The sequence below is a fragment of the Myxine glutinosa genome, chromosome 6, assembly GCF_964187855.1.
Source record: "Myxine glutinosa chromosome 6, kmMyxGlut1.1, whole genome shotgun sequence".
Taxonomy (NCBI): domain Eukaryota; kingdom Metazoa; phylum Chordata; class Myxini; order Myxiniformes; family Myxinidae; genus Myxine; species Myxine glutinosa.
This window is the reverse complement of record NC_136266.1, coordinates 56,789,592-56,861,680: the sequence shown is the minus strand read 5'-3', so window position 1 is coordinate 56,861,680 and position 72,089 is coordinate 56,789,592. Positions and strand designations below refer to the sequence as shown.

The 72,089-nt window shown below is 50.3% G+C and overlaps 1 protein-coding gene across 6 annotated transcripts; it reads right to left on the bottom strand.

Moving 5' to 3' along the window:
* Positions 1-32,977: 32,977 nt before the first annotated feature.
* PPCDC (phosphopantothenoylcysteine decarboxylase) lies at positions 32,978-62,148 on the bottom strand. 6 transcript variants are annotated; one of them, XM_078779883.1, is made up of 5 exons: positions 61,955-62,033; positions 45,765-45,806; positions 42,016-42,240; positions 41,656-41,824; positions 32,978-33,311 (listed from the first exon to the last, which is right to left on the bottom strand). In XM_078779883.1, exons 3-5 carry the CDS (start codon positions 42,205-42,207, stop codon positions 33,220-33,222), a joined length of 453 nt encoding a protein of 150 aa, XP_078636009.1. In that variant the 5' UTR covers positions 42,208-42,240; positions 45,765-45,806; positions 61,955-62,033; the 3' UTR covers positions 32,978-33,219. The 6 variants fall into 6 exon arrangements, with proteins under 6 accessions (XP_078636009.1, XP_067976194.2, XP_078636008.1 ...); XM_068120093.2 differs by lacking the exon at positions 45,765-45,806 and having other exon boundaries at positions 61,955-62,148; XM_078779882.1 differs by lacking the exon at positions 45,765-45,806 and having other exon boundaries at positions 41,601-41,824; positions 61,955-62,142.
* Positions 62,149-72,089: the final 9,941 nt, after the last annotated feature.

Genomic DNA, 72,089 nt, shown 5'->3' with positions numbered 1-72,089 from the left:
CTGCACACAGAACAAAGAAAACACAGGTGTGGAGTCATCATCACCACAGGTAAGTGGCTGCGTATGGTGCGACAGGTTCATCAATCCTAACTATTTCCTAAATGACTTTAACAACTTTACATTACCCGGGGTCTTTCTCCTGCCAAACCATTGGCCCTCTTACACTATGGGTTCTAAAAACCAATTCCCATTGACCAAACTGTGGTGCTTTTCAATTTGGGGTCTCACTCCCCCGATTCATCTCCCGGTGCCCTCGCACAATTTCTGGGCCGCGACGTGTAGCTCTCCCAGCAGGTCTACCCACCTGCACACCTCCACCACTGCAGTTGCCTCCGAGCTTACCTGCTCCTTACCCTAACCTAACTACCTGGGGAAGGCCCTCTGGCGCTCTCCCCACTCGGTGCCCTCTCTGGCACTGGGCTACCCGGGTCCGTCCTCCGGATCCTCGGGCCCCACTGACACTAACGGCTCCCAGAGCCCACCTGCGGCCTCACCTGGCCGACATCCTCACAGTGGTGGAGTGCCCAACCAACTACACACACTAACAGGCTACACGCCCAGCCATTTCCACAACACTAATGCACCCATCCGCAATACCATTCTGCAACCGCACCACAGATGCCAATATCCAACCACAATTTACCTATACCCTCTACCTAACACTTACACTACCCGCCCCGGGTACTCGTGAAAGGGGTCCACTCTTCCCCCATCCACACCTTCGCACCATGCACACCACTCCGTACCACTTACTCCATGTATTCCACACACCTGTACTTGCACACCTGTGCTCTCACACCTGGTGCCACCTGCACCCTTCTCTCCCCAAGCGCATTCGCGCTGATCCACAACACTCACTACTCACACACTGCTCCACACACCTGTCCAGTTGCACACCTGTGCAATCACACCTGTTCAATTCTCAACCACACGGCATCATCTCATCTAACTACTCCCCTCTGAAACTTGCGCTTCCCAGTCGCCCCTTTAAACTATTGCGCTCCCTCGTCATTATAATCCACACTAATCTACCTGCGTCCCCACTACAGGTATCAGTCACTAACTAATCTTAACGTTACCTAATGTCATCTTCGCTAGATCCCTATCAATATAACCTAACCCACCCAGGCTAGTTTTCACTGCCATCAACCCCATAAACTATAGCGCATTTGCCCCACCATGGGAAGGGTGGCAGGGATGCCACCCTTACCCACCGGGCCCATCGCTCACTACCAATTTTGCACATCAAATTTCAACAAATCAAAAATTTGCCAATCACTGCCCATCATCTGCCAATCATTACTGCCAATCCCTTGCCAATCATCAAATTTTGTTTTTGTCTAATTTTGGGGCCAAAACACTATCCTCGTCATTGCAGTCTACTTACTAATGCCTCTCGGTGCGCCAATTTACTTCTAAAGCTCGGCTGCGTACAGCCAAGCCATGAATGCGGGTTGTTCTGTGCCAGCGGCTGGACGCGTCCGGCACTCGGTGCAGGGACGGGGGCTTACCCGGGCCGAGATCCGACGCACCACCTCGGCGTGGAGCCATCCAATGTCCCGATCTCGACCTGCCGGCACGTCTCAATAGAAAGTGGTCGCCATGACGACCCTTCCTATCGGGCTGCCCGCTCCGCCTAGTGGAGCCCGGACGCGGCCGTTCCACGCGAGGCCCAGCGTGGATCGCGCACGGCGGTTCTTTCGAAACCGCCGTGGTTCGGATCCCCGCTGGTCCTCGCGGCACGCGAAGCTGCCCGACGCGCACCGAGGGCCCGCTTCGGCTAAAAGTCGACCTAACCTCTAACCCGGTTACCGTCGATGCTTCACCTGGATGCTTACAAGCATACGCTGCCCCTTTCGTGCTCATACATCCAGCCGTTTCCATGCTCCTCGTCGTACCTTCTCTAACACACCCAGGTACACTCATTCCACTCACAGCCTTGGTCACACACCTGACCACCGAACACTTTGGCACACATTCGTCGCTCGCACACCTCACCAACACACCTCTTCGCGCCCCCTCCTCGGTCACCTCCTCTGTGACAATCACAGGTGTGCTCTCACTCGCACACCCAACCACGTGCCTCACTACCAATTCCAGCGTGCATTCCCACTCACGCTCTACCATTCCAGGTGTGCATCCTTCCATTCCAGGTGTACATCCTCGCTCACCTGTCACAACCAACTCACGCTCCTTGTCACTCTCACTACTCTCACCACCACTCTTGACAACGCACTCACCCTTACTCCCGACAGCGCACTCTTTCCTCATGCACCTGTCCGTTACACACCTTTCTCGCACACACTCTTGCGCACACTCTCCCGTGACACCCTCTGTAACACTTACCACGCCGCGCTTCCACGTGCTCCCTCGCACACGCGCTACGACCGAATCACTCTCGCCAGCACCCTCACTCCTTGGCACGCACTTTTTCCTCACACACCCCAGAGTCGGACTTTCTCGCACACCTCCTTTTTCGCACACCAGACCTGTCGCACACTTCACCAACGGCCTCTCACGAACACCCGGGTCCATCTCGACCCCCAAGCTTCTTAAATCACCTGGCGCATCATACGCACGACCATATTGGTCACCACTTACACCGGGTCCTCTTTTTCTTCGCTTCTCCTCCATCACCTGCGAATCCCTCATCCGGTTAATGAGCACATCATCACGATCCAAACACAGACTTTGGACCAATTCTTTTATCTCCTTTTTTATCTCTTTCTTATCCCCTCTCCGTCGCTTCTTAATTTCGCTCACCCCTTCTTCCACTTCTTCTAATTTCTGCTTCACCTCTTTTATTTCCCGGTACGTCTCCTCAAGTTCGTCCTCTAAGGCTACCTTGACCGTTTCCATGTGCGTCCTCACCTGCCGGTCCTTCGTCTCCATTACCTCTATCACCTCGTCCAACCTCGTTGTCAGTCCCTCACGTACCATCTGACATTCCCTCTTCGTCGCTATCAAGTCATCTTTTAGTTCTTTCTGTGTCGCTTTTAACCCTCCTAATACCGCAGTGTTCCTTTGAACCTGCTCCGTTAGTCCTTTTTGTCCCTCCGTCAGCTGTTCCACCTCCTGCGTCAGGTCCTCTATGCCCCCTTGTAACTTTACAGTCCCCTTTCTCACCTCCTTCTCCATGTGCTCCTTACAGTGCCTCACCTCCTCGCGCACTCCTCCGACCTCCTCACTCACACCTCTTCTGATCTCTTCTCCCATCACTTGCATCTCCTGCCCAGATGCCACCCTCATCTGCTCCATTTCCTCCCTGTGAGCATCCAGTTTAGTTTCTACCCCCATTCTGACCCCTTCTATCTGCTGCCCCATTTGTTTAACTTCCCTTTCCGCTTGGTCCCTCATGTCCCTCAATTTGCCTTCCATCCTGTTTTCTAACTCCTCTAACCCCTTTTGCATCCCTTCCATTTGATTCTCTTGAGCGGCCATTCTGTTTTCTACCCCCATTAACCCCTCCTGTATTTCCCCTAATCTATTGTCTAATCCCTCACTGGTACCCCTCGCTTCGTCCCTCATTACCCCCATTTGGCCCTCCAATCGCTCACCCTGAGCTACCATCCGGTTCCCCATTACCCCCATTTGGTTTCCCATTACCCCCAATTGCTCACTCTGAGCCCTCATTTCCTCCCTCATTTTCTCGCTATTCTGGGCCATAAGGGCCTTCATTTGTATGAAAAAAAGGTCCAAATCTACCAGCGGCGCTACTACGGTCGCGGGCGTGGACGCCGTGGCCATGTGCGAGGCGCCATTTTGCGCGCCCGTAACCTCGTGCGCGACGACGCTATTTTGCGACCCTGCCACCCTCACTGCTTCGCTCTCCTCATGTCCCTCATTTTGGTCCTGGATCGACCCTGCCTCACTCTCCTCTACCGGAACCCAGCCGTCTTGATTTGCCATAGCGCGACTTTCAAAATTCGGGTTTTTATTTTCGTAAAACAAAATCAAATTTCGCCGTTATAATTCGGCGCATGAAACGCGCTCCGGGACCGATCCCACTTCCCGACACCAATTGTTACGGACACGACTTATTAAGATGTTATGCTGGGCCGAGCGGAATGGCCGCCGTGTTCGCACAAGTTACCCGATTATACTCGAACGTTGGCCGAATCGCGCTACGCTAGATCAATGAAGGAAAGGACACAACGGCTGGGTTAAATGACACGACACCAGGGGTACAGTTCTCAAGACCTCCGGAGGAGGTTATAATATGGGATATGCAGAACGTTTAGATTACACGGACAAGAGGTACAGCACAGAAAGGTGGGCACTTAAACACGGTCTTATCTTAGCCCCGACAGACCACAGACAAACGGGACAAGGCTGACTCACACAGGGATTGATGGCAAGGAGGGGCAGGTAGTCGGTAGCTCAAGGTGCACCTTGGCTCAGGGGCAGAATCGACCCGGTCCGGTCCAAAGATGCGGGTAGGTATCGTCGCGCTGGAGGTGGCGTCCGTTCTCCTTCGTAGCTGGGGCTCATCTGACGTCACCTCCGTCTTCCGGCGCATATCCAGCGGGGAGTGACACTGCGGGGAGTTGTTGGACTAAGCAAGAGAGGGAGAGGTGAATTAAAAAGAGTTGCGCCAAAGGTTCCAAGAAGGAGTTGCGCCAGAAAGGATCCCTGAAAGAGCAGCTTCAGCCACAGCAGCTTCAGCCACAGCAGCTTCAGCCACAGCAGCTTCAGCCACAGCAGCTTCGGGGCTTTGACGGCAGTTTTTGAGCGGGGCCGCGAAGGAACGGCGGCTGCTAAACGCGCCGATCGAGAAAGGGCGGCGGCTGCTCATCCCCGACCCGACCGTGCTGCGGTTCCAGCTGAACCTTCCGCTCCCTCCAGCCATCCACCTCCTGCCATTCCTGTCATCATCCCCCGTGTAAGTGTGCTTGTAGTCTGTCTTCTGTCTTGTCCCTGGGTATAAGTAAGCCTGTCAGATAAGCTAGTATTTTCACTGTGTCTCTGAGTTCTTCTGTAAATTATTTTAATATCCTTCCTTCTCCTTGGTTATTTTTGGGCCTGTAAATAGCAAATAAATTATATTCGTATTCTCTATTTCTCCTTCTTCTTCTTCACATCCATGTCGCCTTAGTCTTTTCCCCATTGAATATCTGTGGCGTGATTCGGCCAACTTTCAGGAATCGGGTTAGTCGGGGTAACTGTTCGGGCGCGGCGGCCATCCGCTCGGCAATTAACATCCTAGCCGTGTCCGTAACAATATATATATGTATGTATGTATATATATATATATATATATAGATATATTGTAGCGGTTGCCGCTGAACATACACAATCGCCTTACACCTGCCGAGGACGCAACCACGGAGCGATCGCTGTGCCGGGCTCACCCAGACCGCCCGGAGACGCTCAGTCTCGCCTTTCCCGGGCATGCCCGGACTCGCCTTTCCCGGGCTCGCCCGGCCCGTCCGGCGACACCCAGTCTCGCCGTTCCCGGGCATGTCCAGACTCGCCCAGGTCTCCCGGACATGCCCAGTCGCGCCTTTTAAGGGCAAACGCTCCGGCATGAGATATTTGAGTGCTTGTATATAATGCTGCCCGATAAACGGGCTTTTCAGAGTACCCGAGTTGATTTGATGCAACAAAGAAACTCGGACGAATTCCAGCTTTTTGTCGCGTCCATTCTTTCGATTCGAGTTGGAGCACAGCTCCTTCATTGGTGACCTACTGATATGGACACGGCAGTTGCCCTCAAACTGCCTACCTTCTGGGAGGCTCACGCGGCGGTTTGGTTCGCCCAGGCGGACTCCCAGTTCACCCTGCGAGGCATCACCGCCGACGACACCCGCTTCCATCATGTGGTAGCAGCACTCGGCTCAGCCACCGCGGCCTGCGCCCTCAGCCTCCTCCAGCACCCGCCAGCCGCTGACAAGTACGGTGCGATCAAGAAGCTCCTCCTCGACGCTTTCACCCTCTCATCGGCGGAACGCGCACGGCGCCTGCTCGACCTGCCCGAGCTCGGCGACACGTGCCCGTCCGAGCGAATGGATTACATGCTCTCGTTGCTCGGGGAGCACGCCCCGGATTTTCTTTTTCAAGAGCTGTTCCTCCGTCAGCTGCCTAGCAAGGTACGCCTTGCCCTGGCAAGCACGCAGATCACGGATCCCCGCGCCCTCGCCAGGGAAGCCGACAAGATCTCCTCGGCAGGCCAACGCATCGGGGCAGCGACCTGGGGCCCGCCGCCGTCCGAAGCAACGCCCATGGCGCCCGTGCACCCGGCACGGTCGGCGGCCGAACTGCCAGCGCAATTGGCGGCCGCTACGCCGCGCCGACCTCCTCCAACACGACGACCGGGGCCTACACCTGACCAGGCGTGGTGTTACTACCATGCCAGGTTCGGACAAAAGGCCCGGACATGCCGACCCCGTGCACTTTCGGCAAGTCGGGAAACGGCCGGGCCGGCGTTCATTACCAGCCATGAGCGCTGGCCACACGGGCAACTTACTTTTTATCAGGGACAAAGCATCCGGACGGTGCTTCCTGTGTGACACCGGCGCCCAACTGAGCGTCATACCCGCCTCCGATCAGGACAGGCAGTCCGCGGTTTGCGGCCCCTCCTTGGTGGCGGCCAACGGATCGGCCATCCGCACCTTCGGCCCGCGCAACGTCACGCTCTGCTTCGGCAGCCAGCGCTTTCATTGGACTTTTGTGACCGCGAGCGTGCCCATGGCTCTGCTGGGCGCCGACTTCCTCTGCGCACACGGGCTGCTGGTTGACGTCAAACGGCGTCGCCTCGTCAATGCCGAGACCTTCAGCTCCCTGGCATGCACGTTGAGCAGCTCCGCGCCGACCGAGCTAGCATGCGTCCTCCCGGCGGCGAACGAGTTTGCTCGCCTGCTCGCGGAGTTCCCGGCCCTCACGCGGCCGACGTTTTCGGCCATCGCGATATGACATGGTATCGAGCACCACATACCAACTACGAGCCCGCCGGTCTATGCCAGAGCCCGCCGCCTCGACCCAGCCAAGCTCGCCGTGGCCAAAGCCGAGTTCGAGGCTTTGGAACACCTTGGCATCTTGCGGCGCTCCGATAGCGCGTGGGCTTCGCCACTACACATCGTACCGAAGCCGGGGGGCGGCTGGCGCCCATGTGGCGACTACCGCCGCCTTAACGACGTTACCACCCCCGACAGGTATCCGATCCCTCACATTCAAGACTTCTCTGCCCGTTTGGCAGGACGGGTCATTTTTTCGAAGATCGATTTGATACAGGTATACCACCAGGTACCTGTCAGGCCGGCCGACGTCCCAAAAACGGCCATCATCACGCCGTTTGGCTTATTCGAATTCCTTTGAATGCCATTTGGCCTCAAGAACGCGGCTCAGGCGTTCCAGCGCTTGATGGACGGCGTGCTGCGCGACCTGCCGTTCCTCTTCGTCTACCTGGACGACATCCTCGTCGCCAGCGCGTCCTGGGCCGAGCACCTCCTCCACCTCCGAACACTGTTCGGGCGCCTCAGCGAGCATGGCCTAATCGTCAACCCGGCCAAATGCCACTTCGGCACGACGGCCGTTGATTTTTTGGGCCACCACATCACCAAGAACGGGGCTGTGCCGCTGCCTACCAAGGTTGAGGCCATCACCGCGTTTCCGCGTCCCCGCTCCATCAAGGCCCTGCAGGAGTTCCTCGGAATGGTGAATTTCTATCACCGCTTCTTGCCCCGCGCTGCTCAGCTCATGCGGCCCCTCTACGAAGCCCTCCGGGGCAAGCCGGCCAAACACGACGTCGTCTGGTCCGTAGCCATGGACGCGGCATTTACAAGCTCAAAGCGGGCCCTCGCCGACGCAACACTGCTCGCTCACCCGGTGCTCAACGCTCCCATCGCCCTCACCACGGATGCCTCCGACTACGCGGTGGACGCCGTACATGAGCAATGGGTGAACGTGGTTTGGCAGCCACTCGCTTTTTTCAGCCGGCAACTCCGGCCGAACGAGCTCAAATATAGCACGTTTGACCGCGAGCTCCTCGGTCTACACCTGGCCGTTCGCCATTTCCGCCACCTCCTGGAGGGCCGACCCTTCACGGCTTTCGTCGACCACAAGCCGTTGGTTTACGCAATGGCCAAAGTCACGGAGCCGTGGTCGGCCCGCCAGCAGCGCCACCTCTCCGCCGTGTCGGAGTTTACCACGGACATCCGGCACGTCGCCGGCAAAGACAACGCCATGGCCGACTGTCTTTCTCGGGCCAGCGCGAACGCGGTCCACCTCGGCGTGGACTTTGCGCTTATGGCGGCTGACCAGACCACCGACACCACGGTGCAAGCCCTCCGGGCGGCGGACACGGGCCTCTGCCTGGCCGATGTCCCCTTCGCAGACACTGTCCTGCTCTGCGACGTCTCCCAAGGCCAGCCTCGCCCCATCGTGCCCATTACCTGGCAACGCCGCATCTTCGCCTCCCTCCACGGCCTTTCCCACCCGGGCCGGAAAGCTTCCCAGAAGCTGGTGTCGGCGCGATTCGTCTGGCACGGCCTTCGACGGGATGTCCGCGATTGGACCAGCACCTGCATGGCCTGCCAACAGGCCAAGGTCCACCGACACACCCAGGCCCCGCTGGCACCTTTCACCGTGCCCGAACGGCGTTTCGACCACGTCAACGTGGACCTGGTGGGCCCCTCCCCCCATCACGGGGTTTCACACACCTGCTCACCATGGTGGACAGGACCACGAGGTGGCCGGAGGCTGTTCCCCTCGTCTCCACCACCACCGCCGACGTGGCGCAGGCTTTCATCACCACCTGGGTCGCCCGTTTCGGCGCACCGGCGGACATCTCTTCGGACCGCGGGCCGCAGTTCACCTCCGAGCTGTGGGGCGCAGTCGCCCACAACCTGGGGGTCAGGCTCCACCGTACCACGGCCTACCACCCCCAAGCCAACGGGTTGTGCGAGCGGTTCCACCGTTCCATGAAGGCCGCGCTCATGGCCGGCCTTCAGGACGGCGGCTGGACCGACCGGCTACCGTGGGTCCTTTTGGGCCTCCGCACGGCCCCCAAGGAGGACCTCCGGGCGTCCACCGCCGAGCTGGTCTACGGCCAGCCGCTACGCGTCCCGGGCGAATTCGTGCCCGACGCCACCAGTCCCTGGTCTGCAGCTCGCCAGCGCTCGGACCTCCAGGAGACCGCCCGACGGTTTGCCCCCGTGCCAACGTCCCACCACGGCGACCCCCAGGCCTACGTCCCCCCTGCGCTTCGCACAGCGGAGTACGTTTTCGTGCGTCATGACGCACACCGGGGGCCACTCAGGCCGCAGTACGACGGACCCTTCCGGGTCCTGCGACGGGACGACAAGTCCTTCGTCATCGACGTCGGTGGCAGGTCGGACCGGATTTCGGTGGACCGTCTCAAGCCGGCGCACGTGGACATCGACCAACCACTTCGGTTGGCCCTTCCTCCGCGGTGAGGCCGCCCCCCGTCCACGGTGCCTCCCGCTCGACCACCCACCCCCACACCGGACCCCCCCCCCCCCCCCCACGACCCTCCAGGGGTCACTTCGGCCGGGTCATCAGGACCTCCCTTAAATTGACCCTGCCGGTGCATGTCGATTCTGGGGGGGCGTGTGTAGCGGTTGCCGCTGAACATACACAATCGCCTTACACCTGCCGAGGACGCAACCACGGAACGATCGCTGTGCCGGGCTCGCCCAGACCGCCCGGAGACGCTCAGTCTCGCCTTTCCCGGGCATGCCCGGACTCGCCTTTCCCGGGCTCGCCCGGCCCGTCCGGCGACACCCAATCTCGCCGTTCCCGGGCATGTCCAGACTCGCCCAGGTCTCCCGGACACGCCCAGTCACGCCTTTTAAGGGCAAACGCTCCGGCATGAGATATTCGAGTGCTTGTTTGTAATGCTGCCCGATAAAAGGGCTTTTCAGAGTACCCGAGTTGATTTGATGCAATAAAGAAACTCGGACGAATTCCAGCTTTTTGTCGCGTCCATTCTTTCGATTCGAGTTGGAGCACAGCTCCTTCTATATATATATATATATATATATATATATATATATATATATATATATATATATATATATATATATTGTTGTGGATCTCAGCCCCGGCCTTCTCCCCTTACCAAGGGGGGATTAGTCCCCTTGTCTTTGACTGGCCGACGGGACCCAGGACCTATGACATCCTTCCCGGACAGCGCGAAATAGGGTCTTAGGACTAGAATCACTATTACCTAATTACTCGTGCTGCCCTGAAACGAGGAAATAAGCCCCGCACGAATCACGCATGCTGAGACGCCGAGCGGTGCATACACGCGGTCCGTGCCGTTTATATGGTGACCCCGGTTCTAGCGATCTTATTCGTACCACGCTTAGTCAATGGATAAATCACAAAAGCGGTCGAATTGGAAAAGGAAGAACAGAATTTATTTACACTATTTACAATGGTTCAGAGAAAAGAGGACACAGTGCAGCCTTAAAACAGTCTTAACTTACTACCCAGGACAAACGGGCCCGTCTCACACACAGACACACTCACACGGGGCTTGCAGCTGCAGGATGATGGTCCGCGTCCAAGGATGGCTCTCGTGCAACTCCCTCCGGTCTCCAGTTCATCCCGTGCAGATGGTAAGTAGAGGGGCAGGAGCTCTCCACGTGTCGTTTGGTGCACAATAGTTAATACGGGGCGATTTGGTAGGGAGCGGACTTCGGTAGTTAGCTGTGATCATTGGCGGCTATTACCACATTTACTCGCGTGGCTGAAGTAAGTGCTACTTGCCACCGGCGCGTCTGGTTGCCTTTCCTTCGGCGCGTACGTTATACTCGAGATATAGTGCAATGCCTCCAAAGCGAGCAATGTGAATCAAGTTCTTCAAAGTCCTCTTGATCAACAAGTCCACTCACATGCGCTCTCCCCTTGCGAGTTCTTTGGGTTCTCCAAGTTCTGCTGGTCAGTCCTCAATCAGTCCTGTGCATAAGTCCTTTCAAGGGCTTTGTGCAATCACTTTTATAGGTACGCCCCGCGAACCTTCTAGAACTCACCTCTCCACGCCCTCTCATGCCATGCCGTTCGAGCCCTGGTTGGCTGGTGGCCCTTATCGTCATCGCCTCTGACGCTCTGCCTTGACGCCGCCCCACCCCGACCCCGCGCTCCTCCTTCTCAGGCATACCTCGTGTTACTCGACTAGTGAGCGAGCAAAGGGCAGCAAATGCTGCGGGCAGCCAAAGCGTAACAAATGCTGCGGGCAGCCAAAGCATAACAAATGCTGCGTGGGTCAGCCAAATGGGGCGCCGGGATCAATTATGCCCATAGAGGTGGAATTGGAGGGTGCCGCAAAAATGAAGGGGACCTAAACTCATGTCTTTACACAACGCAGGTATCAATAGGGGAAATGGCCTATACTTACACATACTATGACATAACTAATACTACAGGTGGCCTACGTGTTGCTTGTGGACTAACTATGGGGGGCAACCCTTTAACCTTTAATGATCAATATGTGAAAATCTCAAAACCGTAGCACTGCCCCCCTCCCTTGCCAAACTCGCCCCCGAGTCGAACCCACACAGGTGAGAACGACCGGTTTTGAGAAAGGTTCGGGACTACTCTTTAAATTATGTGTGACACTTAGATGTGGTTTCCCTCTACATTTAATCTAACACCCTGTATGTGACAGTTTTACAACACTAGATATGTCCCACCTACTGCGTTGTGTACTAACTAATAGACTCACACCCACAGCTAACCGAATTGCGGAATGAATTCTCAAACTAAACATAAAGCCGGTGGGGAGCATGTTATTTACAACACTAAACTAATTATTTACATCTCTATAACCCAGGACCTGTTCTTTTGTGGAAAGAAATTTGGAGGGGAGAAACAACAATGCACCAATACACCAATACACAAAAATGCACAAAAATGCACAATCAAATGTCATAATCAAATGTCACATTTGCTGCTTGGCTGCTGCTTGGCTGCTGCTTGGCTGCATCTTCTTGCTTCCTGCTTCGTCTTCAGTGTGCCATAATAAAAACTTAAAGGTCTTCTTTCCTGACACACCAGAACAAAATGTACAAACCGTTTTCGTTTTTATCTGCCAGCAGGGCCAATCATAGGTGGTCCGACTGCGTGACATCGACGCCACTGAGAACCAGTGGTCCGCAGATGCAAGGTAAAGTTTGCAGCAAACGTCTGCTCAGCAAAGCTGCCAGGCCACAGAACGTGTGGTCCAAAATGTGTATTGGTGCAGCAAAAGGTAGCAGGGGCACTGCACAAGTGTAGCCAGGTGCAGCTGCACAGTTCAGGGTTCCTGCACACTCCCCTCCAAAATGGGTCCATGGGTGGGGAGGAAGACAAAGCACAGTTAGCCCTCTCTGCCGCTCCATTCCTCATCCCTCAGATCGGCAGTCTGCAGCCTCCTCACTCTCTGCAGACCTGGACAAAATCACAGACTGGGCAAACAAGTGGAAAATGTCTTTCAATCCTGTCAAATCTCACACTCTTACGATGTCTCTCCGAAAAGACCGACTGGACAATCCTCCCATCTACTTTCTGAATAATCCTCTTCAAGAAGTTCTGTCACTCAAGCTTTTGGGTCTCACTATCTGCCATGATCTTTCCTGGGAAAACCACATTACCAAGCTGGCCTCCAAAGCCAGTCGCCGACTGGGCATCCTCCGTCGTAAGAAGTCCTTCCTTGACACACCTGAGCTCCTCACCACATACAAGGCTTTCATCCGCAGCTCAATGGAATACTACTCTCCCCTCTGGGCTGGTGCTCCTGCCTCACACCCAGCTCGTCTTCATGCTGTTTAAACCAAAGCGTTCAGAATCATTGGAATCTCCCGCGATGACGCTATCTCCGAGGGCCTTTCACTTACTCACCGCAGGCAGGTTGGTGGTCTTTCCGTCTTCTACCGACTCCGCTCCGGCCTTGCTCCCCCAGCTCTCTCTGGGCTCTGTCCCCCCAAATATTCCTGCAGGTCGCACAAGATCTGCCTGCAACCCTCTTATGGTTAAACTGCCAAAATCAAGACTCTCTGGTCACCTTCACTCCTTCATTCCTCTTTTCTCCCGCCTCTGGAACAAACTCCCTCACTCTCTTCAATCCCACTCCACCCTCCAGGTCTTTAAAACAGCTGTTCACCACCATCTCTTATCTTCTCCCATCCAAAACCTTGATCTTTTCTACCCCCGCTAATTTCACCCCAATTCCACTTTTTTGAAATACCAACTTCTGTCCTGGAAGTCCTTTGTGTCCTTGTGTTTTATACTTCTCCCACCCCCCCCCCCCCTTCCCACGCCTCCTCCCCCCAAGCCCTCTCCCTCCCACACATCTCCCTGCTCTCAAATGTTGTGTGCTCTCAAGTGTTTGTGTGCTTCCCCTTCTCTCCCCATCTTGTCTTCCGCTCCCTCTTTTTATATATTTTGTTTGTCTGGTTGATTTGTTTGTGAAGTAAATGTCAGCTCTTTCACGAGCCTCGATTCAGCATACAAAAAAAAAGAAGAAAAAAAAGGGACACAAAGGTACACATAATACAAGGCAATGCCTTGCCAACATGAGGGGCGCGGGCGAGCGAGCAGAGAAAGCTCGTCCCTAACCGTTCGTACCCCCCATGTCAGCCTACACTACCCTTGCCCTTCCCTGTATTTACAATTTACCAACTCGTCACTGCGTCTTGTCTCCCATATCCCCCTCTATGCCAAATTCGTCGTCCAATCCCTCCCAAGAAGGAAGAGATGGAATAACACACATTGTCAAATCACGTCGAGATGCGTCTCACCCACTCAAATCTTTCACAAAACCTGGTGTGGAGTTCGGTCTCCCTTGGTGAGTGGATGTGGATTGTGCGAAGAGATTCCTCATCCTAACTATACTCTAATAACATTAACTCAGTTACACTACCTGGGTTATTGCCCTGCCAATTGGCATCGTTACACTATGTGGTTCTAAAAACCAATTCCCATTGACCCACCCTGTGGTGCCCTACGAATTTGGGTCTCACTCCCCAATTTTTCATACTGTGCCTTTGCACAATTTCGGGGCTGGGTCGTGTGGCTCCACCAGCAGGTCTACCTACCTGCACACCTCCGCCACTGAAGTCGCCACCCGAGCTTACCATGCTCCTTGCGACTACCCTAAATTGGGGAAGGCCTCTCCTGGCTCTCTCACCCCTCTGATGCCCTCTCTGGCATTGGGCTACCCGGGTCCTTTCCTAGGATCCTCGGGCCCCACTGAACACTACTCTGACTGGCTCCCAGAGCCTACCTGAGGCCTCACCTGGCCGACAGACTACCAGTGGCGGAGTGCCCCAATAACCATACGCACCAACAAAGCCCACACGCCCAGCCATTTCCACAGACTCACGCACCCATCCAAGCACTTCCTTGCCGAAGGTGTCACAGGTGTCAATATCCAACAATTTACCTAAACCCTCTGCCTAACTTTAAACTACCCTCCCTGGGTATTTGTGAAGGGGTCCATCATCCCCCATTCACTCCTTCACACCATGCATGCCACACCACTCATTCCACACCACTTATTCCACACACCTGTTTCCCACTTGCACCCCATGCAAGTCAATTCACTCAACACAATTCCATTCGTTGTCAATACACCACTTATACACTACTACATACCTTCACCTTCGCACACCTTCGCGCACACAGCATCATCTAACTAACTACTTCCCTCTAATACTCGTGCTCTCCCGTCTTCCCTTACATTAGCACTTCCCTCGTCATTATCATCCTTCTAATCTGACTACGTCCCCTCTACCTGTACAAAGTCACTACTTAAATCTCATGTCTCCTATTGTCATTTACTAAATCCCGAACAATTATCCTAGCCCGCCCTCGGCTAATTTACACTGCCATCCCCATAATCTATAGCTCATGTGCCCCGTGTGAGGGATGGTAGATCTACCATCCCTCTACACCGGGCACCATTCCCCAACACTCCTGCCATTTGTCCACTATACTTGCGCCTCTCGGTGCGGCAATACATTCTCGTCACAGCTCAGCTTCGAAAAGCCGAGCAATGCATACAGGTGGTTGGTCTCCTGTTGGTTGGGTCCGTTCGGCATTTTCGATTCAGGGGAGGAGGTTTTGTTGGGCCAAGGTTCCAGGCGCCATCTCTGCGCAGAGCCTTTCGGTCTCCGGCATGATGGCCCAGCCTCCCACGGTCGGGGCACCGCGCCCGCCAGGGGGCGCGGTTCCGACCTCGCCTTCCTCCGCTCGAACCGTGCTGTTTGCCTCTTCCGCCATGGCATGGCACCGACCATACAGGGCGGGGCCTGGCACGAATCGTGCACGCCGCCGCGGCAACGATCCCCGCCAGTCCCCGCAGTACACAAAGCACCCGACTCACCGAGGGCTCGCGTCGGCTATTCGTCGCGCTAAACGCTGCCAAGCTCCGCCTCGATGCCCGAGTCGCATTCTTACACCCACACGCGACCCGCTCCTCACTCGCACACCGAGGCACTCCAGCGCCTCCCATACACCCCCTGCATTCCGTTATTGCACTTCCTCTCCGTGCATTCTCTTTTCTTGCACACTCCGGTGCACACCACTCAGGCACACTCACGCCGCTCGCACACTCCATCATCACACACCCTCGCGCACATCCTGGCGCACTCATACTTCTCACGCACTCCGTTACACACTTGGCCATCGCACACCTTCGCGCACAATCTCTTGTTACCCCCTCAGTAACAACCACGGGGGTGCACTCCTGCACAAACCCAATCAGCACACACTTACCCATGGGTGTGCACTCTCCTGTCACACACCAAACCACGTGCTCTGGTGTGCCTTCTCACACACTCTCTTCAGCCATCGCACACTCTGTGTCACACTCTTCACACATACACTCCGTTGTGCATTCACTCTCACTCTCGGTAACACACTCTCCCATTACACACTCGCGCTTCGGTGCCGATCGCACACGCACGCCATTCACCTTCACACATCGCACCACGGACCTTCCACGAGCGACCGGATTTCGTCTGGATCCCAAGCGCGCGAAACATCTTTTCGCGCCAAACATTTTCGCGCCATACACGCTCCTACTTACCTTCGGGACCCTTTTCTGCAGCAGCACCTGCAAACTTTCATTGGGGTTAGGCAGCATGGCATCACAATGTGAACACGGACATTGCACATATTCCATTTCTTCCTCCCGTGATTCATTTCCTAACTCTGCCGTCTCGTCGGCCCCAATTTCCATTATAATTTTGTTGCGGTTCTGAGAAATGTACACATTGATTAATAAAGGTTAAAGGTTTGCTCCCATAGTTAGTCCACATGAAACACGTGGGCCACCTTAGAACGTTAGTTATTTCATAGTATATGTGAGATAAGGCCATTTCCAATAGTGATACCTGCGTTGTGTAAAAGAAATAAATAAGAGTAGGCCCCGTTCATTTTACAGCCCACCCTCCAATCGACCTCGTTGGGCACCATCCAGTCTGCGGCCCATTCCCCATTGCGCACCATCCAGTCTGCGCCCTATTGCCCCTCGCATTAGGATGCTGAAACCAGCCAAATGCCACGAGGTAAGGCTTGGAAAAGGGGCGGAGCGTGAGGTCGGGGGGTGTGGCCACGTCAAGCAGACATCAAGGGCGGAGCTGGTAAGACCCCAACAACCAACCAAGGCTCAGTGGGCATGGCCTAAGGGGCGTGGTAAGTGCACGTCTGGCACATTTGAGAGGGTTCGCTGGGCGGCGCTATATAAACGCGCACGCAAAGTCCTTCCAGAGGACTGATGCGCTTGATCGAGAGGACTGACGGAGCGGCACTGACTGAAAAGGACTGACGCAGCGGCACTCATTGCAGAGGACTGACGCAGCGGCACTCATTGCAGAGGACTGGCCAGAGGACTTGAGAGCATATGCGCTTTACCAAGAGGATTGTCACGTTTGGCATTGGTGAAAGGACTCGCTGGGGGAACTTTGATTGTGCAAGGACTCGTTGAGGATTTGGCTTTGGGCTTGTTGGGAGCGCATATAACGCACCGGTATTTCTATTACGTACACGGCCGTGAGCCGCGAAGTAACCGCTAGCCCAGCTTACCGATCCCCCCCATATAATTGTCCGATCCGCGCCAACGACACGCAGAGAGCTTGCCTGCCATCTACCATCTTCTTCGTGGTACGAGTCGGAGACCGGAGCGAGCTGTGGACGCCATCTTTGGACCCTCAACCCGACCATCTACAACCCCCGTGTGAGTCTGAATCTGAGTGCGAACGGGCCCGTGTCCAGGGATAAGTTAAGACTGTATAAGGCTGCCCTGTGTATCTGCTTCTTCTTCTTCACTGTACATTGCTTCTTCTTCTTCATTGTACAAAGTGTAAATAAATTGCTTGTTATTCCTTTTCCTCTTGATTCGACCGTTTTAGTGATTTCTCCATTGGGTAAACGTGGCACGATTAGAAACCGCTCAAATCAGGTTAGTTCCTGTTAACGGCCCGCATCGCGGCTCGCTATCCCTCGGCGTGTCCATTAAAACCGTGGTTCGGGCGGGGTTATTTTCTTGCTTCCTGGGAGGCGCTGGTAATTAGGTAATAGGACTAATTCAGCCTACCACCCTATTCAGCGCTGACCGGAAGGAACGTCATAGCCCCGGATCGTGTCGGCTAGATAAAAGACAAGGGGATTAATCCCCCCTTGGTAAGGCAAAAGGCCGATGTGTGGAGATCCGCAACAATTGGTGTCAGGGGAGTGGGATTTGACCCGAAGTGCGCTTAACACACTCGAAATTACGAGCGACCCAAATTTGGTACTAACATCTAAATTTGAATCGTACCATGGATAACCAAGGCGGTCGGATGCCGGTGGGGGTAAATGGGGAGATAGAGGAGGAAGTAGAAATAACCCAGGATCCCTGGGAAGAATGGGAATAGGAGGAGAGAATTAATGAGGGTGCAGCAGCAGGGGTGGCAGGCAAAGAAAATGGCGGCGCCTCGCACATGGCGGCGGGAGCCGAGCCCGCGGTGGCAGCTGGGGCCGCTGTGCAAATCGCTTTGACCTTAGACTATTCCTGACCCAACTGGATGCAAAAATGGATAAAATGGGGGGCCAAATGAAAGATGGGTTAAATAATTTGGAAAACAAAATGGGGGAGCAATTGGGAAATCAAATTGGGGGATTAGAAAGCAAATTGGGGGGCCAATTGAAAGACGTGGGTGGCCAAATGGGAGAAATGAACAAGGGGTTAGTGGGGTTGGAAAACAGGATGGGCACCCAAGAGAATCGAATGAAAGGGATGAAAGACGGGTTAAAAGGGTGTGGTAACAGAATAGGTGGCCAAATAAAAAAGATGGGGAATGCCATAGACTGCAGGTCGAGGGGGAAAGGCACATTGGTACGCGACGAGGTAGTGTGACTTGAGGAACGCGGGGAAAGCGAGGTTGAGCCAAGCACAGCCGTGTGGACCGGGGTAGAAATCGCGACACGGGGTGTGGAAAAGCCAACGGCCGCCGAATTAGAAAATTTTATTTTATTTGCACCGGCGGTTGTCGAGGAAAAATAAATTGAAATAAAAGAAATAGTGGAAATTGGGGCTGAAGAGACGGCAGACTTAGAAAATCAATCGCGGGAGGAAAAGATGGAATGTACCGAAAGTCTGCATTCGCATTGTGATGTCGTGCTTCCTAACCCCAATGAGAATTTGCAGGCCCGAAGGTAAGTAGGGCTGTGTATGGCGCGAAAATGTATGGCGCGAAAGCGTTTGGCGCGAAAATATTTTTCGCGCGCTTGGGATCCCGACGTCACCCTGCGCTTGTGGAAGGTCCGTGGTGAGGTGTACGAAGGCGAATGGCGCGTGTAACAGAAAAGCGTGAAACAGTGTGAAACTGAGAGTGAGAGTGAGTGCACAACGGAGTGTATGTGTGAAGAGTGCGACACAGAGTGTGAGTTGGCCAGAGAGAGTGTGCGAGAATGCGGAGCGTGTTGTAGAGCGTGTGCGGGGTTGTACACCAGAGCGTGTGATTGGGTGTGCAGCAGGAGATTGCACACCCGTGGGTAGGTGTGCAGCTGTGCGCTGATTGGGTATGTGCAAGAGTGCACACCCATGGTTGTTACAGAGTGTGTAACAGAGTGCGTAAGTGGTATGAGTGCGCCAGGAAGTGCGTGAGAGAAGTGTGTAATGGAGTGTGCGAGTGGCGTGAGTGCACCTGAGTGGTGTGCACCTGAGTGTGGAACGGAAGAGTGTGCATGGGAGAGTGCAATAACGGAGTGCATGAAATGTATGAGAGGTGCTGGAGCGCCGCATTGTGTGCGTATGGAACGGGTCGCGTGTGGGTGTGAGAATGCGACTCGAGCATCGACGCAGACCGGGGGGGTTAGCGTTTAGGCTGACGGATAGCCGAAGTGAGCTCTTGGGGCGTGGTGTTCTTTGTGTGCTGCGGGAGCCGGCGGGGATCATTGCCGCAGAGGCGTGCACGATTCGGGCCGGGCCCCGCCCTGTATGGTCGGTGCCGTGGCGCAAGGGGAAAACGGCACGATTCCGGGGGAGGAAGTCCAGGTCGGACCTTCGCCCCCTGGCAGGCGCAGTGCTGCGGCCGGGGGAGGTTGGGTCATCGTGGCGGAGACCGAAAGGCTCCGCGCCGAGATGGCGCCTGGAACCTCGGTCCGAGTATGCCTCCTCCCCAGAATCGAAAATGCCGGACGGACCCAACCAACAGGAGACTGACCATCCGCATGCATTGCTCGGCTTTGCGAAGCCGAGCTGTGAGAATGTATTTCTGCACCGAGAGGCTCGTAGTACAGTGGACAAATGGTAGCAGTGATGATGGCGAATGGTCGTGTACCATTCATTTGGGGCACATGAGCAGTAGTTTATGGGGTTTGGCAGTGCAAACTAGCCAAGGGCGGGTGAGGTAATTGTTAGGGATTTAGAGAAATGACAATAGGAGACTGAGAGTTAAGTAGTGACATTGATACCAGGAGAGGGGACATAGTCAGATTAGGTGGATGATAATGACGAGGGATGTGCTTAGTGTAAAGGGAAGGTGGGGAAAGCACCAGTATTAGAGGGAAGTAGTTCGTTAGATGATGCTGTGTGTGTGAGTATGGGAAGGAACTTGGTGAAATGAGGCCTTGGTCGAGAATGGTTGTGTGTGTGAGAATCTGGTGAACTTGGTGAAATGAGGCATTGGTCTGGGATGACTGGAGAAAGTGTATGAATGGAGTATTGAGGATGTGTGTAAATTTGTTGAGTGATTGACTTGCATGGCGTGCAAGTGAGAATACGTGGGGTGTGGAGTGAGTAGTGCAAGTGAATAAATGGTGTGGAATAAATGGTGTGGAGTAAATGCTGTGTGGAATGAGTGTTGTGGAGTGCATGGTGCGAAGGAGTGGATGGGGGAAGATGGACCCCTTCACGAATACCCGGGGAGGGTAGTTTAAAGTCAGGTAGAGGGAGTAGGTAAATTGTTTGGATATTGACATCTGTGGTGCAGGGAGTAGAAAGTTCTTGCTTTGAGGGGTGCATGAGTGAGTGGAATGGCTGGGTATGTGGGCTTAATTGGTAAGTATAGTTGTTGGGGCACTCCGCCACTGGTAGTCTGTTGGCAAGGTGAGGCCGCAGGTAGGCTCTGGGAGCCAGGTAGAGTCAGAGTTCAGTGTAGAGTTCAGTGGGGCCCGAGGATCCTAAGAGAGGACCCGGGTAGCCCAATGCCAGAGAGGGCATTAGTGGGGTGAGAGAGCCAGGAGGGCCTTCCCCAAGTTAGGGTAGTCGCAGGAGCTAGGCAAGCTCGGGTGGCGACTTCAGTGGCGGAGGTGCGCAGGTAAGTAGGACCTGCTGGTAGAGCCACACGACCCAGCCCCGAAATTGTGCGAAGGCACAGATAGAAAAAATGGGGGAGTGAGACCCCAAATTTGGGAGGCACCACGGGAAGGTCAATGGGAATTGGTTTTTAGAACCGCATAGTGTAAAGAGGCCAAATGATTAGCAGGGCATGACCCTGGGTAGAGTAACTTTGTTAATGTCAATTAGAGGATAGTTAGGATGAAATCTCTTCGCACCATCCACATCCACTCACCAAGGTGACAGGACTCCACACCAGGTTTTGTGAGCCATTTGGAATGAAAGACGCATCTCGACGTGGGTGAGACATTGTGTGTATTCCATCCCTTCCTTCTTGGGAGGGATTGGCAACGAATTTGGAATTAGAGGATATGGGAGACAAGACGGTAGAGACGGAATTTGTAAAGTGTAAATACGGGGAGGGGCAAGGGTAGAGCAGGTTGACATGGGGGGTGACGTATGGCTACGGACGGGCTTTCTCCGCTCGCTCTCCCCGCCCCTCATGTTTCATTACCTTGTGATATGTGTACCCTTGCGCCCTTTCCCCCCGCTAACCTCTGGTTTGTCTTTCCTCCCCACCCATGGACCCATTATCTTTTGTTGAGGGGAGTGTGCAGGTACCCTGAAATGTGCGGCTGCACCTTTACGCTGCACCCTGCTGCCTGTTGCCTGCACCAGTACACCATATGGACCACACGTTCTGTGGCCTGGCACCCTTGCTTGGGCAGACAATCACTGTAAGCGTTATCTTGCCCTGCGGACCACTGTGTTTTTAAGTGGCCTCGATGTCATGCAGTCGGACCACCTAAGTTGGCCCTGCTGCCCAAAATAAAAAGCGGACACGGTTTGTGCACTTTTTATTATTCCGGTGTGTCAGGAAAAGAAGATCTCCAAGTTATTATGGCACACCGAAGAAGAAGATGCAGCCAAGATACAACAGCCCAGCAGCCAAGCAAGCACAAGGCATCATTGATTATTTTGAAATGTGATGATTGTGCATTTTTTCTTTGATGATTGTGATGACTGTGCATTTTGATGCATATTGGTGTATGGTGTATTGGCGCAGTGCATTGCATTTGTGTTTCCTTTTCTCAAAATTTCTTTTCTTTCCCACAAAAGACAGGTCCTGGGTTGTAGTATTGTAAATAAGTAGTAGTCTTGTAAACAACATGCTCCCCACCGGCTTTATGTATAGTTTGAGGATTCTTTCCGTAATTCGGTTAATTGTGGGCGTGGGTCTGATAGTTAGTACACAATGCAGTAGGTGGGACATATCTAGTGTTTAAAACTGTCGCACTCAGGGTGTTAGGTTAAATGTAGAGGGAAACTACACTGTTAGGGTTTTGAGAACCCTGCACTGTGTAAATTGTGTAAATATGCCCTTTGTAAATAATTCTTTTTGTAAATACCTCCATTCATTGTAAAGGTCAGAGGTCGTCCCCTAGTTATTCCACATGGCAACACGTAGCGAACAATAGGCCCTTTTCATAGTTATTTCGTTATTATGTGTTCCAGGTAAGGCTGTGTTTCCAATAGTTGACTCTATGTTGCATCAATCAAATAAGATACCCCCTTCAATTTCCCCAATCGTCTCTTTAAAGTGCCAGTAAGGCGGCGTTCGCCGCCATTGCATTGGGCTGTTTCGTTGGCATCACACCGCCAAAACTCCATTACGCACGAGGCCAAGAACGGAGAAGAAGGGGGGAGGAGCCGCAGGATCATGGGCGTGGCACCTCATCGTCATCAAAGGTGGAGTCAGAGAGCCCTTACCAACCAACCAGCTCCGAGTTGAGCGAACCGGTAGGCGTGCCCTCGTAGCCCGCGGTTTGATTTTGGGGAGGGCCATAAAAGGAGAAGTGAGGGACTGCTTAGGCAGATGAGTGAGGAGAGGCGATCTTGGAGAGGCACTCGGCGAGTTCACTTGAGATGAGAAGGGGGTCACGCATCGCGGGCGAATGGTATTGAGAGAACGCATTGAGCGACTGAAGAGCGCATGGTTCGCGGTTAAATGAACTGTTCGCTTATTACGTACGCGGCTGAGCCGCGAGGGTAACCGCTGAAGCCGGCCTACCGTTGCCCTGTGATAGTACCGCACACACCAAACGACACGCGGAGAGCTCCTGCCATTTGGTTCATCTGCTTCGCGGTGCGAGTTGGGGACTGGAGAACGAGCTACCTGGACGCCATACCTGAACCATCTCCTCCAGCCATTCCTGCCTGAAATTCCCATTTGTGTACGTGAGTTTTTGCTGTTTGTGTTGTCCGGGGTATAAGTAAGACTGTTTAAGGATTTGCGCTGTCTTCTTCTTCTTCTTCTTCTTCTTCTTCTGTATATTGCTTTCGTTCCTTCTCTTTCTTTGGTTTTGTACAGTTAATTAATAAATACCTGTTCCTCCTCTTACTTTGGTTTCTTTCTCGTTTGATCGTCTTCGTGTTTTCCCTATTGAGTACCTGTGGCGCGATTTCGGCAGGACCGCTTATAATCGGGTTTATTCCTTTGTTAACGGCCCGCGTTGCAGCTCGCTTAGCTCGGCACAATCCATCTATTACGCTGCGGCCCGGGCGGGAGTATTTCCTTGCGTACCGGAAGGCGCTGGTACTTAGGTCATAGGAAGAATTGGCCTACTACCCTATTCAGCGCTGACCGGCCGTGACGTCATACCCTCAGGACCGGTCGGACAGCCAGCTTAACAAGACAAGGGGATTAACCCCCCCCCCTTGCTAACGGGAGTGCCGTTCCCCGGATCCGTAACAATTGGTGTCGGGGAGTGGGATCTGGACCCGAACCAAATTTTTCATCTATCGAAGAAATTTGGTCAAAATTTATGAGCGGCCGAAATTTTATTTAATATTCCAAATTAAAGTCGTGCCATGGATAGTCAAGGCGATCGGATGCCGGTAGGGGAGTTAGAAGAGGGGTTAGAGGCAACCCAGGACCCCAGGGAGGAATTGGGAGAGAGAGAGGAGGAAAGCAATGAGAATGCGGTAGAGGGGTTTGGAGGCGCAGAAGATGGCGCCTCGCACATGGCGACGGCGAGAGCCGCGCCCTTTGTACCAACGGTTTTCGAAATGCAAGCCTTTATGGCGCAAATAAGGGCCTCTATGGAAGAGTCAATATTTAATGAGAAAAAGGACGCCATGTCAGACGAATCCGGGTGTGATCGGGAAAAATTGAGGGAGGAATCCAGGTGTGAAGTGAAAAAACGGATAGCAGAGGCGGGAAGGGATCATAAAAAAATGATGGAGGACATGGGGCGCATGTTGGGCTAAAAGGTTGCGGGGGTACGCGACGAGGTAACGCGGGTTGAGAAGCGCGGGTTGAGCGAGGCGGAGCAGAGCGCAGGCAACTGGACGGGGGCAGAAATTGCGACCCGGGGTATGGGAAAGCCAGCGACCGCCGAGGTAGAAAAGGAAATTTTATTCGGACTAGCGGTCGTCGAGGGAAAGAAAAAAGAAATTAAGTCCGAATCATTCGAAGCAGTAGTGGAAATTGGAATTGGAGAGACCGCAGATGTAGAAAAGCACTCGCGGCAGGGAGAAATGGAAAATGCACAAAGTCTGGATTCGCATCATGATTCTGTGCTTATTAACACCAATGAAAGTTTGCAGGTGGTGTTGGAGCGAAGGAGAAGAAGCGCCCAGGTGAGTCGTGCTGTATATTGTGCGGGGAGATTTTGCAGAAGGATGTTTGGCGCAAAAAGATTTTTCACGCGCTTGGGATTGAGAAAGCACCCGGGCGTTGGTGGAGAGTCCCTTTTGAGTGGTGTGAGTGGAAATGGCGCGCTTGCGAGGAAAAAGTGTGCGTCGGAGAGTGAGTGTGTGACAGAGTATGGGGACAATACCGAGTGCGAGCGAGAATGCACGTCAGAGTGTAAGTGTGATGAGAGTGACACGGAGAGTGAGTTGGTGGTGGCGCGGGTGCGGGAGGGCACATCAGAGCGCGTGATGGGGAGTATTACAGAGGATGTAACCGGAGAGTGTGCACAAGAGTTGGCGCGAGAGTGTGCGGTGATGATTGGGTGTGCAGAAGAGTGCACACCCGTGGTGAGTGTTACGGAGGACGTAACGGGGGAAGAAAGGTGTGGTACGGAGTATGTACCGGGAGAGGGTGCGCAAGAAGGTGCGTGAGAAAGGTGTGTAACAGAGGAGTGCATGATAACAGAGTGTGCTGTCGAGAGTGAGAATGAATGCATGACAGAGTATGGGAGTGATACCGAGTGCGAACGAGAATGCATGTCGGAGTGTAAGTGTGATGAGAGTGACACGGAGAGTGAGTTGGTGGTGGCGCGGGTGCGGGAGGGCACATCGGAGCGCGTGAGTGGGTGGATGCAAGAGTGCACCCCCATGAGTGGTACGGAGTACGTACCGAGGGAGAGTGTGCAAGACGGTGCGCGAGGAGGTGTGTTAAGGAAGTGTGTGAACGACGAGTGTGCGCAAGAAGGAGCGCGAGAGGAGTGGTGTGTAACAGGGTGTGCGAATGGTGGAATGGATGCGCAAGAATGTGCGCGAGAGTGTGTGGCGAGCGCCATGAGTAGACCGGAGTATGGAGCGAAAGAGAACGCACGAGCGAGTACGGTGGTGGAATTGACAAAGTGCATGGGATGTATGAGCAACGAACGGAACGAGTGGTGTGAGAATGCAAAGCGAGCATCGACGTTAAACGGAGCAGCGGTTAGACCGACGTTTAACCGACGCGAGCTCTCGGTCCGTGCCGGGCTGTGGGTATTGCGGGAGCTGGCGGGGATCGGTGCAGCGTCGCTTCTCTCCGGAGCGTCGTGCACGATCCGGGGCGGGCTCCGCCCAGCACGGTCGAGTCCGGGCTTTGCCGGGCAAGGCGACCAGCCCGGTTCGAGGGCAGGTAGGAGGGATCGGAACGGCGCCCCCTTGTGATGGCGGCGTTCCACCCGGGCAAGGTTGGCCCACCGCGCATGGGAGCGAAAGGCCCTGCGTAGGGATGGTGCTTTAAACCTAGGCCCAACCAAACCTCCTCCCCTGAACCGAATGCCGGACAGACTCAACCTGCAGGTGACCAAACCACCCGCATGCAATGCGCGGCTTTGCGAAGCCGAGCTTTGAAAATGCATTGACGTACCGAGAGGCTCAAGTTTAATGGACTGTGATGATGATAGTGTTTTGATTCGAAATTGGGAATAGTGAATAGGATTGGCAGTAATGATTGGCAAATTTGATGGGTAAAAATGATTGGCAGTACTGATTGGCAAATTAGATTGGCAGAAAAATTGGATGGGCAAAATTGATAGTGGGAGATGCCCGATGTAGAGGGATGGCAAATCCACCATCCCTCCGATCACCCCGGGCACTTGAGCTATAGTTTATGGGGTTTGGCAGCGTAAGCTCGCCGAGGGCGGGTTAGGATAAATGTATAGGGAAATAGCTGACAATAGGTAACTGTAGGGTTAAGTAGCGACATTGTTCCTGTAGTAGGGGCCGTAGCAGATTAGTTGGATGATAACGACGTTGCAGCGCAATAGTATAAGGGGCGACTGGGAAGCGCGAGTTTTAGAAGGGGGGTAGTTAGACCAGATGATGCAGTGTGTTTGTGGTTTATTGAATGAGGAATTGGTATGAGAGAGAGTCTTGCTGGTGAGCATGTTGAAATGAGGAATTGAGAGGCAATGCTCGGGAAAGATGTGTGTGTGAGCGTGGGAAAATCTGAGTGCCTGAGGCAATGGTTTGGAGAATTGAAAGTGTATTGAGCAGCGTATTGTGAAAAGTGTGAGGTGATTGTGAGTTGTATTGAGCGAATGGTCCCGGAGGAAGGAGGGTGCAGGGAGCACCAGGTGTGATGGAACAGGTGTGCAAGTGAACAGATGTATGGAGAATGGTTGGGTGAAATCAACGGTCTGGGTTACATGGAGTATGGAATGGATGGTGTGGAGTGAGTAGTGTGGAAAATGTGGAGTGGAGTGGTTGGTGCGAAGGGAATAGATGGGGAGGATGGACCCCTATCACGAATACACGGGGAGGGTAGTTTAAAAGTAGGTAGAGGGTCTAGGTAAATTGTGGTGGATATTGGCATCTGTAGTGCGTGTGGTAGAATGGTGTTTGGATGGGTGCATTAGTGGAGTGGAAATGGCTGGGCGTGTGGCCTGTTAGTGTGTATGGTTAAATGGGCACTCCGCCACTGTGAGGATGTCGGCCAGGTGAGGCCGCAGGTGGGCTCTGGGAGCCGGTAGAGTTGTGAGTGGGGCCGGAGGATCCGAGGGCGGACCCGGGTAGCCCAGTGCCAGAGAGGGCACCGAGTGGGGAGAGCGCCAGAGGGCCTTCCCCAAGTAGATAGGTTTGGGTAAGGAGCAGGTAAGCTCGGAGGCAACTGCAGTGGCGGAGGTGTGCAGGTGAGCGGACCTGCTTGGAGCGCCACACGACCCAGTCCTGAAATTGTGCAAAGGCACAGGGAGTTGAATCGGGGGAGTGAGACCCCAAATTGATGAGCACCACAGTTTGGTCAATGGGAGTTTGGTTTTTAGAACCGCAGAGAGTAAAGTGGCCAATGGTTTGGCAGGGAAAGACCCCGGGTAGTGTAAAGTGTTAAAGTCATTTAGAGGATAGTTAGGATTGAAATCTCCTCGCACCATCTACATCCACTAACCTGAGGTGATGATAGTGCTCCACACCATGCCATGGTTCTTTTTGTGCAGATGTTTTGGAGTGTAAGACGCATCATGACATGGGTGTGACATTGTGTTGTTGTTCCATCTCTTCCTCCTTAAGAGGGATTGATGATGAATTGGGTGATGGCAAATTTGGTTAGAAATTGGGATTGTAAGGAATTGGTGTTAGGGGGAGATATGGGGAAGACGAGACAGTAGTGACGGAATTTGTAAATGTAAATTGTTGTGTAAATACGGGGTAAGGGGCGAGGGTAGAGTAGGTGACGGGGCGGGGGTGACGTACGTTAGCGACAAGCTTTCTCAGCTCGCTCTTCATGTGCACCTCACCTCTGCATTGCCTTGTGTTGATGTGTACCCTTGCGCCCTTACCCATCGCTGACTCTGCTTTGTCTTCCTCCCCACCCATGGATCGTGCTCTCTGGGCACTGAGGGGAAGCGTGCGGGAGCCGCATCTGTGTGCCCGAGCCGCCGCTGCCAGCTGCCTCGGACCGATGCACCACTTTATGGACTGCACGACTTGTGGCCTAGCACCACCTTATGGACCACACGTTTGTGGCTAAGCACCACACCCATATGGACCCCATGTATTGGGGCATGGCCCCTCTGCTGGGACCGGCCATGATGGCCAGGGAAGAGTTGGCTTGCGGACCACGGTGAGGTGGCCCCTTTTGCCCTACAGGTGGACCACCCATAGTTGGCCCCTGTGGGCCCCAAATAAAAATGGACACGGTTTGTGGTTTTTATTATTATTGCAAATAGGCAGCAAGCCACAAGGAGGACAACATCTGCAAGAAACATCGCCCAGCAGAGGAAGCAGAAGAAAGAAGAACCGTGCAACAGTTGTTTTTTTATTGAAATGTGTGACTGTGCACTGGATGGTGCTTGATGGTGCTTTTCATTGGTGCTGATGGTGTTTTTGGTGCTTGCATGCTCGGGGATGCATTGCAATATCAATTTTGCATCCCCGGGCATGTGGGGGTGGTGTATCGGTGCAGTGCATGCTTTTCCTCTCTCCCACAGGGTTCTTTTTGTTTCCCAAAAATGACAGGTCCTGGGTTGCAATGTAAATACAAATAGTGTTTTGTAAATAATTCTCCCCACCGTCAATGTTTAGTTTGCGAATAATTCCGCAATTCGGTTATACTGTGGGTGTGAATCTGTTAGGCAGGATGCAACGTGGCAGGGGGACGTACTTAATTGTGTTTAAAATTGTCGCACTCAGGGTAAGGTTAATAGTAGAGGGGATTACATCTGAGTGTCACATTAAGTTAAAGTTTTTTCAGCCCGGGACGTGCCTGGAGGAATGAGGGTGCTGTGTTAGGGTTTTGAGAACCCTGCACTGTGTAAATTGTGTAAATATGCCCTTTGTAAATAAATCTTTTTGTAAATACCTCCATTCATTGTAAAGGTCAGAGGTCGTCACCTAGTTAGTCCACATTGCAACACGTAGCGAACAATAGGCCCTTTTCATAGTTATTTCGTTATTATGTGTTCCAGGTAAGGCTGTGTTTCCAATAGTTGACTCTACGTTGCATCAATCAAATGAGATAGGCCCCCTTCAATTTCCCCAATCGTCTCTTTAAAGTGCCAGTAAGGCGGCGTTCGCAGCCGTTGCATTGGGCTGTTTCGTTGGCGTCACACCGCCAAAACTCCATGACGCACAAGGCCAAGAACGGAGAAGAAGGGGGGAGGAGCCGCCGGATCATGGGCATGGCACCTCATCGTCATCAAAGGTGGAGTCAGAGAGCCCTTACCAACCAACCAGCGCCGAGGTGAGCGAACCAGTAGGCGTGCCCTCGTAGCCCGCGGTTTGATTTCGGGGAGGGCCATAAAAGGAGGAGGGACTGCTTACGCAGATGAGTGAGGAGAGGCGATCTTGGAGAGGCACTCGACGAGTTCACTTGAGATGAGAAGGGGGTCACGCACCGCGAGTGAATGGTATTGAGAGAACGCATTGAGCGACTGAAGAGCGCATGGTTCGCGGTTAATTGAACTGTTCACTTATTACGTACGCGGCTGAGCCGCGAGGGTAACCGCTGAAGCCGGCCTACCTTTGCCCTGTGATAGTCCCGCACACACCAAACGACACGCGGAGAGCTCCTGCCGTTTGGTTCATCTGCTTCGCGGTGCGAGTTGGGGACTGGAGAACGAGCTACCTGGACGCCATACCTGAACCATCTCCTCCAGCCATTGCTGCCTGAAATTCCCATTTGTGTACGTGAGTTTGTGCTGTTTGTGTTGTCCGGGATATAAGTAAGACTGTTTAAGGATTTGCGCTGCGTCTTCTTCTTCTTCTGTATATTGCTTTCGTTCCTTCTCTCCCGCCCGGGCCGCAGAACAATGGCTTGTTCTTGTCGCTGAACCAACTCATTCTCCAAGTTCTGTCTGAATCCGTCCATAACCGTTTGAAATATCCTATGTATCGGTTTTTGCCCTCTCAATGGTGTCGAATCAAATATTTGTCGGATCCAGATCCGGATCTTCACCAAAATCTAATAATTCCATGCATTTCACGTACACAACCTCTCCGCCAAATTCAGCCACAACTTTTTGAAACATCTTGTTCACCAACACAGGCAGACAGGAGTGAAAACATAACCTCCATCCACCTTCGGTGGCGAAGGTAAGAGGTGCGAGCGAAGGTGAAGTCGCAGCCAAAGTTACTCTTGGGGTTTGGGAGATGTTAGAGTAGTACAAGGACAGTAAGAAATGGAGTTCTTGATGTAAACTGCATCGCCGCCACAACGACAGGGTACTGGTCCATCAAACCAAAGGAGGCAATAGCCAGGGAGAGACATGGAGTCAGGGACATCCTGTGGGAGGAAGGATTCTGTTAAACAGATGATGCCTGGTATATTATCAGCAGCCTGGGTTGAGAGATCTGTCAGGTCGGAGTGGAGACCTTGGATGTTTGAGGTCCACACAGTAGAGGACCCGCTATTGGGAGAGTCGAGGAATGTGGAAATGAGCTGGGATACTGGGCAGGGCAGGGTAAAAGCTGGGAGGGTGTGTGACGGGGGGGGGGCGGCGGGGGGCGGAGGGGAGAGATGGGGGAGGGTTGGGAAATGGGGAAGATGGGAGGAGGTGGAATGATGGGTGGGAGAGGAAGAAGTGGGTGAGAGAGAAGAGGGGAGAAGGTCGAGAGTGGGGGAAGACTGGAGGAAGTGGGTGGGGCTGAGGTTTGAGGGGAGGGGCAAAGGTCGAAGGGGGATGTAGAAAGAGGGGGCATGAAGTGAACAGTTGCTGAAGAGAGGGAGATGGGCAAGGTTGGAAGGATGCAGGCATGTATATGAGGGGAGGATACTAACCTGGAGAGGTTTGACATCGTTGATGGTGTTGACGTAAAGGGGAATTGACTGTTATGTGCAAACAACCTCTCCAAACTGGACTTGTCAAGATTCCCAAACTGACTGGATATACTGAGACAGACATAACAGGAGAGCTAAAATGAATGGTTATTGAAAGCATGGAGGAAAGTGGTGCTGTAGTTATGGGAGGACCAAGTGTTTAAGAAGTGACACATTTTGGAAATAAGCCTTGTGAAGAGGAAGAAGAAGAATAGGAATAGATTGTGATGAAGCGGCACACGTGAGGTGTTCCTGATGGCGAAATAAGGAAAGTGAAACATTTTAAAATGTTATTAAAAGCTTTTAATTAATTTAATCGAGATTGGAGATATTGATTAAAGGTTGGGATAAAGAATGAACAAAGGAAGGAAGTACAGGTAGCATGAGTTACTGGCTCTTTTTGGAGTGAAAAAAAATTGAATCGAGGAGGAGGAATAGGAGGTAGTTGAGAAAGCTGAACAGATGTGGAAGGAGTCACCTGGTTTCAGAGAAGAGACAGAATTTGCACGCTGACTAACTGGTACATGGGCGAGTCGGTCAAACAATCACAGGGATGCTGATCACATAACAATCTCACAGAGGAACTGGAAGGAGGAACTGTTGAACTGGAAGGAGGAACTGTTGAACTGGAAGGAGGAACTGACGAACTGGGAGGAGGAACTGACGAACTGGGAGGAGGAACTGACGAACTGGGAGGAGGAACTGTTGAACTGGAAGGAGGAACTGACGAACTGGGAGGAGGAACTGACGAACTGGGAGGAGGAACTGACGAACTGGGAGGAGGAACTGACGAACTGGGAGGAGGAACTGACGAACTGGGAGGAGGAACTGACGAACTGGGAGGAGGAACTGTTGAACTGGAAGGAGGAACTGACGAACTGGAAGGAGGAACTGACGAACTGGAAGGAGGAACTGTTGAACTGGAAGGAGGAACTGACGAACTGGAAGGAGGAACTGACGAACTGGGAGGAGGAACTGACGAACTGGGAGGAGGAACTGACGAACTGGGAGGAACTGACGAACTGGAAGGAGGAACTGACGAACTGGGAGGAGGAACTGACGAACTGGGAGGAGGAACTGTTGAACTCTGGAAGGAGGAACTGACGAACTCGGAGGAGGAACTGACGAACTGGGAGGAGGAACTGACGAACTGGGAGGAGGAACTGACGAACTGGGAGGAGGAACTGACGAACTGGGAGGAACTGACGAACTGGGAGGAACTGACGAACTGGTAGGAGGAACTGACGAACTGGAAGGAGGAACTGACGAACTGGAAGGAGGAACTGACGAACTGGAAGGAGGAACTGACGAACTGGGAGGAACTGACGAACTGGAAGGAGGAACTGACGAACTTGAAGGAGGAACTGACGAACTGGAAGGAGGAACTGACGAACTGGAAGGAGGAACTGACTAACTGGTAGGAGGAACTGACGAACTGGAAGGAGGAACTGACGAACTGGTAGGAGGAACTGATGAACTGGAAGGAACGGATGAACTGACGAACTGGAAGGAGGAACTGACGAACTGGTAGGAGGAACTGACGAACTGGTAGGAGGAAGTGACGAACTGGTAGGAGGAACTGACGAACTGGTAGGAGGAACTGACGAACTGGGAGGAGGAACTGACGAACTGGCAGGAACTGACGAACTGGGAGGAACTGATGAACTGGAAGGAACTGATGAACTGGGAGGAACTGATGAACTGGAAGGAGGAACTGATGAACTGGGAGGAACTGATGAACTGGAAGGAGGAACTGATGAACTGGGAGGAACTGATGAACTGGAAGGAGGAGCTGATGAACTGGAAGGAGGAACTGATGAACTGGAAGGAGGAACTGATGAACTGGAAGGAGGAACTGATGAACTGATGAACTGGAAGGAGGAGCTGATGAACTGGAAGGAGGAGCTGATGAACTGGGAGGAACTGATGAACTGAAAGGATGGACATCAAACTGGATGTCGCATATGCCAGCAGTGCTTGGTGGACGTTAAAGATCCCATGGGTCTTTTGTGAAGAGTGTGAAGAGTAGAAGGCTACATATGAAATTAATGAATGAAAATTCCATCTTCATCTTTGGTAATGGAATGAAGGGCACGCTCATGATACCTGTCCATCCAGATTGGATCAATCCTGCGAGCAACGTTTCACCATCATTATCGCTGACTGTCTTCTTTTTATTTTGGATAATATGGCACATGAATCTGTATCATTAAATACAGACAACACACAAGGAATGACTTTACAATCACAACTTTAATTCTCAGGTATACCTTCAATTCCCAGGTAGATCTTCCACCTTCAATTCGCAGTTTAACATCTCCTTTTAAAGCTTCCACAACCATGAGTCGTACAAATGATCATCATGTTTCTAACTAAGCAAAGAACTGCAGCAGCAGGAAACTCCTCCATGTCACGAAGGAACAGTTATCATTCAAACTCAAAACTCTTCACCGATCTGTCATCTCCAACTCGATGCTCAGCCATTGTCCACCTGACTTCTTTCATCTGGCCATAGACGCTCACGTACAGCTTTAACAATCGTAGATACTTCTGCCATTGCTCCCATGCCTGGAACAGATGACACGGATATCAACAGGTAAGCAGTGGCGGTGCTCCACTGGGTTGAGCAGAGACAAAGTACATTGAGCCAGACATGGAAATTACCAATTCGATTAAATTATTACACATCCATCACAGAGACCTGGTGGCCCATGCAATAACTCTTGCAAATGCAAATTAAAAGTTGAATCCAAAGTTGGACAATATTCTCTGGATATGTATTTCACGTGAACTTTAATGTGACCACCATTTATATTTTCCGTTAAGTGCGGTTGATCAACATGAACCACTCCTTTTATGTCGTGAGGTGCATTGGCCTCCAGAGGCAGTTTCATTGGCTAAGGAGCACAATCCTGGGCGGGTCGCCACTCCGACACCGGATACTTGAATGGCGCATTACCCCAGTCAGCTGGTACTCATTTTGCCAACCTCGGAAGGATGACAGGCTGAGTCAACCCAGCTGGTGTTATTTCAACGGCACGACAGGGGCTCAAACTAAAGACCCTGAGAACTTAAGCCAGCCACACTAACACCTTAACCGTTAAACCAACACCAGGCGTAAGTGCGGTTCATTGCCATTCAAAATATTTGACGCACTAACAAGGAGCGGTGCATTGTGACATTGTGAACAACGCTGTAGTAAAAACTACAGGTGGTTGAGGGTTTTTACATCCGTTAACCTGATACCGCACCTTGCTTTCTACACTGCAGTATATTTTAGGAATCGGTTTGAGGAAAGACATAAAGACGAAGGGGATTCAACAAGTTATAAGAACAAGATTACTTACACACAGCAGTCCAAGATATAGCAACGTTCAAAAGGTAATTTCAATATACGAGTACCTTGACTTGAGGTTACTTCAGGTACATCTCAAATTGTTTCAGTCAGTTCCTTGGTCATTGGCAAATTGGTGGACACAAGTGTGAGATTTCAAATGTCGAAACATACACACAGTGCATTCAGAAAGTATTCAGACCTCTTCACTTTTTTCACATTTTGTTATGTTGCAGCCTTCTGCTGAAATCGTTTAAATTCATTTTTCCCTCATCAATCTCCACTCACTCAATACCCCATAATGACAAAGAGAAAACAGGATTTTAGAAAGTTTTGTAAATTTATTTAAAAGAAAAAACTGAAACATCACATTGATATAAGTATTCATACCCTTTGCTATGACACTTGAAATTTAGCTCAGGTGCCTCCCATTTCTCTTGATCATCCTTGAGATGTTTCTACACCTCGATTGGAGTCCACCTGTGGTAAATTCAATTGATTGGACATGATTTGGAAAGGCAAACACCTGTCTATATAAGGTCTCACAGCTGACAATGCATATCAGAGCAAAAACCAAGCCATGAGGTTGAAGGAACTGCCTGCAGAGCTCAGAGACAGGATTGTGTCGAGGCACAGATTTGGGGAAGCCTTCAAAAAAAATCTCTGCTGCATTGAAGGTTCCCAAGAGCACAGTGGCCTCCATAATTCTTAAATGGAAGAAGTTTGGAACAACCAGGACTCTTCCTAGAGCTGGCCGCCCGGCCAAACTGAGCAATCTGGGGAGAAGGCCCTTGGTAAGAGAGGTGACCAAGAACCCGATGGTCACTCTGGCTGAGCTCCAGATATCCTGTGTGGAGATGGGAGAAACTTCCAGAAGGACAACCATCACTGCACCACTCCACCGATCTGGGATTTATGGCAGAGTGGCCAGACGGAAGCCTCTCCTCAGTGAAAGACACATGAAAGCCCGCTTGGAGATTGCAAAAAAGCAACTAAAGGACTCTCAGACTGTGAGAAACAAGATTCTGTGGTCTGATGAAACCAAGATTGAACTGTTTGGCTTTAAAAATGAATTTTTTAAAAGAAACTTTAAAAACTGAGGGGAAAAATGAATTTAAACGATTTCAGCAGAAGGCTGCAACATAACAAAATGTGAAAAAAGTGAAGGGGTCTGAATACTTTCTGAATGCACTGTAAGTCACTGGTATTGGGACGTACGAGGGGGCAGGGTGCGGTGATCCAGCGACTTGACGCAACACAGGTCTTGTTCACAAGGCTAATACAACAGGCATTTTAAAGGCCATTTTCCCTGCAAGAGCGGGGGTTAGCCCTGCGGTCCCCATGACAATCTTCTCCATTTTGCCCTATTTTCTGCATCTCCCTTTGTTAACCCCCTTGCCCGCATTTCTTCTTCGACCATCTTTAGCCAAGTCTTTCTCGGTCTTCCCCGTCCTCTACTTCCTTCCACATTCATTTCCATCACTCTTCTCAACCAGTCACTTTCATCCTTCCTCAACACATGACCAAACCATGTCAAACTGTTTCTCTTCACAGCATCCATCACAGGCTCTATTCCCATCATGTTTCGCAATTCATCATTTGTCTTCCTCTCTCTCAACGATACTCCACACATCCACCGGACCATTTGCATTTCCACCCTTTCCAGCCTTCGTTGCTGCTCTACGTTCATTACCCATGTCTCACTCCCATAAATCATAACACTTCTCACACATGCAGCATACACCTTTCCCTTCAGCTTCAACGACACTCGCCTCCTCGTCAGCACGCCACTCAGTTCCCGAAACTTCTTCCATGCACATCTCACTCGAGCAACCGTTGCCGAGTCTGATCCACCTTCTCCATTCAGCATGTCTCCTAGGTAACAAAATGTTTTCACACCTTCCAGCTTCATGCCGTCTCCAAGATCCAACTCAACATTTCCTCCATCTGCAGCTCCCTCTGTGCACACCTTACAATTGAATGTAGCTGCCACACTGGTTAATGACCCTCTCAAGCCACTACATTTTTGATGAACCCACTCAGCGCACATTGTACATTGAATGGAATTCACTCCGACACCCTTCCTGCACAAAGCACATGGCCACTTCCCAGTTCTTTCCACCTCACCACATGCTTTACCACTTGCCATCACCTTTGTTTTTCCGATATTCACCTTCAGACCTTTAGTCTCCATACATTCCTTCCACTTGTTCATCTTCTCCTTCAGTCCATCCATACTTTCTGCAATCAACACCAGATCATCTGCATACAACAACTCCCATGGTAAACCCTCCTTTACGTTCCGAGCCAGCACCTCCATCACAGCTACAAAAATAGTAGTGGACTTAGTACCGACCCCTGATGCACTCCCACCTTCACCTCAAACTCACCACTGTTCCCATCCTTCCATCTGTGCGCGCTCTTTTGCACATTGCCATCACTACTCTGATCAACCATTCCTCCACTCCTAACTTCCTCAATGCCCATGTCACTACTTCACGTGGAGCCCTATCGAATGCTTTCTCCAGATCAACAAACCCAAGAAACAACTTCTTCCTCTTCTCCATGTACTTCTCCTGCAACTGCCTCACAATAAAAAGCGCATCTGTCATTCCTCTTCCTGGCATAAATCCAAACTGCATTTCGTCAATCTTCACTTTCTTCCTTATCCTCCTCTCCAACACCCTTTCCAATACCTTCATTCCATGCTCCAATAACTTTATCGCTCGATACGAGCCACAGTCCAGAGGGTCACCTTTCCCCTTGTATAGAGGGACGAGGGTACTCAGTTCCCAATCCACTGGAATGCGGCCTTCTTTCACCACCAGATTGCAGATCTCTGTCAGTCTCTTCACACCCCAATTTTCCGCTGCCTTCAACATATCTCCCACAACTCCCGTCGGCCCTCCCGCTTTTCTACTCTTCATTGCTTTAATCGCTTCCTCAACTTCCTTCTCGGTTATCTTCTCTGCCGGTCCTAAAGCTGGGTTACTCTCTATGTTGCCATCCCATTCATTCTCTGCATTCAACAGTATTTCCATATATCTCTTCCATCTTCCTTTAATTCCATCTGGGTCCACAACGATTTGTCCCACTTCATCCTTCAAGCAACTCACCCCCATCACATCACACCTCTCTTTCGCTATCTGCTTTGCAATCCTGAATACCGCTCTCTGACCCTCTTCCAAATCCAAGCGTTCTCCGAACATTTTCCTACATGCCTCCTGTGCCTTTGCTACCTCTTTCTTTGCAGCCTTCTTGGCTGCCTTATAACTTTCATGCTCTGCCTTTTCTGCCCCCGTACCCTTCACCTTCTGCCACTCCTTGAACTTCTTCCTCTTCTCGTCAATCTTCTTTCCAACTTCATCATCCCACCACCATGTTTCCGAGTGCCTCGGTGGTCCTTTTGTCCATCCACATATCTCACCAACGGTTCACAAGGCTAATGAAGTACACAAATGTCAAACTTTAAAAAACACAGTCCCTCAATCTGATCATTGTCAATATTGTTATTATACCGACTGGTACAAAAATTAAACCAAACAAATTTCGAAATCTAATACGACTTGATGAATTTCCAATAAATTCGTGCGGAGACAGTCGCTCCTTCACTGTAAATTATTGAAACATGTGACATGAAACACATGATAGACAGTTGTATGTCCCACGTTTGTTTCCTGGCCAACGTGACTGCTGACGTGGGAACATTTTCTTTATCTAGAATGGTACCGTCTGTAGTCATTCAGAATGACTTCCTATGACAAGGGCAGGCAAGATAATGAGGTGGGAAGAACGAAAGCAAAGACTGGTGAGTTTGACCTTGTTCAGTTGGAGATAGTGGGGGAACAGCATGCGGTTTATCAGAGGGAAGAATGAAAGAAGAAGCACATCGATTGCCTCTGCATGTCTGAAGTGACGTAAAGCAAGGGAGGCTAGCTGAAAGAAGCAAAGCATGTTGAGCAAGAATGCGGAACTGTGATAGAAGAGGGGTAAAGAGGAAACTCCTCTGTAGTGGTGATTCTTGGAAACTCCTTGGCGATTTCAATATCCACATGGACTCCACTGACTCCACAATAACCACCGACTTCACTGATTTACTCACCTGCTTTAACCTCACTCAACATGTCAACTTTCCTACCCATAACTGTGGTCACATTCTGGACCTTGTCTGCTCTACTGGATTAATTTTGCACCATCTCTCTGGCTCCGACCTCACCCTCTCTGACCACTTAGCCATCACTATGACCATCAACATCCCCACCCCAGCACCAAGGCATTATCGCACTATCAACTTCCGTAAGCTAAACGCTCTTTCACCTACCTCATTCTCATCCACCCTCTCTGAAAAAATGCCCACTTCTCCCTTCGTTGACCTCCACACCCCTTCTGACCTCACTGACTACAACCACACTCTCTCCTCCTGCCTTGACCAGCTTGCGCCTATAAAAACCAAAACAGTTTCTTTCACCCATTCTGCTCCCTGGTTTACCCCTGAACTCCGCCTGATGAAAACTCGTGCTCACCAACTTGAAAGACTCCGCAATAAAACAGGTCTCACAATTCACTCCCAAGCCTACAAGGACGACCTACAACACTACAAAGATGCCCTCTCCCGCGCCCGCTCCGCCTACTACTCTCAAATTATCCACTCTGGCTCTGGAAACCCAAAAGCACTCTTCTCTACAATAAACAAACTCCTCAGCCCCCTGGACGACACCACCCAGTCATTCACAGTAGACAACTGCATCTCCTTCCTTTCATTCTTCCAAAGCAAAATTGACAACATCTACAGCAGCTTAACCACCACCGCACCTGCTCCCCCCTCAAACCACCTGCCCCCCCTTATCCTGCCAACCCCTGTCTCAGTTCTCCCCAGTCTCCCATACTGACCTCTCTGAACTCCTCATAGGAATGAAAACTGCCACCTGCACTCTTGACCCCATCCCCTCCAGCTTTGTCAAGGCCTCCCTTCCTGCTCTCTCTCCACTTATCACTGCAACAATAAACTCCTCCCTGTCTACAGGCATCGTCCCACCATCCCTCAAAATTGCTGCTGTTACCCCCATTCTGAAAAAACCTGGACTCAACCCTGACACCCTAAACAACTTCAGACCCATCTCCAACCTACCCTTTCTGTCAAAAGTTTTGGAACGCGCTGTAGCCACTCAACTCAAACATCACCTCTCTGCCAATAACCTGTATGAAACATTCCAATCCGGATTCCGCTCCAACCACAGTACTGAAACTGCTCTCCTCAAAATCACCAACGACCTTCTCCTCTCCTCTGACGCTGGCAACCTCAGCATTCTCATCCTCCTCGACCTCAGCGCCGCCTTTGACACCATCAATCACACCATCCTCCTCACCCGACTTGAAACCACCTTTAACATTACCGGCACTGCCCTCTCTTGGATCAAATCATACCTCTCTGACAGACGCCAGTTCATCTCCATCAATAACTGCAAATCCCCCACTGCTCTCCTCCCCCAAGGTGTCTCCCAAGGTTCAGTTATTGGCGCCCTCCTCTTCATCCTGTACCTGTCCCCCCTTGGTCACTTAATCCGCCGTCATGGTCTCCAATTCCACTGCTTCGCCGATGACATCCAGCTTTTCATCTCCACCAAGTCAATCTCCACCGCCACCCACTCTATCCTGACAAACTGCATCACTGAAATAAAATCCTGGCTTCAAATCAACTTCCTCAAACTTAACTATGATAAATCTGAAATAATCATCATTGGCCCAAAAACGCTCACCAAATCCACCCATAACTTTGCCCTCAACATCGCCGGTTTCCCAGTATCCACCTCCCCTCACATCCGGAATCTTGGCATCATCTTTGACCAAACCCTCTCCTTTGACAAATACACTAAACAGATCACAAAGACAGCCTTCTTTCACCTGAAAAGCATCGCCCGTCTCCGTCCATCCCTCTCTTCCACGGCTGCAGAAACCCTCATCCACACCTTCATCACCTCCCGTCTTGACTACTGCAACAGCCTCCTCTTTGGTTCGCCCTCAATAATCAGCAATAAACTCCAATACATTCAGAACTCCGCTGCCCGTCTACTCACCCATTCCCGGACCCGTGACCACATCACCCCCGTCCTTTACAAGCTTCACTGGCTCCCCATCCCCCAGAGAATACAGTACAAAATCCTCCTCTTGACCTACAAAGCCCTCCATAACCTGGCCCCATCCTACCTGACTGACCTCCTCTCCAGACACACTCCAACCCACAACCTTCGCTCCACTGGTACCAACCTCCTGACCCCCCCCCCCCCCCCCCATGCGGACCAAATTCAGATCCTGGAGGGACAGGGCCTTCTCCATCGCTTCTCCCACCCTCTGGAACTCACTACCTCACACCATCAGAGACTCCTCCTCACTCACCACATTCAAAACATCACTAAAGACCCACCTGTTCAACACTGCATTCAACATTTAACCCACAGCATTTAACCCCTGACTATCTCTTCTCCTGCTCCTTCCTTTTGCTTTGATTATTTACCTATTGATTTTTGTCTTTTTGCACTTGTTTTTTTGTACTCTGTCAAAGCGCCTTTGGGATTCTTGAAAAGCGCTATATAAAATAAATGTATTATTATTGTTATTACTAGGGCATTGCCCGTACGTGGGTGCCCGTTCCGTGGCCAAAAAAAAAAAAAAACGCTACCCGTACGCTCTACCCCGCCCGTACGCCCGTAAACAAAAAAAGCAACGCTCTTCGCTTCCGCCCTTCGCTCTGACTGAATTGGGAGAAATAATGCGCATAAGAAATCGAATTACGTACCGTAATGGCGGTCAGCTCGTAACGCGCTCAGCTCCGCTCGTCTCACATCGGCCACGCCTACGCAACAGAGCGTTCTGTGATTGGCTGCCGGAAGATAAGTCGTCACTGTCCGGAAGTTCGCAAATCGCAGTTAGGATGAATCGTTTTAATTTAATCGCAGTTTGAAAAGAGGGAAAAAAAGAAAAGCCTTGCCTTGCTGCAAACAGCTGCTGCAAACAACAACAACATGGAAGGCTGCACTGTCCGGAAGTTGGCATATCGCAGTTACGATTATTTTAGTGTTAATGGCCAATTATTCAATTAGCGCCAACGTATTTTGGCTGTTTGCAATTTAATCGCAAGGAAAAGTAGAAAGAGAAGAGGGAAAAAAAGAAAAGCCTTGCATTAACGCATTAACGCTTGCATTGCATTAACGGTTCGGCACACGTGATAGCTCGCTGCTCTCTGATTGGTTGAAGCGTTTTTTGGACATAGCTCGGTAGGTACTTGTCCGATTAATTACAAACCTTGAAAAGGCACATCCTCGGGTCCCCAGCAATATACCTGGCAAGTTTCAAGTATATCGGACCCGTGGTTGTCGAGAAACAGCGGTCACAGACAAACACACAGACACACAGACACACAGACACACAGACACACAGACATACACACAGAGATTGCTGGAATTATAGATAGATTATTATTATTATAGTGACCCAGGAGCTGAAGGCTGTCAAGTAAGATAGCTCACCAATTTAACACAGCCTAAAGTGAATGATGTGACTGGGCAGTTGCAATATCATCACCAGTTTCTCCACAAGCGAGTGTCTTGCAGACACATGGCACTTCCACGTAACCAAAATGGCGGAGTTTCTCTACGTGTTGCCGCGTCAGAGGATGCGTCCACATGTGTGTATTCATTGCTGGACAGAACAGGAAGGGTCGCTCGCTGTCCCAGGCTCGTGCGACGCATGTCTGTGGAATGGTACTGGACATTAGTACAAAAAAACACTCTTCTTTGAGGTTAGACTGATGCAGCGCAACCACAGCAAAACAAAAACAGTTTTGTCCACAAAACAACACATCATCTATGGGTACAGAAAATATTATGTGCAGTGTGCGGTGTGGTATACAATGACCCTTTATGTGGCAAGCAATGCCATCACCAGCAGGTTGTCACAGAGTCCCATTGCGAGCTTTCCGAGAGTGTTCGCATCAAGAGGAGCGATGAGCAATAAGTCTGCCCACTGACGCAGCTCAATATGAAGCACGGGGTCTGAGAGGCGAGACCAGTTGCACCACTCGTCTGCATCCAGGTGAACAGGGACCGGGACTTCCCGTTGGTTGAAGAAATGCATAGCATGATCTGTGGTGACAACCTGCACCTCAGGCTGGGAGGGAGAAGGTGGAGCGGGCGGAAGTCATAATCTGTTGTGCATCATGGTCATTCGCCTCTCAATCTTACTCTACAAACCTTCAATAAAGGATACTGGACGTAATAACTTGAAAATTCTGAGAGATAATTCAAGAATGAATAAAAACAATAGAAAGTCAGGAGACGACGATGGTTCACGAGCGAGCGGTATTCAATGACAAAGGTCAAAACCGACATTGAAAATATATAAATAGGAATGTATTATCTGTTATGAGACTAGTTAGCTACACAACACCGAAAATTTGGTTTGATTCTGACATTTTGAAAATTTGACCTTTGTGACCTTGAAATGAGATAGAAAATAATGTATATTCAGTTATGAGGTTAGTTGGCTACACAATACCGAAAATTCGGTTAGATTCCGTCAACTTTGAAACTTTGACCTTTGTGACCTTCTTGGGTCAAAGGTTGAGGATTCTGAAATTTGTTGGAAAACTTGTATTTCATGATGTATGTGATAATATGAGATCATGTACGACATTTCACCCTATCAGGAAGCGAACAATGTAATAAAACCATCAAAAATCTACTTTTCAAAATTTCGTGACCTTGTGACCTTGACCTTGGGGCAAAAATGAAAAATCCAGCTCCGTGCGGCTAGACACATGACATTGGCCTAACCAAATACCGAAACCCCTGTCAGATTCCACCAACTCCCTCGGAGAAGATGTAGCTTGAAATCGATTACCCCCTAAAAAGACATCTTTTTCGGGCATGGCTCCGCCCACTATGGGCGCAATACGCCCACTCTAGGCAGGACACAACTATATCATGATATCAACCTCGCACCCAAGTTTCATCAAGACCGGATGATATCATCGGGTAGTTATGCTGTGGACAGACAGACACACACACAGATAGACGCACACACATGACGAATATAGTGGTCACTTGATAACTCGTGAACCAATATACATCAGTATGCTTTCACATGCATTACCAGGACATTAGCAGACGACAGGCAAACACATCTGGTACATGGGATTTGAACCTAGGCTCCCTTCATCATGAGCCATGGGTTCATACGGACACACTAACAATGCAATAATCCAGGTCATTCTGATGTATAAAGTCATTCTAGTGCCGCATCATGAAGAAGAACCACTTTTGGATTAAAAATTAAGCTGGGTGTTTTGTCTGCATCAAAAATATTGTGAACAATAATAGAGCGACGTCTTTATCAAACTGGAAGCCTAACAAACGGCTTCCCATTTTTAAAAGCCAATTCAAATGGCTTTTGGAATGAATCCTCGACTATTGACAGAGAAAATAATAATAACGCAGAAAGTGAATAAATTATTATGTGCAGTGCTTTCCAGAGTACAAGCATGGTGTTTTGTCAGGGGTAAAACACCGACCGAGTCGGAATCTGTCGAGCTCGAAGCCGGACTTGACAGAGACTAAATTTAGCAGTCGGTCCATGGTCTTACAATTCAATAACCACATTATGTGTCAAAATAAAATGCGAGCCAGCGCTCAAGTCGGTGAAATGTTATCCACAGAGGTCTTCTGTAACATCTCGTCTTCAGATCAGCAAGACGGAAACAGGTGGAGCGCATTCGTGAGTCATTTTTAAGTCGAGGCAGAATGAGATTGTGTCTGTTGGAGGAGTAGTTTGGGGCTTGACGTCAGACAAACCAGAGTTCAATTGACATCAAAATTAAGGCCGTCTTCCAAGAGCTCCTTCTTTTGCTTCTGTCTGCACGAGCAGAAATGCTGGCACCAAAAGCTCGAGGTGTCCTGGTTGTCACCTTTGAAAAGGGTCATCTCGGAAAAGGCCACGTTTAAGCAACTTTGGAATTGCAGAAATCCCTCTGTGAAACAACATATGCACACACAACATTACTCTGCCACCTGCAGGGCCTTTCACCAAACGTTACTTGTGTTCGGGGTGGTGGTGCATTAAGGAGCACGACGGCATTTCAAGAGGGTGTTAAAACAGCGGTCTATCCTTATTTAAGCTGTGACTCGGTGAATATTTTTCTTAATCCTTCGGTATATTTGGACAGCGACAGGACCAATGGCCTTTATATAAGGCCGTGTTCCCAATAGTTGAATCTGCGTTGCATCAATCAAATAAGAGTAGGTCCCCAATTCTGTCCATTTTGCCAACCTCTCTCTCCAAGCGATGCCATTACGCGCCCTCCATTCTGCCCATGGCTGCTCCCAATTGTCACGCGCCTCTGCCAGTAGCGTTCGCAGCCTCGCTGGGCTTCCGTCCAGACGCCGCCATAAGCCACGCGGTAAGGCCCGGAAAAAGGGGGCGGAACGCCAAGAAGAAGGTGTGGCCACGTCATCCAGTCGTCAAAGGTGTGGCCGGTAAGCCCTCACCAGCCAACCAGGGTTGAGGTGACATCGCCGACAGGCGTGGCTTTTTGGCTCACGGAGTGATCGCTGGTCGAGTTATATAAGCGCGAACGCAAAGCCCTTTCAGAGGACTCTCGCGAAGCACTCGATTGGAAGGTTGGCATTCTTAAAGGACTTGTTGGAGGCGCGCTCATTACAAGGACTGGTTGGAGGCGCGCGCGTTGTAACGAGACCGATACGGAGCGCACATTTGTAAAAGGACTGCGTGAGAGAGCTCGCCTTCACAGGACTCTTAAAGGACTCACGTGCACACGGCGTTGATCAAAGGACTTGAAGAAGAGATATATGGCGCGCTGATTAAGAGAACATTGGAAAGGGTGCGTTTGGCACGAGGGTGCACATATTACGTACGCCATAGGACACCAGCTTCCCCCCGTTATATAAGGTCCGGTCGCGTTCAACTATACGCGGAGCTGCCTGCCGGGTTTCGCCGCTGGACCAGAGCCTGGACCGGAGCCGACTGGAGCCTGGACGAGCCGGTGACCATCTACAATCCAGCTACAATCCCCGTGTGAGTGTGTACATTTGTCCTGGGTATTAGGTTAAGACTGCCATAAGACTGCCCTGTGTGCTGCTTCTTCCTCTTCCTATCCTGTACATTCTTTCGTTTCCTCTTCTTTCTGTACATTTGTTAATAAACCAATCTTTGTTCTTCCTATCTTCTGGGTTTTCTCTTGTCCGATCGCAGCCGTCCTTTCTCTCATTGGATAAACGTGGCATGATCGCGACCGCTCAGGATCGGGTTTAGACCCATTGTTAATGGCTCGGATCGCGGATTGCTATCCGCTCGGCATTTTCCATCATATCCGTGGTTCGAGCGGGAGTTATTTCCCTGCTACGCGGTCGGTGTTCGTAATTAGGTATTTGGGACTAAATTGACCAATAACCCTACCTAATACCGACCGGAAGGAGCGTATAACCCCCAGGACTCGGGTCGGCCAGATAACAAGACAAGGGGATTAACCCCCCCTTGATAAGGGGAGAGCCGACGTCCGAGATCCGTAACAATAGGTTCAAATTTAAGTTAGGTACCTGGAAGTATTGGGGATAGAGGAGCACATGTAAATTGGCAGGAATGGAAGGTAGCTGAGATATAGATGGATGATTGTATACCTGTGCAATGATCGAGTCAAAAGGTGATTGTGCTCAGATGTGCTAGAGCCAGGGCGAGAGGGGGAGGAGAGAAGGGAGGAGGGGGACGGGAGAGGGAGGGAGGTGGTTTACGTTTGTAGTTATTATTGCCAAAATATATTACTGTTATTATTGTTGTTAATATTACTAGTATTAATTAACATATGCTTTATTACAATGTTATCATTATTTTTGTTATTTATTTTGTAATTAAAATGACATGCCATGGAAGGACCTACTAAACTGCTCGATACACCTTAACATGACGTGCATTTAAAACATGGAAATTCTTCCAGATTCTTTGTAGTTAATTGGCCTAATCAACTCAGATCATAATGATCATTTTGGTGTATCACCTGCCACATCAGAAAGCTCCCTCCAGAACACAAAAACATCACACATCACTCACACACACACACACACACACACACACACACACACACACACACACACACACACACACACACACACACACACACACACACACACACACACACACACACACACACACACACACACACACACACACACACACACACACACACACACACACACACACACACACACACACACACACACACACGATTTTTTTCCTGGGATATTGGCTTTGAGTTGCCGCATTATGCCAAATTTCAGTTTTCTAGCTCACCTAGAAAGAAATAAACATATATATATATGTACAGACTTCGCATTTAATATGGAATTTTTTTTTGTGGAGGTGAACTTACTTTTCAAGATGACTTACAACCAAAAGTTCATTGGAATTATGTTGAAATTACTCTAGATTTTGTTAATGTGACCTTTAAAAGAAACAAAAACCACATTTGACATTTCGAAGCAAATAAATTGATCCTTGAAAGTGATGTAAACTGATATCGAACTCAATTCATGGACAGTACTGTGTTAAACTTCTGTACGTTTTCCAGAAGTATCTCTTTATTTTGCACATTAGCCAAAAAAAATTTCAACAAAAACAAAAGCTAAATTATGACTGGGATTACGGACAGTAAAATTACAGTTCAGTACTTCGTGTAACCCCCACGAGCATTCAGGAGAGCACGAACACGTCGAGGCATGCTGTTCACGAGATTTGCCAAGGTTTGGACAGGAATCGCTTGCCATGCAGTGACAATAGTCTGCTGCAATTCACGCACAGAGGTCGGCTGCTGGTCCAAGTGGTCGATTTGACGCCTTAATTCTGCCCACAAGTTCTCCATCGGATTCATATCCGGGGACATGGCAGGCCACTCCATATGCTCGACACCACGGTCAGCAAGAAAGTGTTGGATCATGCGAGCACGATGAGGCCGTGCATTGTCATCTTGGAAGACAAAGTTTCCTCGAAAGGCTGCACGAGCAAATGGAAGCAATGTTTCTTCCAGAATGACCCTGTACTTGAACTGGTTCAGGTTTCCATTCAGAACAACCAGGTCAGTTTTGCCCCCTGCATGAAAAGCAGCCGAAACGGTCAACACACCACCTCCAGCTTGGACTCTTGGCACTATACCATCTTCGTTGTGGGATTCATGCACTTGTCTGCGCACTCGGACGCGGCCATCTTGACGATAGACCAGAAATTTAGACTCGCCACTGAAGGTCACGTGATTCCAGTGTCCTGGCTGCCATTGACGGTGCTCTCTGGCCCACTGCAATCGGCGCTGGCTGTGTTGTCTGGTCAGGCATGGCTTTCTCAGGGGACGCCTGGCACGATAGCCTGCTTGAACCTGTCATTGGTTGACTAGCCTTCTGGATACAGGCACATTTGTCAGTTGCTGCCACTCAGCCCAAAGCCGATTAGCTGACTTGGTACGGCCATTGCGGACTAACCGGTGCAGCTGGCGATCATCCCTCCTTGTGGTTCTGCGGGGACGTCCTGGCCTCGGTATTGGAGTAGGGACACCCCTCTGAGCATTTCGTTTCAGGATCTTTGACACCTGACCTTGAGTGATGCCATACTGCCGAGCAATAGCACGCTGTTTCATGCCAGAATTTCGTAAAGCCACCACTCCATGACAAACAGCAGTCAAGTTGACGGACCATCTCCAGAGGAAGCAGCAATAACTTTTGTAGACGTGCAGCAGTTGTTTTCCACTAATACAGAACGCAACAACCCTTATATACCAGATTGTGAAGCCAATCGTCAAATGTACCTGTCCTTACATTTTGTCACGCCACCTGTGATATAATCCGGTTATTGACTTCTTGCTGCGAAAGACAATCAGTGACATGGTTCTTTCAACAAAGACATCACCGAAGGGTAAAAGAAACTCACCAGATTGATATACTGAGTTCAGAAAGTAAACCTAAGTCAAGAAAAAACAAAATATTCCATATTAAATGCCAAGTCTGTATATATCAGTGGGTGAGTGAATGAGTGCTTAGAAGGACTTTTGTATATTAGATACAATAATAAACCGCAGTTCGCATTGGCCCATAATAACGCCAAAATCAAGTTTTCGTTAAATTCTCCACAATGGCTCAACCAATTGATATTGATGTTCCACATTCCACTGTTTGTTATACCAAGTTCAATTTTGTTCGTTAAAATGGGATTATCAACCCAAGGTCTCCATGACAAGTGTTTCACAGCGATCTAATACTCATCTAAGAGCTTGTATTGACTCAAAAAAATTGACAACTGGGATCACTGAAATTATGTACCATCACTTAACACAAGGAGGCCGAGCGGCAGAACAGAAGGGATGTAAAAGGGGATGCAATGGAACAACACGCCACCTCCTACTAAACATGGCCACACTCGAAAGTTACAACACAAGAAGAACAAAATTATCCACAGCATGGATAAACTACAAAAGAGCATTTTGACAGTGTCCCACATTCATGGATGATACAATGCATGCAATTGTACAAGATCAACCCCCAAATAATCACTGTCAGAGAAAGTAATGGAGCTTTGGAATACCACATTGATATTACATAATTCAGAAGGAAATATCAAAATGCCAGGATTGAAGATACATTGAGGAATTTTCCATGGAGACAGCCTTTCACTCCTCCTGTTTTGCCTGGGCCTGGGCCTGGACCCACTGAGTAACCTCATTAATGAGCAAGGACATCGATATACCCTACCCTGTACTGACATACATTGGCAGAACAACTCAAGTTAGTGAAACAGTACTCCGACGACATTCAAATAGAATTTGGCCTGGATAAGTGTGCCAAGTGCACATTCATACAAGGTAGACCAAGAAAAACGGACAACATAAAAATTGACACAAATACAACAATACAGGAGCTAGACAACGAAGCATCATACAAATAAATGCCTCAGAGTAGAAGAGGGCCACCAAATATGTCACAAACAAATGCGCAAAACAATTACCAAAGAATACCTACCTATAACGAGGCCGATCCTGAAAACACACCTATCTCCAAGGAACAAAATCAAAGCCATAAACCAACTCGCAATATCAGTATTCCAGTACAGCTGCGGAATAATAAACTGGTCACAATCAGAAATCAATAAACTGGATATGAAAACAAGGAAACTCCTCACCATCCACAAAATGTTTTACAAAAATCAATGCATACCGAGAATGCACCTGCTGAGACGAGAAGGAGGTAGCGGCCTGATTGAGCTCAACCAAGTGCACAGAATGACAACTGTAGGATTGGCCGAACACGTAAAAAAAGTGCAACAGACTACCGAATCCGATTTGTAAGCAAACACGAAGACAACAAACCAGAAAAGTTATCCCTAACACACCTAGCAAAAAGACAGGTGTGAATGGAAGATGTCACAAAATAAACTGAAACAACAATGAGTACAGCCCCAAAAATTGCAAAACAGAAGAAAGAAAAATATAAAACTAAACATCAACAGATTATGCACCGATAACTGGGAAAAACGATGAAAGAGCAAGAAGGTATAAGAAAAGAGTTGGACAGATTGGGAGAGACAAAGAAGGCTCTTTGTAATGACTTATAAGAGGTCAGATCAACTGGGATGGAGAACGAATCACTATAAATGGCCAAGACTAAAGACAATACACCAATGGCTTTAAGAAAATGGCGGGACTGAGTCAATTCGTCAAGCATAAGTTGTGCAAGGTAGAAACAGAAAGTATGATCCACCTCCTATCAGGATGTAAAAAAAACTCATGCCAGAGCAGCTGCACATCCAAAGGCACAACTATGTATGTCGAGTATTCCACTGGCACATCTACAAACGTCTCAATCAATATCCCATTTCCAGAAAACTCAGAGAAACATGAACCCAAAGCAATCACTGAAAACAAGGAGGTAATGCTCACGTATGACCTAATGATACCATAAAGCGTGAACACAGGAAACAAAGCATTGCGACTGGATATAGTAATGAGGTACAAAAAAAAAGAAGGCTTAATAATTGAGGTGTCAGTCCCCAGCGATTGTGGCCTAAAAAATGCAGAAATGAAAAAAATTACCAAATACCAAGCCCTCAAAAATGAAGTGAAAAGATCCTGGAAGCTGAAGAGCGCCAAAATTGGACCAGTGATTATTGGAGCAACGGGAATAAAAAAAAAAAGAAGCTTTTCAGAGATCTTAAAAACATCCCTGGGAATATTACGACAAACAAACTGCAGTTGGAAGCTGTCCGAGGCTCGGTGATGATTCTCAAAACAACCCTCGGAACAAAAGTTTGAGAACAAGCGTTACGCCTTGGTCCCCCGTCGGTGAAGTGATGCAAGTTGACAAAGTGGAAGACGCAAGGTGGCCATCTTGGATTTTGACGTGGCGACCCAATTTTCAATAGCGTTCTTCCTTATGCCGAGATACACCCACACACCAGATTAGAAGTTGGTACTTCGCTTATTTTTCAAGATATTTCGCTCACAAGGTTCAGACATACATGGCGGCGGCCATCTTGGATTTTGACGTGGCGACCCAATTTTCAATAGGGTTCTTCCTTATGCCTAGATACACCCACACACCAGATTCTAAGTTGGTACTTCGCTTATTTTTCAAGATATTTCGCTCACAAGGTTCAGACATATATATGGTGGCGGCCATCTTGGATTTTGACGTGGCGACCTAATTTGCAATAGCGTTCTTCCTTATGCCGAGATACACCCACACACCACATTAGAAGTTGGTACATCGCTTATTTTTCAAGATATTTCGCTCACAAGGTTCAGACATATATATGGTGGCGGCCATCTTGGATTTTGACGTGGCGACCCAATTTTAAACAGCGTCCTTCCTTGTGCCTAGATACACCCACACACCAGATTAGAAGTTGGTACTTCGCTTATTTTTCAAGATATTCAGCTCACAAGGTTCAGACATACATGGCGGCGGCCATCTTGGATTTTGACGTGGCGACCCAATTTTCAATAGCGTTCTTCCTTGTGCCTAGATACACACACACACCAGATTAGAAGTTGGTACTTCGCTTATTTTTCAAGATATTCAGCTCACAAGGTTCAGACATACATGGCATCAGACATACATAGCGGCGGCCATCTTGGATTTTGACGTGGGTTGCACCCACAAACCAAATTCGAATGCGGACCTTTGCTTACGCACGCACGCACAGACACACAGACACACGGACAGAGGGGAAAGCCATAGTCCCCCTTTCGCTCCGTGGTGCGACGGGGGACAATAAGAAAACTTCACAAACTGGTCCATGAACCATGATCCCTTCGTGAAATGAAGGTGCAGACTTCGAGACCCAGGAGGACTCCCTCCGTTCCACCTTCTGAAACCCACATTTTGAGTTAACAACCAACGACACACACTTCATCCATCTTTTAAATGCTGTAGTTCAAAATAGTAATACAGGCAGTCCCCGGGTTACGAACGCCCGACTTACGAACGCCCGTACTTACGAACCGACCTCCGTAAAGCCTATTATTTAAAAAATCGAGTTTTTTTTGTTTTTGTTTTTTTGGGATACAAGATCGAGGCTCGTGAAAGAGCTAACATTAATCAAACAGAAAGTCAAACCGACACATAAAACACAAAATAAGGGGAGCAGTAGACAACATGGGGAGAGAGGGGGAAGGACACAAACACAACATTTGAGAGTAGGGACATCGAGAGAAATGTAGGAGGGAGAGGGCTTGGGGGGGAGGTGCGAGAGGTATAAAACATATGGACACTGCAACGCTTTCCCGGAAAGAAGTTGGAATTTCAAAAAAGTGTATCTGGGGTGAATTAGCGGGGGTAGAAAAGCTCAAGGTTTTGGATGGGGGAAGATAAGAGATGGTGGTGAACAGCTGATTTAAAGACCTGGAGGCAGGAGTGGGATTGAAGGGAGTGAGAGTGTTTGTTCCAGAGGTGGGAGAAAAGGGGAATGAAAGAGTGAAGGTGAGCAGAGAGCCTAGATTTTGGCAGTTTAACCATAAGAGGGTTGCTGCCAGATCTTGTGCGACCTGTAGGAATATTTGGGGGACAGAGCACAGAGAGAGCTGGGGGAGCAAGGCCGGAGAGGAGTCGGTAGAAGACAGAAAGACCACCAACCTGCCTACGGTGAGTAAGTGAAAGGCCCTCGGAGTTAACTTCATCGCAGGAGATTCCAATGATTCTGAAAGCTTTGGTTTCAACAGCGTGAAGCCGAGCTAGGTGTGAGGCAGGAGCACCGGCCCAGAGGGGGGGAACAGTATTCCATTGAGCTGTGGATGAAAGCCTTGTATGTGGTGAAGACCTGTAGATGTTTTAGGTAAAATATATACTATACTAGCGGGGTCACCCGTGGGAATCCCACGGGCATGGATGTGTGTGACATTTCGACATATTGAGTTATATGCTGCACATTCATTTTTACAAAATGGTTACTGGCAAGTCATCAGATCCAGAAATGGTGTGAATTTAGTTATTTCACATAATATGTGACCCCTCACTCCTCTCCACCTGACACTCTCCTGTCTCCACCTGACACTCTCCTGTCTCCACCTGACACTCTCCTCTCTCCACCTAGCACTCCTCTCCTCTCCAAACCCTCACATCCCTCTCCTTTCCAATCCCTCACCTCTCCAATCCCTCACACTCCTCTCCTCTCCAATCCTTCACACGCCTCTCCAATCGCGCCTCACACTCCTCTCCAATCGCGCCTCACACTCCTCTCCAATCGCGCCTCACACTCCTCTCCAATCGTGCCTCACACTCCTCTCCAATCGTGCCTCACACTCCCCTCCAATCACTCCTCTCCAATCGTGCCTCACACTCCTCTCCAATCACGCCTCACACTCCTCTCCAATCGTGCCTCACACTCCTCTCCAATCGCGCCTCACACTCCTCTCCAATCGCGCCTCACTCGCCTCTCCAATCGGCTTTCCCCGTCTCGTTTCTCTCCTTTTTCTCCCGTCTCGTTCTTTTTCTTGCTCCAAATCGGCCCGTCGGAATCGGAAATCGGCCCGTCTCGCCCGTCGGCCCGTCGGAATCGGAAATCGGCCCGTCTTGCTTTTGTGCTTGTGCGTAAATAAATTGTGTTCATGACACCATTTCTGGTGTTGGGCTAGCGGCTAGGGTGCCGGCTTAGGATCCTGGGTTCGAATCTCGGTCGATCGCCGAATTAATGCCAGGGGGGTTGACTCAGCCTGTCATCCTTCCGAGGTCGGCTAATTGAGTACCAGTTCACTGGTAATTCCCTGTTTGTCGTTGAAGGCGGCAAAAAGGGTTGGCGTCAGGAAGGGCATCCGGCCGTAAAACATTGCTTCAAAAAGGGGACAAAAAAACAACAACTACCACGGTCCCCGAAAAGGCCAACCCCCGCTTTGCGGGGAAAAATGGCCTCTAAATGGTGGTTTTTACACCATTTCTGGATCTGATGACTTGCCAGTAACCATTTTGTAAAAATGAATGTGCAGCATCTAACTCAATATGTCGAAATGTCACACACATCCATGCCCGTGGGATTCCCACGGGTGACCCCGCAAGTTTGCATTGACGTTCGTCGATGGACTCGTTCGCCCGTCTCATTCGTTTTCTTGCTGCATCCTGTTCAAGTCTGCGTTCTTCATCGATCGTCTCATTCATTTTGGAAATAGAAGTTTCCACGCAGCGCATGAATTGTCGCGATCCTCAAGAGGAAGTGTCTCGTAATCATCAAATGATAAATGGCAAGTAAATTATATTGTGGAAAATTAAAGATTTCAAATAAACCTATTTAAAGTGTATTCGCACATAACTAATTTTAAAAAACGAAGAAATATCTCTCGGTAATTTCCTGAAACATATTTTACTTCCGGCTAATAATGTTGAATTAAATAAAAACGAAGAAATATATGTCGGCATCATTGTTGACGTTTTTGTGACGACTGTCATCAAACGAAAAAGTAATATATCTTAACGGAAAAGCAAAAGCGAATTTTTAATATATATCGACACGTTGCCGTCGGTGTCATGTTGGGCGGTGTATGATACACCATGACGCGATTTTTAAAAATATATCTCTGCATTTTCCCGCGTGTGTGGAATGTTCTCAATTATTGCTGACACCGAGTCCAAAACCATCGATAAAAATGAAATCATATGGTGAGTTAGATTGGAGATAAAGGCGTGAGAGAGACTCAATGGCCTTGAAGTTGAAGTTACAGGCGTTTGAGAATTCATTTCGTTCTATAAACGGCAACTTTCATTGGATTTCCTTCCCGTTTTTTTTCAACCGAGTCGAAAACTATGTTAGCGACTGTGAAAAATGAAATGATATATCGAATTTTTAATATGTATCGACACGTTGCCGTCGGTGTCATGTTAGGCGGTGTATGATACACCATGACGCGATTTTAAAAAATATATCTGCATTTTCCCGCGTGTGTGGAATGTTCTCAATTATTGCTGACACCGACTCTAAAACCATCGATAAAAATGAAATCATATGGTGAGTTAGATTGGAGATAAAGGCGTGAGAGAGACTCAATGGCCTTGAAGTTACAGGCATTTGAGAATTCATTTCGTTCTATAAACGGCAACTTTCATCGGATTTTCTTCTCGTTTTTTTTCAACCGAGTCTAAAACTATGTTAGCGACTGTGAAAAATGAAATGATATATCGAATTTAAAATAGATATCGACACATTGCCGTCGGTGTCATGTTGGGCGGTGTATGATACACCATGACGCGATTTTAAAAAATATATCTCTGCATTTTCCCGCGTGTGTGGAATGTTTGTGGAAAATTAAAGATTTCAAATAAACCTATTTAAAGTGTATGCGCACATAACTAATAAAAAAAACGAAGAAATATCTCTCGGTAATTTCCTGAAACATATTTTACTTCCGGCTAATATGTTGAATGAAATAAAAACGAAGAAATATATGTCGGCATCATTGTTGACGTTTTTGTGACGACTATCATCAAACGAAATAGTAATATATCATAACGGAAAAGCAAAAGCGAATTTTTAATATATATCGACACATTGCCGGCGGTGTCATGTTGGGCGGTGTATGATACACCATGACGCGATTTTAAAAAATATATCTCTGCATTTTCCCGCGTGTGTGGATTGTTCTCAATTATTGCTGACACCGAGTCTAAAAGTAAAACCATCGATAAAAATGAAATCATATGGTGAGTTAGATTGGAGATAAAGGCGTGAGAGAGACTCAATGGCCTTGAAGTTACAGGCCTTTGAGAATTCATTTCGTTCTATAAACGGCAACTTTCATCGGATTTTCTTCCCGTTTTTTTTCAACCGAGTCTAAAACTATGTTAGCGACTGTGAAAAATGAAATGATTTATCGAATTTGATTTGAAATAAAACTGGGGGAGAGCAAGACACCACGGGCCTACAAAACAGGACTCAAAGCTATGCGAGTTAATAAAATGGTGGATATTTGTTTATAGCCACTCCCAGAATGGGTGGAGCTATGGGTGGAGCTACTCTGCAAACCGAGTAAGCCACACCCCGGACAGACACCCAACAGATAGACAGACAGACAGACAGAATCATCTACGGCTATTATAATATAGATACTAAGACAAACATTTGACTAATTGATGCTAGATGTGAACCGTACGTAACTGTTCTGACTTACATACAAATTCGACTTACAGACAGACTTAAAAACGGAACTCGTTCCTAACCCGGGGACTGCCTGTACTGTAATATCTATATATATATATATATATATATATATATCTTATTATTATAATAGAGCAAAAGTATGTGGTTATGTCGTTATGTATATATATGACGAAAACGTCTTCTTCTTCCTCTTCAAATAAACTTACCACCCTCTTAATTAACCCTCTTAATTACGTTTAGACTGCTGAGACCCCTCAGACCTTTGACGACCCTTTAATTCCCCCATGACCCTTAATGCCACCAACAACACAACAGCAACAGGCATTTTAAGGCCATTTTCCCTGCTAGAGCGGGGGTTAGCCTTGCGGGCCCCATGACAATCTGCTCCATTTTGCCCTATTTTCTGCATCTCCCCTTGTTAACCCCCTTGCCCGCATTTCTTCTTGCACCATCTTTAGCCAAGTCTTTCTCGGTCTTCCCCGTCCTCTACTTCCTTTTACATTCATTTCCATCACTCTTCTCAACCAGTCACTTTCATCCTTCCTCAACACATGACCAAACCATCTCAACCTGTTCCTCTTCACAGCATCAATCACAGGCTCTATTTCCATCATCTTTCGCAATTCATAATTTGTCTTCCTCTCTCTCAACGATACTCCACACATCCACCATTCACATTTCCACCCTTTCCAACCTTCGTTGCTGCTCTACATTCATTACCCATGTCTTGCTCCCATAAATCATAACACTTCTCTCACATGCAGCATACACCTTTCCCTTCAGCTTCAACGACACTCCCCTCCTCATCAGCACGCCACTCAGTTCCCGAAAATTCTTCCATGCACATCTCACTCCAGCAACCGTTGCCGAGTCTGATCCACCTTCTCCATTCAGCATGTCTCCTAGGTAGCAAAATGTTTTTGTTAATGCCACCAAGACCCAAAATACCATAAAGACCCAAAAGATGCTGAAGACCCAAAATACCCTTAAAGACCCAAAATATGCTGAAGACCCCAAAGACCCAAAATACCCTTGAAGGCCTGAGGCTCAAAAAGACCCTGAAGACACAAATGATCCTGAAGACCCAAAACACCCTGAAGACCCAAAACACCCTGAAGACCACAAAGACCTTTAAAGACCCCAAAACACCCCAAATACCCAAAATACCCTTAAAGGCCCAGAGGATCCAAAAGACTCTGAAAACCCAAATGGCACCAAAGACCCGGAAGACCCAAAATATCCTGAGGACACTAAACACCCTGAAGACCCCAAAGACCTTTAACGAATCTTTAGACCCAAAAGACCCTTAAATACCCCCAAAGAACCAATATATATATATATATATATGAAACACCCTGGGGATATCTGTGGTTGCTCCACTGATCTTATCCCCACTCCTCCTTCCCTACCAGATCTATGTTGACAAACTGTTTAGATTTAATAAACTAGGGCATGCCCGTACTATATATATATCTAAAATTATATCCCCCCCTCTATTTACACGAAATGGTTTGGTTCATGAAATGTTTTGGTTCATTCGCAACGCCAAAGCGAACGGCGAACGCTTTACATGAAATGGTTTGGTCCATGAAATGTTTTGGTCCATTCGCAACGCCAAAGCGAACGGCGAACGGCTTGCGAGTACAGTGACAATCCCCCCCCCCCCCCCCCTCTATTTACATGAAATGGTTTTAATTAGTTTTAAAACATAGTTTAACGCCAACATATGGCATGCCCGTACCTGTACTATCCGTAATGGCGCACGCTCTCACAGGAGCTCCGGAAGGTCGCATATCGCAGGAAAGCGAAAGAATCGCAAATTAGTTTTAATTAGTTTTAAAACATCGTTTAACGCCAACATAGCGCCAACATAGTTTGCCGACGGGAAATAAATGAATACGCTCTCAAATGTGCCATCCGAGGCAGAGTGTGTTCGCCACGTTCGGCACACGCGATAGCTCGCTGCTCTCTGATTGGTTGAATCGTTTTTTGGACATAGCTCGGTAAGTAATTGTCCGATTAATATGAAACCTTGAAAAGGCACATCCTCGGGTCCCCAGCAATATACCTGGCAAGTTTAAAGTATATCGGACCCGTGGTTGTCGAGAAACAGCGGTCACAGACAAACAAACAAACAAACAAACAAACACACATACAGAGATTACTGGAATTATAGATAGATATTATGTTGATGTAGCATAGGATTGATTGGCCAAATGGCCTCCTACGCACAAGTGCCATGTGTAAATTTCAAAAAGTAAGCCACTGCATGCCCAGAGGCTGGCCAGAATCCCTGCTTGGGGTCACCTGTATAACTACATGGTATTCATAGAATACTTACCCCACGCAGTCAACTTGGTGCGAGCCAACTTTTCCGTTTTTGAAGGGCTTTTTTAAAATTTGATCCAATATGGCTGCCAGACCAGGTGAGCGATGACGTCATAAATGTATATTCTCTAATATAAATTTATAAATGTGTGTCACTCAAGAAATTTCAAACTGATCATATTAGGCGTTGTCCCTGTCGAATTATGACGTCATAATTAAGGCACCAATGACGTTACACTTATTACCCATGTGGAGTTCTTTACAATGAGCCACGTTTCAATTTTTTCCATCGAGCGGTTTTCCATCGGAGATATAGAGGTGCAACGTTTTTCCAAGATGGCATCCGTACCATGTGACCTATGACGTCATAATTATGAATTAAACATTATACAGGCGGAAGCAGTCCAATCGTAAAATTGTCAATTCTTGGATCTGACGTGACGTCACTTCCTGGCATTGGCCCTGGATACGACCTAGTGACGCTCGGTGTGGGTGAAAACAAAACTCTCCGCTGTGTTGATTGCGTCAGCGTTGCTGTTGGTTCACCTAGGTTTTTAGCTTCTGTTTCGTGTTTTGATCGCTTGTTGCTTATACATTGTATATTTTAATCAAGAGTGTAACATTCTGGGACCAACAAAGTTTGTTACCGCATATTATGGCGGATAATGATGCAGACGAATTGGATACTGTCGCTCGTGAGCGGAACGAGGAGGAACTCCGTGCCGTGGGTCTGGGTTGGGGTAGTTTGTCCGTCAGTGTTGAGAGGTAGATGGGGATCTGAGACAGTAGTTGGGGTAGTTTGTCCATCAGTGTTGAGAGGTAGATGGGGATCTGAGACAGTAGTTGGGGTAGTTTGTCCGTCAGTGTTGAGAGGTAGATGGGGATCTGAGACAGTAGTTGGGGTAGTTTGTCCATCTGTGTTGAGAGGTAGATGGGAATCTGAGACAGTAGTTGGGGTAGTTTGTCCATCTGTGTTGAGAGGTAGATGGGGATCTGAGACAGTAGTTGGGGTAGTTTGTCCATCTGTGTTGAGAGGTAGATGGGAATCTGAGACAGTAGTTGGGGTAGTTTGTCCATCTGTGTTGAGAGGTAGATGGGAATCTGAGACAGTAGTTGGGGTAGTTTGTTCGTCTGTGTTGAGAGGTAGCTGGGAATCTGAGACAGTAGTTGGGGTAGTTTGTCCAGCTGTGTTGAGGTAGATGGGAATCTGAGACAGTAGTTGGGGTAGTTTGTTCGTCTGTGTTGAGAGGTAGATGGGAATCTGAGACAGTAGTTGGGGTAGTTTGTCCATCTGTGTTGAGGTAGATGGGAATCTGAGACAGTAGTTGGGGTAGTTTGTTCGTCTGTGTTGAGGTAGATGGGAATCTGAGACAGTAGTTGGGGTAGTTTGTCCATCTGTGTTGAGGTAGATGGGAATCTGAGACAGTAGTTGGGGTAGTTTGTCCGTCAGTGTTGAGAGGTAGATGGGGATCTGAGACAGTAGTTGGGGTAGTTTGTCCGTCAGTGTTGAGAGGTAGATGGAGATCTGAGACAGTAGTTGGGGTAGTTTGTCCGTCAGTGTTGAGAGGTAGATGGGGATCTGAGACAGTAGTTGGGGTAGTTTGTCCGTCAGTGTTGAGAGGTAGATGGGAATCTGGGACAGTAGTTGGGGTAGTTTGTCCATCTGTGTTGAGAGGTAGATGGGAATCTGAGACAGTAGTTGGGGTAGTTTGTCCATCTGTGTTGAGAGGTAGATGGGAATCTGAGACAGTAGTTGGGGTAGTTTGTCCATCTGTGTTGAGAGGTAGATGGGAATCTGAGACAGTAGTTGGGGTAGTTTGTTCGTCTGTGTTGAGAGGTAGATGGGAATCTGAGACAGTAGTTGGGGTAGTTTGTCCATCTGTGTTGAGGTAGATGGGAATCTGAGACAGTAGTTGGGGTAGTTTGTTCGTCTGTGTTGAGAGGTAGATGGGAATCTGAGACAGTAGTTGGGGTAGTTTGTCCATCTGTGTTGAGAGGTAGATGGGGATCTGAGACAGTAGTTGGGGTAGTTTGTCCGTCAGTGTTGAGAGGTAGCTGGGGATCTGAGACAGTAGTTGGGGTAGTTTGTCCGTCAGTGTTGAGAGGTAGATGGGGATCTGAGACAGTAGTTGGGGTAGTTTGTTCGTCAGTGTTGCAAGGTAGCAGGGGATTGAGGCAGTAGTTGGGGTAGTTTGTCCGTCAGTGTTGAGAGGTAGAGGGGAGGTAAAGGTCAGTCCCACCACGTAGATCATTAATATGCACTTGAGTTTCTGATGTCATTTCGGATATTTCTGGCGGAATTTCATATTTTATTTAATCTGTGAACTTGGCAAATAATGATCAGACTCTCATGGATTCATACCTGAAATGAAATGTTCAGACCAAACGTAGGTGTATTTTGATTAAGGCTCCCACCGCTTGTTGGTGTCTGGATTTTTCATACCAACGGCGTTAACCCATTCCCCCCACCCCCACGACGGCGTTAACCCATTCCCCCCCCCCCCTCGACGGCGTTAACCCATTCCCCCCCCCTCGACGGTGTTAACCCATTCCCCCCCCCCCTCGACGGCGTTAACCCATTTCCCCCCCCCTCGACGGCGTTAACCCATTCCCCCCCCCCCTCGACGGCGTGAACCCATTCCCCCCCCCCCCTCGACGGCGTTAACCCATTCCCCCCACCCCCTCGACGGCGTTAACCCATTCCCCCCCCCCCTCGATGGCGTTAACCCATTCCCCCCCCCTCGACGGTGTTAACCCATTCCCCCCCCCTCAACGGCGTTAACCCATTTCCCCCCCCCCCCCTCGATGGCGTTAACCCATTCCCCCCCCCCTCGACGGCGTTAACCCATTCCCCCCCCCCTCGACGGCGTTAACCCATTCCCCCCCCCTCGACAGCGTTAACCCATTCCCCCCCCCCCTCGACGGCGTTAACCCATTCCCCCCCCCCCTCGACGGCGTTAACCCATTCCCCCCCCCCTCGACGGCGTTAACCCATTTCCCCCCCCCTCGACGGCGTTAACCCATTCCCCCCCCCCCCCCTCGACGGCGTTAACCCATTCCCCCCCCCCCTCGACGGCGTTAACCCATTCCCCCCCCCCCTCGACGGCGTTAACCCATCCCCCCCCCCCTCGACGGCGTTAACCCATTTAGCCCCCCCCTCAACGGCGTTAACCCATTTAGCCCCCCCCTCGACGGCGTTAACCCATTCCCCCCCCCCCCCTCGACGGCGTTAACCCATCCCCCCCCCCCCCTCGACGGCGTTAACCCATTTCCACCCCCCCTCCCCCTCGACGGCGTTAACCCATTTCCCCCCCTCCCCCTCGACGGCGTTAACCCATCCCCCCCCCCCCTCGACGGCGTTAACCCATTTCCCCCCCCCCCCCCTCGACGGCGTTAACCCATTTCCCCCATATTTCGCGGCATTTCATACGATCGGGAAATATGCAAAATGACAGTGATTTCTCCACCATCATATGATTGTGGCAACCAACAGCACAGCAACCTTTCGGCATTTTTCGTGGTTTGTATTAGACAACACAGGAGAGAAAGCTACGGTACGGCACGGCACGGCACGGCACGGCACGGCACGGCACGGCACGGCACGCGACACTTCCTAACACTGAACGCCTTCGTTGCTATGTGTTACTACGCAGTTGTTTTCACCCAGTGGATTATAGACCGGTCGCTTCCGGTGAAAGTACCCGGATGTTCGGATCCAAGAATTGGACCAACGGTTGCCGAGAATTTTAAATGCAGCCACGTACGTACGTACGCCGATCGCCTAACCTTGCTTTTCGCTTCGCGAGCGCAGGCCCAGGGTAATAACAAAATCAAAGGTATCTGATTCTGAACGTACACAGGCGCCTACCTGTTCTGGCAAATCAATTAAAGCTCGGACGAGCTGTGGGAGTTTTATGGCAGCAACGCTTCCGGTCACACCGACGAGGATGCGCTGCGACTTGTGCCCGGCGGGGAGAACTCCCGTCATGGCCAGAAAGAAATCCCGTGTGCAATCGGCCAAAGTCGCTCAATCAGCCAAAACGACGAAACATTTTCCTCATTGAATCAATTTTAAAATTTCACTTTCTCACAGAGAAACATTGGTTTTCAATTAAAGGTACTTGTGACATCAGGATTTATAAAAAGGATCAACATCAAGCAAATCATGTTAATTATTCGGATATGTTATACTCCGTATAGTATTTCCGTTCGATTAATAATTGACTCTGCTACGCATCACACCTTCAGGGATTACAACAGCGGGTAAAACTTGTCAACAGTTCTTCAATGTACGTTTCTGAAGCAATATATTCACGCGGGGGTGTTCCATTACCGATTAGCTTGCAGAGCCGCGCTCAGTGGCTTAAGCACTCAAGCAAGCACTCTAACCAAGCCAACACTCCAAGCGGATTGGCCAGCACACAAGGTGAATCTTCTTCGGCGTTTTTTTAAAGGGCTGAGATATCATCGATCGCGATGTGCATTTGTCTTCTTTCCCATCGATTTAACCCTAACAAGTACAAAAAGTTTTAATTAAAACAAAAGCCGCGTCGATGTTACACAATACCTAGATGCAGCTGTGCCTATAACGTCGATGTTATAGGCACAGGACATTCCTATTGATTCGATTACTTGATGTTATTTTTGTGCAAAGTGAAAATATATCTCGGCAATTTCCCGTGTGTTATTTCAGGCGGTGTATGACTAACCATGCCGCGATTTAAAAAAAATATATCTCGGCAATTTCCCGTGTGTTATTTCGGGCGGTGTATGACTAGCCATGCCGCGATTTAAAAAAAATATATCTCGGCAATTTCCCGTGTGTGGGGACACATGAACGAAGACACATGCTCCTCTCTCCACATTATTGTGACGACGTATAAATTAAATATTTCATCGTGACGATTATCATCAAATGGACGAATTTTTAATATATCTCGGCATTTTCCCGTCTGTTATTTCAGGCGGTGTATGACTGACCATGCCGCGATTTAAAAAAAATATATCTCGGCAATTTCCCGTCTGTTATTTCGGGCGGTGTATGACTGACCATTCCGCGATTTAAAAAAAATATATCGCAATGGACTTGAAGTTACAGGCCTTTGAGAATTCATTTCGTTCTATAAAGGGCAACTTTCATCGGATTTTCTTCCCGTTTTTTTTCAACCGAGTCTAAAACTATGTTAGCGACTGTGAAAAAGGAAATGATATATCGAATTTGATTTGAAATAAAACTGTGTGAGAGAGGAAGACACCACGGGCCTACAAAACAGGCCTCAAAGCTATGCGAGTTAATAAAATGGTGGATATTTGTTTATATGAAGCCTCACCCAGAATGGGTGGAGCTTTGAGGTTTTGTCTTCTCTGCAAGAACAAGAAGAAGAAGAATAAGAACAAGAAGAACAACAACAACAGCAGAGGGCACTCTATGACCAGCGTCTGCGACGCGGCTAAAAATGTATTTGAAAACGATATTGTAATATTGTGGTGCTGGGCACACACGTTAAACAAAGGTAGGCCACAACGCTTTGGTTTAAGTCGAGCTCTTTATTCGTTGCTCACTCGTCAGCACTGCCGTGCCCGCCTACTCGGGGCTGCGAGCCCGCGTGTATATCCGGAGGCCACGCCTCACCTGGGGCGTGGCAGACACCCACTGGTGCGCGGAATTACGTCACTGCGCCAGCGAGCCATCGTGTCCGCCACACGCGCCCCCCAGAATTCCCACGCACCTGAAGGGTCAGTTTGCGGGGCAACCGGATGACCCGGCCGAAGCGCCCTCTGGCGGCTGGCGGTGGCTGGGATGCCGGGATGCCATCTGGGATGCCTCTGGCGGCATCTGGGATGGGTGCAGGGCAGGGGGGTGGCGTGACGGCGGGGTTGGGCGGTGCCGGGGGTCCGCCCGCCGGGGGGCGGCCTGACGCGGGGGCAGAGCCGCTGGCGGGGGGTGGTCCAAGTCGAGGTGGGCCGGCTTGAGGCGGTCCACGGAGACGCGGTCAGGAGTACCGCCGATGTCCAGGGTGAAATGCTTCGCCACCGGTCTCCAGCATGTGGAAGGGCCCGTCGTACGGGGGCCGCAGCGGTGTCCGGTGGGCGTCGTGGCGGACGAACACGTTCTCCGCCGTGCGAAGCTCCGGGGCGAGGTGCGTTGGCGGGCAACCGTGGTGCGCCGTCAGCACCGGGGCGAACCTCCGGGCGGTCTCCTGCAGGGCGGAGCGCTGCTGCGCTGCGGACCATGGTGCCGTGGAGTCGGGGAGGAACTCGCCCGGCACCCGCAGCGGTTGTCCGAAGACCAACTCCGCCGCGGATGCGAGCAGGTCGTCCTTGGGCGCCGTCCTGAGGCCCAGCAGGACCCAGGGGAGCCTGTCGACCCAACCGCCGTCGCGGAGGCTGGCCTGGAGCGCGGCCTTCATGGCGCGATGGAAGCACTCGCACAGGCTGTTGGCCTGGGGGTGGTAGGCCGTGGTGCGGTGCAGCTGGACGCCAAGCCCCCGCGCTACCGCCCCCCAGAGCTCTGAGGTGAACTGGGAGCCGCGGTCGGACGAGATGTCCGAAGGGGCGCCGAACCGGGCAACCCAAGTGGCGATGAACGCCTGCGCTACGTCCGCCGCCGTCGTTGCTGCCAAAGGCACGGCCTCCGGCCACCGGGTGGTGCGGTCCACCATGGTGAGGACGTGTGTGAAACTCCGCGAGGGGGGCAGAGGTCCCACCAAGTCCACGTGAACGTGGTCGAACCGACGTTCGGGCACCGTAAACGGGGCCAGCGGGACCTGGGTGTGGCGGTGAACCTTCGCGCGCTGGCACGCGAGGCATGTCCTGGCCCAATCGCGGACGGCCTTCCGGAGGCCATGCCAGATGAACTTGTCGGCGACCAGCTTTTGGGAGGCCTTCATGCCCGGGTGGGACAGGCCGTGGATGGCGTCAAAAACCCAGCGGGCACGATGGGGCGAGGCCGGCCGAGGGAGACGTCGCACAAGAGGGCCGCGCCCGCGCCGTCGAACGGTACCTCGGTGACGCGGAGGCCCGTGACGGCGGTCCGAAAAGCCTGGACGGCGGGGTCGGCGGACTGGTCCGCCGCCATCCGAGCATAGTTGAACCCGAGGTGGACCGCGTGGGCGACGGACCGGGAAAGGCAATCCGCCACTGGGTTGTCCTTCCCCGCGACGTGCCGGATGTCCATCGTGTACTCGGACACGGCCGAGAGGTGACGCTGCTGCCGGGCCGACCACGGCTCGGCGACCTTGGCCATCGCGAAGACCAGGGGCTTGTGGTCGACGAAGGCCACAAACGGGCAGCCCTCGAACAGATGGCGGAAGTGCCGGACCGCCAGGTGGAGCCCGAGCAGCTCGCGGTCGAAGGTACTGTACCGCCGCTCGTGCGGGCGGAGCTGCCGGCTAAAAAACGCCAGCGGCTGCCAAGCTCCCTTCACCCATTGCTCGTGCACCGCACCCACCGCGTAGTCCGATGCGTCGGTGGTGAGGGCGATCGGTGCATCGGGCGCCGGGTGCGCGAGCATGGTGGCGTTAGCCAAGGCGAGCTTCGCGCCCGCGAATGCCGCGTCCATCGGCTCGGTCCAGGCAATGTCGCCTTTGCCCGGCTTCCCCCGGAGGGCCTCGTGCAGGAGGCGCAGGAGCTGGGCGATGCGGGGCAGGAAACGGTGATAAAAGTTCACCATGCCCATGAACTCCTGGAGCCCCTTGATCGTGCTGGGGCGCGGAAAACTCCTGACCGCCTCCACCTTGGCCGGTAAGGGGATGGCCCCGTGCCTGGTGATGCGACGCCCCAAAAAGTCGATTTCGGTGACGCCGAACCGGCACTTGGCGGGGTTGATGATCAGGCCATGCCGGCCCAGGCGTTAGAAGAGCGTGCGGAGATGGCGGAGGTGCTCCTCACCGGACGCACTTGCGACGAGGATGTCATCCAGGTAGACGTACACGAAGTCCAAGTCGCGCAAGACGCTGTCCATAAGCCGCTGGAACGCCTGGGCCGCATTCTTCAACCCGAAGGGCATCCGCAGAAACTCGAAGAGGCCGAATGGTGTGATGACGGCCGTCTTCGGTATGTCCTCCGGCCTGACGGGGACCTGGTGGTATCCGCGGATCAGGTCCACCTTGGAGAAGAGGGACATTTTCGCCAACCGGGCGGAAAAGTCCTGGATGTGAGGGACCGGGTAGCGGTCGGGGGTGGTAGCATCGTTGAGGCGGCGGTAGTCTCCGCACGGCCACCACCCGCCGCCGGGCTTGGGCACAATGTGCAGCGGCGATGCCCATGCGCTGTCGGAGCGCCGGACGATGCCCAGTCGCTCCAGCATGGCGAACTCCTCCTGCGCCACGGCAAGCTTCGCCGGGTCGAGGCGGCGCGCCCGGGCATAGACCGGTGGCCCGACGGTGGGGATGTGATACTCCACCCCGTGCTTGACGGCCACCGCCGAGAAAGTGGGCCGCGTGAGGGCCGGGAAACTGGCGAGGAGGCGGGTGAACTCGTCCGCTGCCGGGGGCGTGCAGACCAACCTCGCCGGGACCGAACCGCTCAGCAAGCCGCTTGGCGAGCCGCTCGGTGAGCCGCCCAGGGAGTTGCTCAACGAACTGCTCAGCGCGCAAGCAAGCGAGCTGAAGGTTTCGGCTTGGACAAGGCGTCTGTGCCTCACGTCCACCAACAGCCCATGCGCACAGAGGAAGTCCGCTCCGAGTAGGCCCATGGGGACACTAGCGGTAACGAACGACCACTGAAAGCGCTGCCCCCCGAACCGCAGCGAGAGACAATGCTTTCCGAACGTGCGGATGGGCATGCCGTTGGCGGCAAGCAAAGCGGGGCCCCGGCCCTCAGCTTGCTTGTCGGACGCGGAGGCAGGGAGGACGCTCACCTGCGCTCCCGTGTCGCACAGGAAGCGACGACCCGAGGAGGTGTCTGTTATGAACAGAAGGCTGCCAGTATGGCCGACGCTCATGGCAGGAAGCGAGCGCCGGCCTGGCCGTTTCCCGACCTGCCAAAAGTACAAGGCGGGCGGCAGGACCTGGCCTTGTGGCCGAACCTGGTATGGAAGTGGCACCAGGTCTGGCCCGGTGGTGGTTGTCGCGCCGGTTGTGACGACGGTGGTGGGCGGGGCGTGGCGGCGGCCACGCGCGGATCCGCCAAACCTACGCCGTGTTCGGGAGGATCCGAACGCCATGCCACGTGGCGATCCGAACCACTCGCGCCGTGTACGGCGCCGGGATCCACGACGGCCGTGCTATATGCCGGCCGTGCGTCGTGGGCCGCGAAAAACCTGTCTGCCTCCCTGGCCAGGGCGCGCGGTTCCGTAATGGTCGAACCGGCCAGCGCGAGCCGTACCTGTACAGGTAGCTGGCGGAGGAAGAGAGCACGGAAAAGGAAATCCGCGTGGCCGTCGCCGAGCAGGGACAGCATGTAATCCATGTCGCCGAGGATGGGAAGGTCCAAAAGACGGTCAGCGCGGTCGGCCTCTGTGAGACCAAACGTGTCGAGGAGAAGTCGCTTGAGCGCCGCGTACTTGCTCTCGTCCGGCGGGTGCCGGAGGAAGGACACGACTCGGGCGGCCGTGCCGGATCCAAGGGCAGCGACCACGTAAAAGTACCTCGTGTCGTCCGCCGTGACGCCCCGGAGCTGGAATTGGGCCTCGGCCTGGAGAAACCAGGTGTCGGCCTGCGCTTCCCAGAACTCCGGTAGCTTGATCGCGACAGCGTTGGTGGCCATAGCGCGTTCGGGGAACAGCAACGGCTGAACCAGTCGGAGGTCACCAGTGTGGTGCTGGGCACACACGTTAAACAAAGGTAGGCCACAACGCTTTGGTTTAAGTCGAGCTCTTTATTCGTTGCTCACTCGTCAGCACTGCCGTGCTCGGGGCTGTGAGCCCGCGTGTATATCCGGAGGCCACGCCTCACCTGGGGCGTGGCTGACACCCACTGGTGCGCGGAATTACGTCACTGCGCCAGCGAGCCATCGTGTCCGCCACAATATTAAATAAACATAAATACAGCATTGACAATTTCGTATATACACCGCCTAACAATCTGCCCCTAACTTTATTGAAAATTGTTGCGAATGTTTACAGAATTTGTATAAAAAATGAAAACGTATAAAAGAGGTACCGGTAACAATAAACAAATAAATCAAAGACTGTCATAAATCAGCCTTGGAGTCCTCGTAATATAATAGGAGGCCAATCGTGCTATGTTCATATGCTTCATGTTCACCATAGTTTAAATGTTTGGGTTGTGTTGAATGGATGAGATGAGGTTGTGGATGATCAAGGATCCCACGGAAACTTTTCAAAAAGGAGTAATTGAGCCATTGCATGGCAGTATCCAGGCCAACTGCAGTACGAGGTGGCCTTGAACATGGGACAGGTATGTTGGGCCAAATCGAGGCCACCTCCTGCATCTCAAGTTCTTTTAATTACAAGTCCGAAACAGGGGTTTATGAATTGGGTCTCGTCCGTCCGTCCGTCTGCAACCATATCTCGGACATGTATAGACCGATTTTGTTCATACTTGGCACAAATACAATACATGAGAGTATACACAATGCACGCAGGTGAGATTTTGTTTTGTAATCCGACCAAAGATAGGCGACTGAGGTCCTTTAACTCCGTACAGCAAAATACTAAAACCATGGGGGCTATGACATTTTGTCTATTTCTTCTTCTTCAATCCTGGTTTAATTCAATGATTGAGGCGCATCAGCTGGGCTATGTTAAAATTGCAACAAAATAATTGCTTTCCTGTAGCTGTTTCAATATAAACTAGAACGGCACTCAGTAGAGAGCATACCTCCACCGGGTTAGCCACTTAATGGTGAAGAATCACTTTAAAATTTCTACTAACCGGATCCGGATCTTCACCAAAATCGAATCGATTCTTCCTCGTCACACACCCAAGCTGTCCACAAAGTTTCGTCCAAATCCGTCCATAACTTTTTGAGATATCCTGCTATGTATTGTTTTTGACCCTATCTCTCAATGGTGAAGAATCACTTAAAAAATTAAATAATCCTCATATCCGAATCCATATTCAGATCTTCACCAAAATCGAATTGAATCGTCATTGTCAGACACCCAACCGATCCACCAGGTTTCGTCCAAATCCGTCCACAACTTTTTGAGATATTCTGCCCCATCGGTTTGGCCCTATCTCCCAATGGTGAAGAATCATTTTAAAAAATAAAATAATCCTCATATCCGAATCAATATTCAGATCTTCACCAAAATCGAATTGTCCTTGTCAGACACCCAACCGGTCCACCAGGTTTCGTCCAAATCCATCCATAACTTTTTGAGATATCCTGCTATATGTCGTTTTTGGCCCGATCTGCCAATGGTAAAGAATCAATGAAAAAATTCTACCACCCGGATCCGAATCCGGATCTTCACCAAAATCTAATCATTTTGTCCTTGTCACATACATAGTCACGTGAAAAAGTAAGTACACTCCATGTAAAGTTTTGACTTTTTCAACATATTTCAACAATATTGATAGATAAAGGTGATATAATATAACAAATATCATGAAACATTTACATCTTGTAGTCTATTGTATAATTTAAGTAAACATAAATGCAAATTTTGCATGTGGAAAAAGTAAGTACACCCCTACATTTATCACTACTTCAAATACCTAAAATTAGAATCAGGTGCACCAGTTCAGGTGCAAATGATTAGAACATCGTCAGAGGATCTTGGAGGAACCTGTCTTATTTAAACCTCAGACATTTCGTTTGGTTTGCTATTTGTTGTTGAAGTGTGCGGCGTCACCATGCCTAGATCAAAAGAGCTCTCTGAGGCCTTCAGAAAGAAGGTTATAGATGCCTACGAGTCTGGGAAGGGATTAAAAAAGATCTCCAAACAATTTGAAATCAATCATTTGACTGTCCGGAAGATCATCTCCAAGTGGAGAAGATTCCAAACTACTGCCAACTTGTTCAGGCCAGGCCGCCCCAGCAAGTTCAGCCAGAGAGCAGACCGCAAGATGCTGAAAGAAGTCTCGAAGAACCCCAGAATGTCATCACGGGACCTACAAGTAGCTCTTGCCACTGTTGATGTCAAAGTGCACGAGGCTACCATTAGAAAGAAGCTGCACAAATTTGTTCTACATGGGGGGTGTGCCAGGAGGAAACCTTTGCTGTCCAGTAAGAACATCAGGGCAAGACTAAAGTTTGCCAATGAACACCCAGGCAAAGACCAGCACTTCTGGAACAATGTGCTCTGGCCAGATGAGTCAAAGGTAGAGCTATTTGGCCACAGTACCAGAAGACATGTTTGGCGAAAACCAAAGACATCATTTGACCACAAGAACCTGATACCAACTGTAAAGCATGGTGGTGGAAATATTATGGTTTGGGGCAGCTTTGCTGCATCAGGGCCTGGGCAGCTCACCATCATAGAATCCACCATGAATTCTTCATTAGACCAGAGGGTACTTGAGGATAATGTGAGGCCATCTGTCGAAAAGTTGAAGCTCAACGGAAGGTGGACCTTGCAACATGACAATGACCCTAAACATACCAGTAAATCCACCAAGGAATGGCTGAAAAGAAAGAAATAGAGGGTTCTGGAATGGCCAAGTCAACGCCCGGATCTAAATCCCATCGAGATGTTGTGGGAGGATTTGAAACGAGCTGTGCATGCAAGAAACCTCTCAAACATCGCACAGCTGAAAGAATTCTGCATGGAGGAGTGGGCAAAAATTTCTCCCAGTCGATGTCAGAGACTCGTCGACAGTTATAAGAAACGCCTACTTGAGGTTGTTTCTGCCAAAGGGGGCAATACCACCGATTAGAGCCAAGGGTGTACTTACTTTTTCCACATGCGAAATTTGCATTTGTTTATTTAAATTATACAATGGACTACAAAATGTAAATGTTTCATGATATTTGTTATATTATATCACCTTTATCTATCAATATTGTTGAAATGAAGATCGAATAGCTGTATGTTGAATATGTTCAAAAAGTCAAAACTTTACATGGGGTGTTTATTTATTTATTTATTTATTTATTTTTTTGAATACAAGATCGAGGCTCGTGAAAGAGCGAACATTAATCACACAGAAAGACAAACAGACACACAAAACAAATAACATCGGGAGCGGTAGACAAGATGGGGAGAGAGGGGGAAGGACACAAACACAACATTTGAGAGCAGGGACCGAGAGACATGGAGACATCGAGAGAACTGTGGGAGGGAGAGGGCTTTGGGGGGAAGGCATGGGAAGGGGGGGGGGGGGGTGGGAAAGGTATAAAACGTATGGACACTGCCAAGACTTCCAGGAAAGAAGTTGGAATTTCAAACAAGGTGGATCTGGGGTGAATTAGTGGGGGTAGAAAAGATCAAGGTTTTGGATGGGGGAAGATAAGAGATGGTGGTGAACAGCTGTTTTGAAGACCTGGAGGGAGGAGTGTGATTGAAGTGAGTATGGGAGTTTGTTCCAGAGGCGGGAGAAAAGAGGAATGAAAGAGTGAAGGTGAGCAGAGAGCCGAGATTTCGGCAGTTTAACCATCAGAGGGTGGCTGGCAGATCTTGTGCGACCTGTAGGAATATTTGGGGGACAGAGCACAGAGAGAGCTGGGGGAGCAAGGCCGGAGAGGAGTCGGTAGAAGACAGAGAGACCACCTACCTGCCTGCGGTGAGTGAGTGAAAGGCCCTCAGAGATAGCTTCATCGTGGGAGATTCCAATGATTCTGAAAGCTTTGGATTCAACAGCGTGAAGCCGAGCCAGGTGTGAGGCAGGAGCACCAGCCCATAGGGGAGAACAGTATTCCATTGAGCTGCGGATGAAAGCCTTGTATGTGGTGAGGAGCTCAGGTGTGCCTAGGAAGGACTTCGCACGACGGAGGATGCCCAGTCGGCGACTGGCTTTGGAGGCCAGCTTGGAAATGTGGTTTTCCCAAGAAAGATCATGGCAGATGGTGAGACCCAAAAGTTTGAGCGACAGAACTTCTTGGAGAGGATTGTTGAGAAAGTAGATGGGAGGGTTGTCCAGTCGATCTTTTCG

Bases quoted from the DNA above. Each gene is read 5' to 3' on its own strand.
- PPCDC (XM_068120092.2), bottom strand. From the start codon at position 62,074: ATGACGGGAGTTCTCCCCGCCGGGCACAAGTCGCAGCGCATCCTCGTC. The intron at 41,825-42,015 runs GTGATGGCATTG...ACCATTCCACAG, and splicing joins GACTCTGTGACAACCTGCTG to ACATGCGTCGCACGAGCCTG. The intron at 33,312-41,655 runs GTGATGATATTG...CATCTGTTCCAG, and splicing joins ACTCGCTTGTGGAGAAACTG to GCATGGGAGCAATGGCAGAA.